This window comes from Bidens hawaiensis, unplaced genomic scaffold (assembly GCF_021521415.1).
Source record: "Bidens hawaiensis isolate Kalapana, Puna unplaced genomic scaffold, B.hawaiensis_p1.1 tig00030817_1, whole genome shotgun sequence".
Lineage (NCBI taxonomy): Eukaryota > Viridiplantae > Streptophyta > Magnoliopsida > Asterales > Asteraceae > Bidens > Bidens hawaiensis.
In genome coordinates this window covers 484-72572 of record NW_027495160.1, presented here as the reverse complement: position 1 = coordinate 72572, position 72089 = coordinate 484, and the positions used below count along the sequence as shown (strand labels likewise).

At 40.9% G+C, this 72089-nt stretch overlaps 1 pseudogene; it reads right to left on the bottom strand.

Annotated features, from left to right (window-relative positions):
* Positions 1-40083: 40083 nt before the first annotated feature.
* On the bottom strand, positions 40084-41401 carry LOC143581170 (myb-related protein 315-like; annotated as a pseudogene).
* Between the last annotated feature and the right edge of the window lie 30688 nt (positions 41402-72089).

Genomic DNA, 72089 nt, shown 5'->3' with positions numbered 1-72089 from the left:
GCATAACTTAGATGGTCTAGCTATTTACATGTTGAGTATCTTTAACGAGTATCTTTACTGTTTTGAATCATATAGCCCAGTTTTTTTATTGAGAAACTTCACACAAACAGAATTTGTAATGTTTTCTCTTATCGTTTCGAATGGCATCGTATTTTGTGTGTTTTATTGTAATGATATTATTTTTTATTATGTTTCTCGGCCGACCCCACCCAAACAATGACCGACCAAAAAAATTTGAACGGCGAAAATAATGGGACCCCATTGTCAAAAAATCCTGGGTCCGCCACTGGGTGTTAGAGAGACAACAATTACTAGTAACTATAACTTTATATAGCAAAAATATAAATTAGAACAATGAACAAAATGGGACACAAATTTTTCATAAAGATCAAGAAACTCAAAATCATATAGATGAAGATATATTAATTAATCATATTCATCTTCTCTAGTAAAAAGTATAAATAAAAAATATGTACAAACACAAAAAAAAACATATATACACTTGACCATTAATGGTTGCCCCGCCATCATCGCCACCACTCTCTTGAACAAAACCAACAATCAAATTACACGTCAAAAACGTAAAAGAAAAAAAAAAGTAGATAAAACATTAAACGCTTTACCTTTCTAGGTAACAAGAAGAATAGAAGCAACATGCACGTGATATTGGCACGGCTCAATCAGAAAGCAACATTCAACACACAATATGAACATTATGTTCTTATTGAACCGAACCAATATCTCGTTCGTCTGCTTCACACACACATATACATACATAGATAAATATTTTTATGTGTATAAAAAGCAAATAAATAGGAATGGGAAGTAGAAGAGGTGGTGGTGATGGTGGCATTGAAGGAGTGAAATAAATGAATCCAACCACCCAAACAATGGAATTAAGAAGAGTGGGGGAAGTTGGAATCTGAGTTAATGAAGGGGCGGGAATTGAGAAAAGATGTCACGGGGACAATTCCTTGACATTTATTAGGGGCTGGTATTGTCACAGCCAGAGGATGTTTTCCCTATGTTTTAACCATAGGTTAATTGCATCATAATAATAAATATATATGATAGAGTATTCTCAGCAAGTCATATATATTATTGTGAGTGAGTAGTTATAAGTGGTTGTAAGTAAAAGAGATAGATAAACTTTTATTGATGAATAAAAGTTAAATAAATACTGTTCACTATCTATAATTTTTTAACGCTTATTGAAAGTGGTTTTAGGTGAAGGAGAAAGAAATGATAATGATAAAAATATATAAAATATTGTTTCATTGAAAAGTAGAAAGAAAATATAGTGTTTTTTATTGTAATTATAGAGATTGAGATATAGATGATGTTAGTAATGCTCTTATAACGTGTGTATAGGTATGGACAAAAATCGATTTCCAATGATAGAATGAGGAATAGATTTGGGACGAAGATGCAACAAGTTATATTTGGTGTGGTTATATAAAGGACTAGTAAGAAGTTAAACATTACAAAAATAATAAAAATAGGGGAACGGTAGTTACGGTACCAACTATGAAAGTAGCTGCAATGCAGTGTTTTCGACACTCGTTGATGAGAAAGCCACAAAAATCTGCATTTTGTTGATCCCTCCATGATAATTGTGATGAAGAAGTTTGTGGCTACGGATTATAAGGAATAACAACAATCAAGGAACTCAATCATCTGTATAATTAGAATGTGTATTTTAATTCAATATATTCAATGTCTTACCTAACTTAGAGGCTTGTATTACTCCAGGAATTACTCCTTCCATATTGTAAATTAGCCTTTATAAAGGCATGTAACCCTTTGTAATTGATATCAAGAATAATTATATTACAATACCTTTTATATGGTAATCAGAGCACTATAGCTCCTTTGAGCATCCACGATCCAAACCACCTTCCCTTCATCTTTTTTTCTTTCCCTCACCTTTCTATCTCCCAATATGAATAACACCATAGTTGAAGTCACCACCCACACCCATTTTCCTACCAAGCTCACAACCAGTAACTTTCCATCTTGGAGGAAACAAGTCATGGCTACTCTAATTGGGCTTGATCTGGATCAATATGTCGATGGCATTACCGAACCACCACCCCACATTCTTGAAGGTAAGCCAAATCCAGCCTATCGCCCCTGGTACTGACAAGACCAAATTCTTCTCGGAGCTCTCCTCGGAAGCTGCTCCGACACTATTCAACCAATCGTTTCCTCGGCTGAAACATCCCATCAACTGTTTCAACGCTTGACCGAAAGCTATGCAAGTGTTTCCAGATCTAGAATTATCTCGCTGAAATCAAGACTTGCCAGAACCACCAAGGGTACAAAAACAATGACCGAATTCCTCCATGAGATAAAAGCAATTGCTGATGACTTAGCTTTGGCGCAAGAACCGATTAAAGAAGAGGACCTAATAGTCCACATTCTCACCCAATTAGGTGACGATTACAAATATGTCTCTGTTGCTCTGCAATTTCGTGACAACTAGCTTACTTTCTCTGATGTGTTCAACAAGCTGGTGGACTACGAGCGATCGATACAAGAAACACAAACTCCAGCCGTAATTGCTACTGTGAATAACACGCAGAGACAAGGGGGACGGTTTTCCTCACGGAATGGATATGATGGCCGAAATCATAACAAGCCTAATCATAACAGGCCTAAATTTTCGAATCACAACAGTGGGCCTCAAAACAATTCACATGTTAACCGTAACTCTCTTTTTTGCCAATTTTGTAATATTCCAGGTCATGACACCAAAGATTGCAGGAAGTTAGAACGCCTTTTACAGGAAAACAACATTGCTATATCCTCGACACCATCAAACAATCCGGTGGTGAACTCATCGATGGCAAGCTCATCAGTACCACCCCACCATGGATGTTTGATAGTGGGGCATCTCATCATGTGACATCCGACCGATCATCCTTGCACACCCTATCAGAATATGGCGGGCCCGATGAGATTGTGTTAGGAAATGGTAAAAGTCTTCCCATTTCTCATACTGGTCACACATCTCTTCCTATCTCTTCCCGTTCTTTAAACTTACAAAATGTTTTTCTCGTTCCTCACTTACGTAATATTCTTATTTCTGTTGCTAAACTTTGTAAATCTAACCATGTTTCGGTTGAATTTTTTCCTTATCATTTTATTGTTAAGGATCTTCGCACGGGGGCGCATCTAATGCGGGGAGTGAACGTTAACGATGTCTACTATGCAACAACCAACTCGCTTCGTCGTCTTTCCCAAATCAACTTTACCACCAGATCTAAAGATTCGCTTCTCGCATGGCATCACAAGCTTGGACACCCATCAATCAAAGTCTTGAAATTTTTACTTAAGGATTTAGGACGTGATTACAATAAAATGTCCAATACTTTATTTCATTGTGATGCGTGCTCAATAAATAAAAGTCATAAACAACCTCTCGGTGAAAACTCTTTTAAAGTTCTAAACCATTGGAACTCGTTTATTCGGATGTTTGGGGGCCCGTTCAAACCTCAAACGATGGATATACTTACTATGTCATTTTTGTTGACTTTTATTCAAAATACACATGGTTCTATCCAATGAAAAAAAAAGTCGGATGTCTCCATTCTATTTCCACAGTTTAAAAAGTTGGTTGAAAAATTCTTTTAACACTCCACTCGTCTCACTTTTTTCCGACAATGGGGGTGAATATGTCGGTCTTATTCCATACCTTCAACAAAATGAAATATCTCATTTTACCACTGCCCCTCACACCCCGGAGCAAAATGGTGTCGCCGAAAGACGCCATAGACATATTGTTGAAACTGGTTTCTCCCTCCTGCATCATGCTAACTTACCACTCACCTTTTGGACTCATGCTTTTCAAACTGCGGTCCATCTCATAAATCGTCTTCCAACACAAATTCTTGACTTCAAATCACCTTTTTACCGGTTATACAATACAACGCCAAGTTACACAAAACTAAAACCTTTTGGTTGCTTGTGTTTCCCATGGCTATGTCCGTATGCCTCATCAAAACTTCACCCTCGATCCGTCAAATGCATCTTCCTCGGCTACTCCTCCTCAAAAGCCGCATATAAATGTTACGATCCCGTGTCTCACCGACTCTATCACTCTAGACACGTTGAATTTGTGGAACACATTTTTCCCCTCAAAATGGATAATATGTCCATTTCTCCCCTACCCACTGCCCATGACTTTATCTTCACATCTACTATGCAACCTACCCACCTTCCATTACTCATACTCACAACCTTTCCACCCATGCATCCGTAAAACCCACGTCTCTCACAACTCTCATACAACCCCACCCAATACCTATTCCTCCACCCACATCCCCAATTAATACCAACAGACATCAACATCCAAACCTCACTTCTCTAATCACATCACAATCCATTTCTACAAACTCTTCTGTCCCGCCTTCACCGAACACTTCCACTACTTCTAATAACTCTTCACCACATTCCCCTACTTCCTCTCCAACCCAACATACTACCATAACAACACCCGAAATAACACCGCCTACAACACCCTCCACCGCTAACCCAACCGCTCGACCACAACGAACACGAAAACCAAATAAAAAATACTTTAACCAAAACCTCGTCAACACAACCACCCTCCACCCCCTACCTCCCACTCTTGAACCCGCAACTCATTATCAAGCTTCCAAAGATCCTAAATGGCGGCATGCTATGGATCTCGAGTTTAACGCCCTAATCAAAAATCAAACGTGGGACCTTGTGCCTCTCACACGCCAATTGGTTGCAAATGGGTCTTTCGGATCAAACGTAATCCTAATGGCTCCATTGACAAGTACAAGGCCCGTCTTGTGGCGAAAGGGTATCTCCAACAATATGGGAAAGATTACTTTGATACATTCAGCCCCGTCACAAAACACATCACCATCCGCACAATTCTTTCGGTAGCTCTTTCCAAAAATTGGCTGCTACGGCAACTCGATGTTAACAACGCATTCCTTCACGGCACCCTTCACGAGGATGTGTTTATGACTCAACCACCAGGTTATGTCAATTCTCAATTCCCTAATCATGTTTGCAAACTCAAAAAGTCATTATCCGGTCTCAAACAAGCTCCTAGAGCTTGGTACAATGAGCTCACCAACTTCCTCCTCAGTTTTGGATTCACCAAGTCCTTAGCTGATACTTCCCTATTCATTTACCAACAAAAAAACGTGACTTGTTACTTTATGGTCTATGTTGATGATATTGTTCTCACAGGCAACAATACCCAATTCCTTGAAAACTTCATCAAAGCCTTAAGCAACAAATTCTCTATCAAGGATCTTGGCATGCTTCATCACTTCCTAGGTGTTGAAGTAATATCAACCACAACTGGTCTCTTCTTATCTCAACACCGTCACATACAAGACATACTAAATCAATTTCACATGGACGGTGCAAAAGACGTGGTTACTCCACTTAGTGCCACTGATCTTCTATCTCCTACTGACCCGTCTCCATCGGTAGATGCCACTCCTTACCGCAAACTAGTCGGCTCACTACAATATCTGGCCTTCACTCGTCCAGATATTTCGTTCGCTATTAAAAAACTCTCCCAATTCATGCATGCTCCGAGACAAGCCCATTGGCAAGCTCTTAAACGGGTCCTTCGCTACCTCAAAGGAACCATTCATCATGGCCTTTTTCTAAACCGTAACTCTCCTCTCACCATGTCGGCCTTTTCTGACTCTGATCGGGGTGGCGTCAATGATGCCGGTCGGTCCACTACTGCTTACATACTTTATCTTGGCACCAACATTGTCTCATGGAAATCCGCACGCTAGAAGTCAGTCTCTCGGTCTTCTACAGAGGCCGAGTACAAGGCATTGGCAAATGCTTCGGCAGAAATCACGTGGCTCAAGAACTTACTCAAAGAACTAGGCATTCATATACAACAGGTGCCAACACTATTTTGTGACAATACGGGTGCCACGTATTTATGTGCTAATCCAGTGTACCATTCACGCATGAAGCATGTTGCTTTTGACTATCACTTCGTACGGGAACAACTATCTGCTGGTCATCTACGTGTTCTTCACATCAGTTCTCAAGATCAACTAGCCGACATGCTCACTAAACCGTTGTCAAGAGCACCGTTTCTCCGTAACCGCTCCAAGATTGGTGTATCCGATGAATCCTCCATCTTGCGGGGGCGTATAAGAAATAACAACAATCAAGGAACTCAATTATCTGTATAATTAGAATGTGTATTTTAATTCAATATATTCAATGTCTTACCTAACTTAGAGGCTTGTATTACTCCAGGAATTACTCCTTCCATATTGTAAATTAGCCTTTATAAAGGCATGTAATCCTTTGTAATTGATATCAAGAATAATCATATTACAATAACTTTTATACGGATGACCTCACACACGGGATCGTGGACACATTAGGTTTCTAAAATTTTTCTTTCTTTAATTAAATAAATAATGATAATAATATTGATGATGATGATGATAATGATTACTCAATACACTTTATAATAAATAAACGTGATAATGTGTGTGAAAAGAGTAACTAAGAATGATGGTGACATGACACGTATTTGGGCGAAAGGTGAGTCATGTATTGCTAATGGATTAAACCATATTTACTATACTTTATAGAGCTGGTGTTGTCTCTTCGAGTTTCATTTAATGAGAAAAAAAATATAATTTGAAGGATGTTAAGAAAAATCGTGTTGTGAAGTTTATTAAAGTAAAAAACAAATGAGTAATTTTCGGGGGGGGGGGGGGGGGGGGGGGGCTTGTATAAAAAGTTGGTTATACACTTTTAAAAATAACGCCAATTTCTATACGTCAAATGATGAAGTTTAAATCGATGTTTTGATGCCGGTGAGTGGTTTCAAATCTAAAATATAAAAGTTTTAAAAATATAGTAAATATGTAGGTTATTAATTTTATTTTTAAGTTTAAAACTAAACAAATCTTTTAATTTTGAGTAATATTATAAACTTATAAATATAATTATTTTTTATAAACAATATATATAAAAGATATAATGATTTTTCAACTAACCTGACCGGCCGCTAGCTTGGTCTAGTGACAAATGTGTATGTCTTACAAGTTACAACCAAATCGTTGTTGATTCTAGTCTCAATTGATACATTGGGTGAAATCGGTTGAAAAAAAATCATTAGTTGTTAAATAATAAAAAAAAGTTAACCCGACTACACTATGTATACATATAACCTTCGGGCCCTTGTTCAGCATCGTCAACTTGAAAAACGAGAGTAGTTTGGGTGTTTAAGATAATTTGTAAACCCCAAACAATTTATGACTCATTTACGTTTATATGTGTATGCATAATTAGAATTGCTAAAGGGAACCAACATTTAAACTAACCTTTATATTTTTCCCATTGTATAAATATGGACCGGGTTTAAATACATAGTTTTCTACAAGTAGGAAGTAGTAGGCTGGGTTCAAATACATAATTATTAATATCTTTAATTATTAATAGTATTGGGAGTAAGAAAAATGAAAGAAAATGTCACTGATATAAGACCTTTCATAGTGGGAACGTTCCCACCGGCGTTTTGGAGGATAACGCTGGGGTACACCGCCTCCACTGCGTTTTGACTTATTATTTTTTTTGAACGTTTTGTATACAACGCTTGGAAATGGCACAAAGATCAAAAACTAGCCGTTAGATTAAACAACATCCCATTTTCTTTTCTGCTGCTTCTTGTTCTTGTTCCTCTGTTCTTCATCCTTCTCAGATGGATCACCCACTTCAGGTAGCTTGTTTAATTTGTTTGTGGGTTTTGTTTATTTTGTGTTAATTTGACCTGGGTTTTGTTTAATTTCTGTTAATATGGTCTAGGGTTTTGAGTTTATGTTGTCGGTAATTTATTTGCTTTGCAAAGGGGAAGTATAAGCTGCGGGAAGGTTTTGGGGCTGTAAGTTTCCTCTAATTTTTTCTATTATTTATGTTTATTTTTGTAAATTCCAGATTTTGAATCTGATTATTATGCTTATTTCTTATTTAATTTTAACCTTTTGTAGTGATTATTCTTATTAAAAATTAAAAAAAAACAAAAAGTGTAAAAGTGACTGGACGCCACGTGGCGCATAATGCTTGGGGGTGGAGAGTTATGACTACAGCCTGTTTTTATAAAAAACCATAACTCTGACTGGGCGTCACGTGACGAATAATGCCTGGTAGTAAAGCTTTATGACTACACATGATCTAATAAGATAAGGAGTAATTAATGAGTTGGAGAGCGTGACAAATGATATGTACAATTCGTGAATAATAAAGATAACAAGGATCATCTAAACCCTAGAACTAGAAAAAACTTTACTTCTTGTCGTATATTAGTCATTGTTTAATCTACTTTTACTTATGTCTTACAAAGTTACAATAAACTCAAATGCTAGATGTACTTGATTGGCAAAATGTTTAAATAATATAGGTATTTAAAATTAAAAGCTAAATTAAAAATTACCATCTGTTCATCACCAAACGAATATCGTCCTCGAACATCATTGAGAACCGCATAAACATATTGTAGGGGTATGGTACTAAAACACGGTTCTACGACCCTAAATCTATTATGTTTGGCTTATTTTATTACATGGACTAATACAATGTTATTGAGCTGAGGGGGTTTTGTGGAGGTAACCCTAACTGGGCTGGGCCCATTAGGGTATCATGATGGTGGCCATGTGTCACACCCGGCCCTGAGCGGCGGAAACAGCCGGGCGCGCGCGAGTGGGGATTGATAATTAAGCACGGGCCATTGCAAACATTCAAAGTAAGATTTTTATTGCGCATGAAAAGTTTAATACAAATACATTACATTGTTTAAAAAATTACATAAAAACATCCAAGTATAAAAACTGTTGAAGATTTCCACGCCATATCCCCTTGCGCGTCGGGAACAACCACGCGCATCGAAGGGATAGAACTAAAATCTTCCAAAAAGCTAGTTTTAGATGTTCAGCGTGAGGTGCTCTAAGTGTGACTCCATGCGCTACCTAGTTATCTCCTGAAAGACACGTAAAAACATTTGGATCAGTATAAACTGAGTGAGTTCACAAGTTTTAGTAACTTGATAAATCGTATCGCGTCATAAACATAATTCTGATAGCATCATTGAAACACATGCTTAGTAAAACATAGTTCTGAACATAATCTGATAAAAATCGTTCCGCGGTTTACGCGCGAACATTTCTGGGAACTGTGCTCGTCTGTGTAAGTGGCGCTGCCACTACGAGCGAAATAAGTAATACCGTCCCGCGGGTTGCGCGTGGACATTTCTGAAAAGCCGTGCTCGTCTGTGTAAGTGGCGCTGCCACTACGAGCGAATAATACTGTAATACCGTCCCGCGGGTTACGCGCGGACGTTGTGCCGGAAAACAAGGCGCTCGTCTGCGTAAGAGGAGCGACCTCTACGAGCGGGCTCAAACCCATAGTACTGCCCCATGACCATACTAGGCACTCGTCTGTGTAAGAGGTGCGACCCCTACGAGTGGGCGGATCAAACCAGCAGTCCCTACCCTTAGAGTTCCAATGGTAAAGTGATCACTTACTCGAATCTGGTGCACTAACATCGAAAAACCATAGATAACCGTTCGCATTGCTCATCATGAAACATAACTTAAACACATAATCGCTTGCATAGCTTGTAAGTATACCATGATAAAACATTATTTAAGTACGTGTCCCTCGCCCCGAAAACAGTTTAAAAATAGTGAAAACAGTGAAAATAGGGGCTGTGAGACTCACCTGTGGTTCTTGTTAAGGGATTAATCGAGATTCGGGTTTTCTTGGTGTTGGCCTTTGAATTGAAGGTCTAGAATACGATTAAATAACAAGAAGTATATATATTAAGATCAAGAAATAGGAGAATATAAGGGTTGGAAAGTAGGTCTCAAGGTTATATTCTCGGCTTACCTAGTAACAGGATCGGATGCTTGGGAGATGTTTAGTGCAAGTTTGCAGTTCTTAAGAGAGAAGTTTGAAGTGTGTTTGGGTGATAATTTAGGTTACATATTTATAGGCAAACTCAAAGGAACACAATCCCTTGTTTTAGGGGATTGTAATCTTTTCATATCTAGGTGTAATGATGATAAAGTATGGAAATTATTATTATTTATTTAAAAGTGGAGTAGTGGATAAAAGATTTTGATTTTGATTTGGTCAGGACATGCAGGTCTGGGGTTGGTGAGAATAGGGTGGCTGACAGTTGACTTTTCGTGTTACAGTGTGCTTTTTCAGGTACTTTTGTCAGTGTACAGTAAAAAGTGGAAAATCTCTGAAACACGCTACTGTTTCCTTTTGGGCGGGAGTAATCTCCTTACGTCTGGAGAATAGACTAAGTGTTCTGTGCGTATCACTTTGTGCGCATAGCTTTCTGCGTGAAGGACATTTCTTTGCTGCGGGTAGGTGCGTAACCTTCTCGCAGTTAGGGACATTGAGTTTCATTTGTAGATTCTCCAGGTGGTCTTGGTATTTCAACATAGTGATCAGTCATGTTGAAGTCAATTCCATCTTGGAGCTTCAGACAAACTAGCTCTCAATGTTCCCGCCATGCGGGGAGGTTAGTTCCCTTCCGCACGCGCATAAACGATTTAGGATGCACTCGCCTTAGCATCATGCGGGATGGTCAACCCATTAGACAACATAACGTTAAGGTACATGAAAACATAAAGCCAAAACATTCGCGCATGGCGCATATAACATATGCCCACGCTGGTTCTTAACATGGTGCGCTCGCGCAGGGCGCACATAACAAATGCACGCGCTGACTCTAATATGGCGCGCTCGCGCAGGGCGCACATAACAAATGCACGCGCTGACTAACATGGCGCGCTCGCGCAGGGCGCACATAACAAATGCACGCGCTGGTTCTAACATGGCGCGCTCGCGCAAGGCGCATATAACATAATTACCTAATATTTAGGTTGATTACTTGGTTTAAGGGATTGGGAATTTACCGGGTGTCACACCATGAGACTCTATATAAGGAGGTCTCCACCTCCTTATTGAGGGTCATGCTCAGTAAGAGCCACCAGCATATTTTTGTGTCTGTGAACAAGAGATCTTCAAGATCATCTTAGCGGTCACCTCCACACCTCCAAAACGCCATCGCAGGTCTCAAGATCGGAGGTCTGAACATCGCAGGTCATCGGCGCAGCCGGAGAAGAAGATCAAGACGTGGTTCGTTCATCTCGAAAATCCGTGGAAACATCGTCATTGATCAGGTAAGATTCATTTCGTGTCTCGACATTGGCGCCATCCGTGGGACGGCAACGAACTGCCCTTCGATCTTCATCTCGGCTGTCGGATCTCTCCCAGGAAAAACCCAGATCTGGGAGTTTACAGAAAAAAGCTTCAAAGTTTGTTCTATTAAAGCTCAAAAAGTTCCATAGATCTAAAAAGAGGCTTCCAGATCTGGGCAAGAAGAAACGGCCTGATTCAAATGATCAGGTCTCCGGATCTGTGATGGTTTTAAATCTGCTCCGGGCTTCAGATCTGTCCAGACCCGATTTACAGATCTAGGTCTAGAATACAGACCTGGATTTTAGGTCTAAAGTTGCAGATCTGACTAAAATTGCAGATCCAGAAAGTACCAGACTTCCGCCGCCATGTACGCGCGTCAGCGGATTCTCACTCCACAGCCGTGCATGTGCCGCCGCGGAAACCACCATATGGGCTTTGCGCAAGAGACCTCCGCCATGCACGCGCACACACGAGTCACCACTCCATCGCCGTGCATGTGCGCATAAGGCCTCGCGCCAAACTTCAAGGTTGGGAATCCTCCTAATATCCCATATGGCTACGCGCCAAACTTCAAGGTTGGGAATCCTCCTAATATCCCATATGGCTACGCGCCAAACTTCAAGGTTGGGAATCCTCCTAATATCCCATATGGCTACGCGCCAAACTTCAAGGTTGGGAATCCTCCTAATATCCCATATGGCTACGCGCAAAACTTCAAGGTTGGGAATCCTCCTAATATCCCATATGGCTACGCGCCAAGGATGGGAATCCTCATAATATCCCATATGGCTACGCGCCAAACTTCAAGGTTGGGAATCCTCCTAATATCCCATATGGCTACGCGCCAAGGATGGGAATCCTCATAATATCCCATATGGCTACGCGCCAAACTTCAAGGTTGGGAATCCTCCTAATATCCCATATGGCTACGCGCCAAACTTCAAGGTTGGGAATCCTCCTAATATCCCATATGGCTACGCGCCAAGGATGGGAATCCTCATAATATCCCATATGGCTACGCGCCAAACTTCTAGGATGGGAATCCTCCTAATATCCCATATGGCTACGTGCCAAGGATGGGAATCCTCATAATATCCCATATGGTTACGCGCCAAACTTCAAGGTTGGGAATCCTCATAATATCCCATATGGCTACGCGCCAAACTTAAGGGTTGGGAATCCTCATACCATATGCTCACGCATCACATATGCTCACGCATATTACACATGCTTACGCATCACATGCTCACACATGTCACAGTCTACACGCACGCGCATGCAACATCTGCGTGTGGCGCATAACACAAAACCAAAGTCTACGCGCACGCGCATGCAAATCTGCACGTGGCGCGGGACATAAAGTAGCTCGTAAGTCGCCTCACGCGCAAGCTTTTATTATTCACACAGCTCATAAGACGCCTCGCGCGCAAGCTGTCATTTTTCTTATAGCTCGTAAGTCGCCTCACGCGCAGGCTTTATTATTCACACAACTCATAAGACGCCTCGCGCGCAAGCTGTTATTATTCTTATAGCTCGTAAGACGCCTCGCGCGCAAGCTTTTTATTATTCATGCAGCTCATAAGACGCCTCGCGCGCAAGCTGTTATTATTATTATAGCTCGTAAGTCGCCTCTCGCGCGCAGGCATTATTATTCTTAGCTCGTAAGACGCCCCTCGCGCGTAGGCTTTATTATTCTTAGCTCGTAAGTCGCCTCTCGCGCGCAGGCTTTATTATTCTTAGCTCGTAAGACGCCTCACGCGCAGGCTTTATTATGCTACAGCTCGTAAGACGCCCCTCGCGCGCAGGCTTTATTATTCTTAGCTCGTAAGTCGCCTCTCGCGCGCAGGCTTTATTATTCTTAGCTCGTGAGACGCCTCACGCGCAGGCTTTATTATGCTACAGCTCGTAAGACGCCCCTCGCGCGCAGGCTTTATTATTCTTAGCTCGTAAGTCGCCTCTCGCGCGCAGGCTTTATTATTCTTAGCTCGTAAGACGCATCACGCGCAGGCTTTATTATGCTACAGCTCGTAAGACGCCCCTCGCGCGCAGGCTTTATTATTCTTAGCTCGTAAGTCGCCTCTCGCGCGCAGGCTTTATTATTCTTAGCTCGTAAGACGCCTCACGCGCAGGCTTTATTATGCTACAGCTCGTAAGACGCCCCTCGCGCGCAGGCTTTATTATTCTTAGCTCGTAAGTCGCCTCTCGCGCGCAGGCTTTATTATTCTTAGCCCGTAAGACGCCTCACGCGCAGACTTTATTATGCTACAGCTCGTAAGACGCCCCTCGCGCGCAGGCTTTATTATTCTTAGCTCGTAAGTCGCCTCTCGCGCGCAGGCTTTATTATTCTTAGCTCGTAAGACGCATCACGCGCAGGCTTTATTATGCTACAGCTCGTAAGACGCCCCTCGCGCGCAGGCTTTATTATTCTTAGCTCGTAAGTCGCCTCTCGCGCGCAGGCTTTATTATTCTTAGCTCGTAAGACGCCTCACGCGCAGGCTTTATTATGCTACAGCTCGTAAGACGCCCCTCGCGCGCAGGCTTTATTATTCTTAGCTCGTAAGTCGCCTCTCGCGCGCAGGATTTATTATTCTTAGCCCGTAAGACGCCTCACGCGCAGACTTTATTATGCTACAGCTCGTAAGACGCCCCTCGCGCGCAGGCTTTATTATTCTTAGCTCGTAAGTCGCCTCTCGCGCGCAGGCTTTATTATTCTTAGCTCGTAAGACGCATCACGCGCAGGCTTTATTATGCTACAGCTCGTAAGACGCCCCTCGCGCGCAGGCTTTATTATTCTTAGCTCGTAAGTCGCCTTTCGCGCGCAGGCTTTATTATTCTTAGCTCGTAAGACGCCTCACGCGCAGGCTTTATTATGCTACAGCTCGTAAGACGCCCCTCGCGCGCAGGCTTTATTATTCTCAGCTTGTAAGTCGCCCCGCGCGCCAGCTTAATTATTATTCTCAAAGCTCATAAGACGCCTCTCGCGCGCAGGCTTTGCTATTCTCATAGCTCGTAAGTCGCCTCTCACGCGCAGGCTTTATTATTCTTAGCTCGTAAGTCGCCTCTCGCGCGCAGGCATTATTATTTTCATAGCTCGTAAGCCGCCTCACGCGCAAGCTTCGTTATTATTACAGCTCGTAAGCCGCAACTCGCGCAGGCTCTATTATTATAGCTCGTAAGCCGCCTCACGCGCAGGCTTCATTATTTTTACAGCTTGTCACCATCATGGGGAAAACCTCCCAAAACTCAGACAATAAAGACAAGGCCAAAGAAAAGGGAAAAAACCGCCTCACACCTTATAAAGTCCAGCGCTCCACCTAGACGCTTGCGCGCCCAGGAGCAACACTGGACTTGGGGGGCTTGTAGGGGTATGGTACTAAAACCCGGTTCTACGACCCTAAATCTATTATGTTTGGCTTATTTTATTACATGGACTAATACAATGTTATTGGGCTGAGGGGGTTTTGTGGAGGTAACCCTAACTGGGCTGGGCCCATTAGGGTATCATGATGGTGGCCATGAGACTCTATATAAGGAGGTCTCCACCTCCTTATTGAGGGTCATGCTCAGTAAGAGCCACCAGCATATTTTTGTGTCTGTGAACAAGAGATCTTCAAGATCATCTTAGCGGTCACCTCCACACCTCCAAAACGCCATCGCAGGTCTCAAGATCGGAGGTCTGAACATCGCAGGTCATCGGCGCAGCCGGAGAAGAAGATCAAGACGTGGTTCGTTCATCTCGAAAATCCGTGGAAACATCGTCATGGATCAGGTAAGATTCATTTCGTGTCTCGACACATATCATATTTAGAAGAAGAAGAAGACATCATTCAAACACTAACAACAAAAAGAAAGATGAACCGACGGAAAGTTACCTGGAAGTAAAAAGGAAGATCGGAGAAGAAGGTTGAACCAACTAAAAAGAAATGAGAAAATAAAAAAGAAAATAGAAATTCGAAAAATGGCTGAAAACTCTATTCTAGGGGTTGACATCGCAATCATTAAGACATGTCAAATCAAAATAGCTGTCAAAAGGAAGGCTAAGATCACTAAAAGACAAAAGTACAAGTAATAATATATATATATTTGTTTTTTGTGTGGGTAAAAAGGGCGAGGACTTGACAAATATTTAATAATAATAATAGAGAGAGTTTCAACCTGTTGAAGATTCCATAACAGCTCGTGAGTATGCTTTATGTTGTTTGCTAAAACGACGAGAGAGTCCGCGGAACTCTTGGAGAGTAAGATCTGCTGTGTTTTCGAGTTTGTACGTCCAAGTCGTGGCGAGGGTGTTATCGAGTTTGTATCTGATTCCACTAATAACAATTAACCGAAACCTTAATAAACTAGGATCCCACCCCACCAATTATAATTAGATCATATAAAATTAAAATATATAATATATAAAATTGAAATTGATAGCATACAAAACCTCACGAAATGTCCGAGGATGGTGGACCCACACGAGGGTATTATTGCTGGACGACGTGGTAATTTAAGGGGAGTCTGATTCTCAAATTACTAAATTAGGGTTTATTGTAACTTTATATTTTTGTAAGTGCATGATTGGAATTGAGTTTCGCTTATAATTATTGGTGTTTTTAAACCGTAAGTAAATTAAAATGTGTTTGTATGCATGAGTTTGTTGACCGAATTATTATTAGCTAGCTAGCTTTCATATGATGGTGGTAAGTTGTATAAAATTTCATTACCATTAGTTTGAGTCGTGAATACTCCCATCACAAGTCACGTTGGCCAAACGGAACTTAAGGGCATGTTTGGGATTGAGTTTGAAAACACCTTATTGGCTTATTGGCTTTTTCAAAAAGTCAATAAGTTAAATGGTGTTTGGCAATCACAAAAACCTTTTATTTTAGCTTTTTGAAAGTGTTAAAAAACAGTTTTCCAAAAGCCTCAAATCTTGGCTTTTCAAAATGGCTTTTTGAAAAGCCATAAGCACTTTTCAAACTCAATCCCAAAAGTATTCATGTTCTTTTATGTACGATATCTTGTTGGGAGGCTGCGGAATCGAGTGATCAACACTAGTTTGTTTCTTCTGGGTTGGCTCAAGATCTTTGGCAAATGATTTTGCTAGGTGCAAGATTTCGAGTATATACGCATTTTGTATACAGGATATGTTGGATTTACATAAATACAGATGTTTCTAAAAGAAGAAGAAAAAGTTGTTTTATGCTATTATTTTGGTCACTATTTGGTGCCTGTGGAAGGCGAGGCATGCATTGGTGTTTGACGGGAAACCTGGTGAAGAAGATAAAGGTACTTAAGGATGAAGCTACGTGAAGTCACCGGCGTGAGTTGGAGAAAAATCTTTGGATTAACGCGTGTTTTGGTTCCTTGTTTTTAGATCTTCGTAAAACGCAGACTTTGCATGTCATTGTCCTTCTACACTTATGTAGGTTGTTTCATGATGTTATATATTTGGGACTTTGCTTCTTTTTACTATGTTACTCTTTTCACCTATCTCTTTGTTACTAGTGTCTCCTTATTTCTATGTATGGTTGTTTTTATTGTTGTTGATTTTTAAAGAAACTTGTTAATCCTTGAAACTTATTTACATGCATACAAGTGAAGATAACATTTCAACTTTCTTCCTCCGGAACTGGTTCCACCTTTACCCGACCATACCCGAAACCCGAATAAAAAGGGTCAAAAACCCAACTATACCCGGAACCGTTCCTACCCGTTTTGTGCATCTCTATACATGTGGACAAAAAAGCCCATTGTTATTGAAAATTTTCAATGTGTCCATAAAATTAGGTCCTTAGGATCCGATGATTCTAGAACGTGAACGTCAGGTAGGCCCATTAACATTAATTGGGCTGGGCTACAGTTTAGTACACGTCGTCCAGAATAGACAATACGGAAACACAGTGCCCCAAGGCCCCCAACCACATATTTGTTTTACAGAGGAATCTTAAGCAAAAATCAGGGTACATCCGTAAATGAAAAAAACAAATACCGAAACCGACAGAAAATGTATAACATTCAAACGGGTAATTGAACAAGTATTCGGGTATGACACTGGTTATGAATAATTACACAAGTTTAAGATGAGTAAGATATAGGTACAAGAATCATCGCCCCAACGCCATATTTGTTTTACAAAGAATAATAAACAAAAATCATTGTACATCCAGAAATGAAATGAAAAGAAGAAAGAAAAAGAAAACCGTAACCGATGGAAAATGCAAAACATTCATATGGGTAATGGCTCAGGTATTGGGGTATGATTAGAGGTGCACAAATCGGGTTTTTTAAATACCCGGGTTCAGGTATGACCGGGTACTGGTATGACCGGGTATTGGTAATAATCGGGTCGGGTTCGGGTAGGGTATTGTCTCTAAAAACCATACCCTATGCATCGGGTTCGGGTCGGGTATAGAACCGGGTATTCTAAAACCGGGTATTTGAATACCCTATTATCGGGTATTGGAAAAACCCTATTTACGGGTTTTTTCGGGTTTTTTTCCGGTATTTTTTGGTATAGATTGGATTTTTTATAAGTTCACACTTTTTATGGGTATTATTTGGGTATTTTTAAGGTATTTTTCGGGTATACATCGGGTATTTGAAATACCCGGTTTCGGGTATTGGAAAACCCCGGTTCCGGGTTCGGGTATTACCGGGTACAAATCGGGTTTTCGGGTATTACCGGGTACAAATCGGGTCCGGTTCGGGTTCGGGTTCGGGTTTTAGTGCCAAAATGCATACCCTATCCATACCCTACGGGTAGGGTCGGGTACGGGTTCAGGTATTAGAAAAACCGGTTCCGGGTATTTATTTCGGGTCCGGTTCCGGGTTCGGGTTTTTTGTGCACCTCTAGGTATGATACTGGTTATGAATAATTACACGAGTTTAAGATAAGTAAGATATTAGGTACCACCCGTCCTCCCCCAATAATATAATTTTAGAAATTATATAACAATATTTTGAAACTAGTAGAAGCTTGAATATATACGTATATACAAAATTCTAAAAAGTTTAGTTGAGTAGTTAATAGTTCAAGTTGGTTTCTACGGTAAAGAGTTTAAGATCGGTTTTTGGGTAATATACATCTCAATAGGTAATCATTAAACACACAAGATTATAAACGGTATACCCAATACCTGTGGTTCATGAATAATAATATTTACCGGTTAAAATTATCTGGATGTTAACTTAAATATTTGTCTGATATAAAAAATCAGGGCACATCTGGAAATTAAAAAAAACAAAACCGACATAAAATGCAAAACATTCATATGGGTAATGGCACATGTATTCAGGTGGTTATGAACACGGTTTAAAACGAGTAAGATATTAGGTACCACCCTCAAATTATACAAAATTCTAAAAAGTTTAGTTGAGTAGTTAATAGTTCAAGTTGGTTTTTACGGTAAAGAGTTTAAGATCGGTTTTTGGGTAATACGCATCTCAATGGGTAACTAACTATTTATTAATCACATACTAACGATATACCCAATACCCGTGGATCATGAATAACAATATTGACCGATTAAAATTTTCGGGATTTAAGCTTTACATATTTGTAAAGTATCAACAACAAATATTTTTAAGAAAACACAAATTGAAATAAACCTCAAAATGAACCAAAATCAAATAATCAATATTGTACTTTGTACACCACAATAATATTGCAACTTGCATATCAAAAGCATTATGTCCCACCCCATTATATTCACCTGCAACTATCTCAATCCCTCTATATATAACTGTCAATTCCTAAACTTAAATTGCATCTCTCATCAAACATAATATTATTATAAATAATGAGAAAAGAAGAACTCGTTAAAACGAGCTTGAGGCTACGAAAGCAAAGAATGTCATCGATGAAAGAACATTATTCAAGATTCTACATTGTTACAAGATGTGTTGCCATCTTGCTTTGTTGGCATAAGCATGCAAACCCGCTCTAACGCCTTAACGGGCCGTTTGGATGTGCATACATATAAACAACCCTTGTTTCGGGTTTGTATGCTTACGCCTAAATATTGTTTACGATATGCACGAAATAAGGTTATGTGAAAGTGAAAACTAGACTAGTTAATCAATCAATCATCCATTTACGTTCTGCAATGTATATCAATCCTTGTAATTTGAAACCGAAATCATTTGATAATAAAACAAGACACGATGACGATGATGATGATGATGATTATTATTGCTATTATTATTTGTTTACTTAGAAGACGAGCATTTGTTCTTGATCCATTTGAAACCAGTGGTGGTACCTTTCTTCACTGCGTGAGTTCCAACAACGGCTGCAGACTTGGCCTTCACCAATCCCGTTGACACAACTGCCTTCACCTGATCCATCTTCTTATTATTATTCTTGCTCTTAATATCATAATGCTTATCGTAATCTCCTCCTTGATCAAAAGCACCAGTTCCCCATTGATCAGACCACGTGTTCGTCTTGCTTCCCATGCTTCCCCTGCAACGTGTTACAAAATCGTGAAATCATTGAAATTAGGGACCGTGAGCATGAAACTTCGGAATAATGTTAAATTTGTAGTATGATGCATATGAATTTGTAATCAAAGAAGTGAACAGCGTTATATGTAATAAAATCACAATTCAATTATCTGCAGTGCTGTAAAATTCACGATTATCAAAGGGCTGCAGAGTACTGATTCGATTTCACTGATCGGTAACGGTCAATATCAGTAAAACTCGGACAAACATTGATCAGAATCAGTCAAACTTTGGTCAAATTCGGTTAAACTTCGATCAAAACTGATCAAAACTTTTAGTTACTTAAAAAAAATATATGTAAAATTTTGTTTATATGTATACATAACTTTAAAAAATTACAATCCGATTAATCCCAAATCATTAGTCGGTACAGCTGTGACCAACTAGCGCCTAGCGAGTTCTACAACACAGATTCGTCGAAATAAGACAAAACTGGTCAACTTTCAGTCAAAATTATCTGTTTTTCGCTTCTAAGCTCTAATCGCATAGGAATTAAACCAGATTTCAAAATCGATACAAAATATACGATAACATTTGGGGCATAAACCTTAACCTAAACCACATCAATTTTGTAACCGCAGCAGATTCGACGTCAAAATCAACACACGAATACAGTTTTAACGCAAAAACCAGCACCTAAACCATCTAAAACCTCAGATTTTTCATCTAAACCCTAATTGCATTAAAATTCAAACATATTTTAAAATTGATACCAAATCTACGATAAAATTTGGGGAAATGCATAAACCGTAACCTAAAGCACATCAATTTCTCAACTGCAGCAAATTGAACGTCAAAATCGAATGTCTAAACAATCTAAAAAACCTCAGTAACCTTTATCTAGCTCCGAATTCCAAATTAATCAACAACTTCGTTTCAATTTTCAAAAAGCTAAAACACAGATTATATACACATGCAATCAATATTATCAACGAAGAATACTTAACGGATTATGAACAACGTATTAAAGAGAAAATAATTGATACCAAATCTACGCTAAATTTGGGGAAAATGCATAAACCATAACCTAAAAGGCTAAAACACATCAATTTCGCAACCGCAACAAGTTAACGTCAAATTCAAACACCTAAACCATCTAAAACATCAGTTTTCATCATCTAAACCCTAATTGCAAAGAAATTCTACCAGATTCCAAAACTAATCCAAAATCTATGATAAAATTTGGATAAAATGCACAAATCGTAACCTAAACCACATCAATTTCGCAACCGAAACAAGTTTAATGTCAAATTCAAACACCTAAACCTTCTAACACCTCAATTACATCATCAAAACCCTAATTTCAAAAGACTTCTTCAAATTAATCCAAAATCTACTACATACAAATTAATCCAAAATCTACTACAAAATTTGGGGAAAACGCACAAATCATAACCTATACCACATCAATTTCATAACCAGTAGCAAATTTGACGTCAAAATCAAATATCTAAACAATCTAAAACCTCAGTAACCTTCAATTAACTCCTAATTACATATTATTCAGCATCATCAGTTTATATTAACACGCACATTCGATTCAAAAGCTAAAACACCGATTATACACGCATGCAGTTAAAATTAACAACGAATATCACGTGACGAACTACGATAAAATTTGGGGAAAATGCACAAACCGTAACCTACAACACATCAATCTCGCAACCGCAACAAGTTTAACGTCAAACTCATACACCTAAACCTTCTAACACCTCAATTTATTCATCTAAACCTTAATTGCAAACAAACTCTACAAAATTTCATAACTAATCCAAAATCTGCGATAAATATTGGGGAAAACACATAAACCGTAACCTAAACCACACCAATTTCACAACCGCAACAAGTTTAACGTCAAATTCAAACACCTAAACCTTCTAAAACCTCAGTTCTCTTCATCTAAACCCTAATTTCAAAAGACTTCTACAAATTAATCGAAAATATACAATAAAATTTGGGGAAAATGCATAAATCATAGCCTAAACCACATCAATTTCAAAACCAGCAGCAAAATTAACGTCAAAATCAAAGATCTAAACGATCTAAAACCTCAGTAACCTTCAATTAACTCCTAATTACATATTATTCAGCATCATCAGTTCAAATTAACACACACATTCGATTCAAAAGCTAAAACACCGATTATACACGCATGCAGTTAAAATTATCAACGAATATCACGTAACGTGTTACTAATTTACGAATAACGAATTGAATAGAAAAATAATTGACCTAGGGTTATGAATCGGTTATGTGTGTACTGTGTAGTGATTATTAGAAGGTTTATATAGTGCAGATTAGTGACTTACAGAGATGAATTGATGGATAATAATAATAATATTATTATTAAGAGTATGAAAGCCTAGGGTTATGTAACGGTTACCTTAAGTGATGAAGAAGATAATGAAGATGATGATGACGGTGGTTTTAGAGAGAGAAAGAGAGAAGGTGATGATGATGAATAGTTGGAGACGTAACGAGTGAAGGGGTTTATGAAGGTGCGTGCCAACTAATATTATTAATTGGATCGGGATCGGTATCGGTACTGGTTAGGGCTGTTCAAAAAGCTCGCGGCTCGTGGCTCCCTTGAAAATAGCTCGGCTCGAAAAAGCTCGATTCTAAATGAGCTCGGCTCGACTCGGCTCGATTTCTGAACGAGCTCGAGCTCGAGCCAAGGTCAGCTCGGCTCGTGGCTCGGTCTGGCTCGACTCGTTAGCTCGGCTCGTTGGCTCGGTTATATTAAACCCTAAGTTTTTATATCTATATATAATAGTTGCATATCAAGAAATAAATAAATAAAAATTATACATATATTATGCCACTAAATACCTAAAACATTATAAAAGAATAACTAAAAAAACATATAAAGTTAAAAATTCTTTAGTTTATAAATTTTATATAATATGTATGTTAAAATTATAATTTTTTATTTTATAAATCAAAATTTGTAAAATAAAAAATAAAAAAAAATAAAAAAAAATTAAATGAGCCGGCTCGACGAGCTCGAGCTCGGCTCGAAATTTAAGCGAGCCGAGCTCAAGCTTGATTTTTCAGCTCGATAAAGAAAACGAGCCGAGCTCGAGCCAGCTCGATTAAGTTTGAGCTCGAGCTCGAGCACACTCTGGCTCGACTCGACTCGGCTCGTTTACAGCCCTAGTACTGGCATTTGTTTATTATTATCGGGACTGGTATTGGGCTGATGGGTATACGTCAGCGGGCAACCCCCACTTGTATTAGGTGGCAACCACATGACAATCACCCCTCACCGGCCTCTCTGAACCCCCCCCCCCCCAGACACACCATACACTGGTCACGACCCACTTGTATTAGGTGGCAAACACATGATAATCACCCCTCACCGGCCTCTCTGCCCCCCCCCCCCCCACACACCATACACTGGTCACGCGTGACCTGACCTTACTGAGCATCGTCACTCGCGTTAGTGAGGGATTAAGGTGGGGCCCAGTTGACAAGTGGAGGGTGATTTTGAATATTATATAAATTAAAATAATAAAAATGGAGAATGATGGAGAGTGGTGTATTTCCTTGATTGAAACATGTTAACGGGTGATGTTGAATGATGTGGGTGGGGGGGTGGGGGGGGGGAAGTTGACGTGGCGAATGTATGTTTTCGTTTCGATATTTTTAGCTATACCGGTATTGGTTGATGTTGAACTAGTGAATCGGGAGTGTGTCTGGTTTATGGTTCTGGTATATTTTGATAAGTTTGAACTAGGATTGTTTTGACTTACGAGAGATCGAGATGGGCTAGTTTTGAGCTCTTTCTCCGAAGTTCGAGAACGACTCATAGTTTTTTCAAGTTTAAGCTCCGGTTGTGTTGTTATATATTCATTAGTTTATATATGGTTTTAATTATTTTCATATACTACGAGAAAACATAAAACGAATCTAGCTGTCTAAGCTCGGGTTGAGATAGTGTAATACATTAAACGAGCTAATGCTCACCTCAAGCTCGACTGTGCGATGTGAAATTAATACATAGAAATCTAAAGAAGGTAAAATTAAGAGCACACAAAGCTCGAACTCGATAACTAAACGAGTTTTATTTGAGGCTTATGTTTGGCTCAAGCTAAAAAAACTCGGCTCATGTCGAACTGTTTATCGTGAAGAGTTTAAAAAGGCGTGTGTATCGGTACTTTGATACTGGCAATGGTATTTGTTTTTTATGTTTTCGGTTTCGGTAATTTTGATGGTTTTGGTATATTGTTGGTATCAAACATGTGAAATTGGTAGGGTGTTCGGTTTATGGTTAAATTTGTTTTCGGTTAGGTATTTATTGATTTTGTAGTGGTTGGGTATGAATCTCATTCCTATTGTGTAAGCTACTCAAGATGGCTTGTTAAAAAGTTAATCGAGCTAAGGTTACATTAGCCTTAGTTCAAACTAATTCCTAAATATAAGTGTGTTTAATAAACGAGCTTTAATCAAACTTTATTTATTATACTTGAATGAATTTAAATGGAGCGTATTATTTTTTATGTTTATTTATTATATTAAAAGTATATTTGTTTAATAATTAATGTTATATGCTGAATTAAAATTAAAATAACTAAACAGGATTTATTGGAGTATATAGAAAGTTATAAATGTAAATAGTATTAATATATGTAAATCAATTAATCAATGAAAAGTGAGGCGAACTAGAGCTTGAATCACACGTCTAGTTCAAGCTATAGAAATAAGGTTCAGAACTACTTTAGCTCAAGTTTAGATGAGCACGGATTTAGCTTTTAAACTCTAGAGACCAGAGTTTAAGGTATAACGGATAATATTAGAATGTTTTCTTTTTGAAAATAATAATAATAATAATAATAATAATGAATGACATGAACTTGATAATAACAACCTTTATTGTTAGCTTAATCGTGTTGATAAATAGTTAATGTTCAATGAATTTTTAGTTTTTTACTATTAATTAATGTTAAATACATTGGATCTATTATTAATGTTAAATGGCATTAAGTAGTGAAAATTTTTTATTATTAATATTATCTTAAACGATGATAAGTAGTTAATGTGCAAAATATAAAAAATTGGTTTCAAAATCACAAAAACAAATGAATTTCAAACCCAAAACCACACCTTAAATATGCAAAATTGCAACCTAAACAAACGCTAGTATGTCCAAATCCTTGATTCAACCCAATTTGTACCCATCGTGTGTGTTTATGTGTAAATTGTAAACCAAACAAACACAAATTTGTCTATAACCTAAATTCCATACCCAATAGAATGTATTTTCGTGTTAGTTATAACTCAAAACCCCAAGACGGAATCATTACCTAAATATGTACACATATAGCCTCACATCGAGATGGAAAAACAAACACACATATAAACCATTCATACGAACAAACACCAATCTAAAATCCCACAACTTAATCGAGATGAAGACACACTACTACAAGTGCGTACAAATACATGATAGTCAAGATGAATACATGCCACTTTGAACTCTGATGTGAGAGTAAGTTTGAAGTGAAAGATCTAGAACTCTTTATGAGAGGGTAAAATATAGGACGGTTAAAATGTGTCGAGTCAAAGAAAAAAATCATAATAAAATATGAATCATTAATACAACTTCAAAAACCATAAATCACACAAAAGTTTGGATTTACTGTTTTTAGGTAAGAATATACTTAGTCATCACCACAAATTATACGTTTTGTTTATTAAACATAGAAAATTAATAGAATACTAAAATCTATTCTAAACTAACCCTAAAATAGGGTTGTTAAAACAAATTTAAATTTATCATCATAATAATAGGAACTTAGAAAGTATATAATTTTGGACCCAGTTTGAAATACTTTCGCTTCTTTTGTATGGGTAAGTCCAGCCCACCCAAGCTGTGAGTATGGAGTCCAAAGCCCATGGTTATCTAAAATCAAAATATTACAAGTTAGTAACTATTTAATGTTGTTTAATGTTCACTTATTGTCGTTATGATAATTCTTTTTTGGAATGGTTTCTTGTAATGGTTGTAGAAATAGAGGTGTGCTAGGTCCGGACCGGAAAATCCGAGAAACCCGACCTTAAAAAACTCAAACCTGAACCTACACGACTTTTCCCTGTTATGTGTGTCAGAGAGAGAGAGTGGGGGAGAAAAAATATCAAATGGGACCCACCTCCCACCACTCATCCACACAAAGGTTCGCTGTTGAAAACTTCAAACTTAGACCCAATACTCACATCAAGGTCGTCCGGTTCTGTGCCACATGGACCCGGATCTCTAGTTCTGCAGCCCATTGCACATGCTTTTATATAACTTACCGATGAAAAAACACAAGTAGTAACATACATGTATAAAAATTTAACATAATCATTATAATTACTTATTAAACTTTTGACGAATCACCTTTTAATTAGAAACATTCAATACATGTATATTAACATTAAATTATTAATGTCGTAATCCGATTCAAGATAGGATTAACCAATCCACCCTGTCCGACTAGTGGACTAGCAAAACATCATTTCAATTAAGTTACGACTATGAAAACAGTCAAACACATTATACGACGTGATTTTAGGATACGCGCTTACAAATAACACATGAAGTAAGAGATCTATGATGACGATAAAATATACTAAAATGTTGCAAACCTAGAGAAGTGGGTAACGAGCAGTCGAATATTGCTATAAATAGAAATGGAGATATCAAGGTTTGTACCATCTTCTTGTGCATCATGTTGTCCCCTTACAATACTTGCTTAAATTAAAAGTTGAAAAAACATCACAATTATTCAAGAAAATTATTTATATTAAAAATAATATATATGTAACTTGAAACAAGTTCTACTCACCTAGTTTGCCCATCGTCATTATCCTATATATGACGTTTTCATACATTGATGTATTTTTCATTTCAAAATATACGAATTTAATAATTTAATATTGAAAGTGAATCTAAACGTAAATGACAACATTGCTCATAAATTCTGACAATATTATGGGTGTAAACAAGTTAATCTGAGTTAAGTCTGAGTTCGTCTAAGCTTAAGATTGGCTCGTTTCGAGCTCCGTATCAAAGAATCAAGTTTGATTCATTAATATATTTCAAGCTCAAGCTTAGCTTGGAGGTCGATTTGTTTCTTATTTTAAAGATTTTATTATTTTATTCACATGCATACTCACACACACCTATATATAATGAACCTTATCATCAGGATATCCATTGAGGACGTATAATGAAATATATGTACTTTAGTTATTTCTTTTCATAATTGGCATATTTTTTTTAAAAAAATTTATGTCCATATACTTTTAATAAAATTAATATATTTCTATAAATAATAGACTTGTTTATACTCATGGGTATAGCAAATTTGACAACAGAAATTTAGACTCATGTCCGTTTATTATATATATATATATATATAAGCTTCTATTTAGGCTCGAGTTCAAACTTGTTTGAGTTTTCCGTTTTAAAAAGTAACTTGCATTGTTTAGATACTTTCATACTAGATAATACTAAGGGGACAAGTTCCCAATTAAAGTGAAAGAAAATCATGGCATGAGGGTGAGGAAGAATAGAAAATGAATAGACTTGTAGGGGAAGATTAAATGGCATGAATTTGGGTTGCATGAACATGTAGTGAATCTATATATGGCCCCTAATTACATGCCCACCATGCTTCATTGCTCATGCAATTTTTGTGTTTCAAAGAATAATATTTCAAATGATCCTCTCTTTATTTATATATTTATTTGTTTCCACAATTTTCATCCATTCATATATATCATACATCAAAAAAATGCTTGAAGCCAACTCACCATAGAAAAAAAAAATGCTTTGACTTGCTTATTTTTGTTTATTACTTAAACTATTTATTTTATATAATTACAATAACTTGTTATTAGTAGATGAATAAATCCATAGAAATAAACATATTTTCTTAATTTATATTTTATACTCTAAGTTTTTGTTAACCTAATTTTAATATATCAGACTTGCCGACCCAAATAACCGGAATAAAGATTGAGCAAGAGGAGCTTCCAAAATAAATCAAAGTAATTTTTAAGAACACACAAAAGAAAACGCAGAAAAACCTAAAATCGAATTACAAAAACCAAGTTATAATCAGAGTAATTAAATTGAATTATACAAACCTCAATACTCATTTTTTTAATAATTACATTGGTTTAGACGAATTTAAATAGCATCGGATCAACCGATTAACGGTTTTTTTAAAACATTATTTTCTGAAGTTTATAAACAATTAACATGTTACCTATAATCATATATAATTACAAGAAAACATATAATTTTAAAATTGTTGTTGTAGGTTCCCAGCCGGATCTACACGAGATATCACGTACTACGCAGGTGCGGAATCCCTACGTAAGACGTTACGAGTATAGAAAACAATACGATTAACACACGATAATCAAACACGTTGTATACCAACCTTAAACACGTGATACGAAGATCACTTGATTACAGACTCTCTCTGACTCGAATACACGAAAACTGTAAAACTGAATTAAAATGATTAATAAGCCGTAACAGATGGCTTATATAATCACGACAACTTCGCCTGGCATGTTCAGGCGAAGTTGTCACTAACTTCGCTTGTCTAACAAGTTCGCCCATATCAGCGAACTTGTTAGCAACTTCGCTTATACAAAACATAAAATATTACAAACGCAATTACAGACACTAGACACTGAACTACTGACATTATGCACTAACAGACTCCCCCTTGGCAGTAGCTTCATCTCTTTAGCTTCAATCACGTGTCTTGTAATCTTCAACCTTTTATCTTCACGCATGCACTCCTTCTCGAACACAAACCGACACAACTCTTTGATATTTCCTCGCTTCGTCTTTCCAAGCAGGAATATAAAAGATTTTCTTCTCATTGAGCACCTGCAGATCAGCTTGCGATAAGTTTACCAAATGCATCGGATCGTAACCTCTTAGCACCTCTTGTTCATCCTCGTCTTCCATCACTGCCTCAGCTGTCTCACAATCTACAAACCACCACTTTAGGTCTTTAAGCACATCCTTGGGCATAAGCTTCATCGGTACTTCTTTCAAACACCGGATCGGTTTATACTTCATGACCATCCAAGGCTTTCCATCAGCTCTCAAACCTCTATCCTTGTCTTCAACAAGTTTTCCCTTCTGTGGTTTTAACAGCTCAAATTTCTTCTTTTTTATACTTTCTTTCCATACAATTTTCCCAATAACTCTAGCCATATTATCGTCACTTCGATTTATTAACCCCAATCTGGCTAAGTCTTTCACTTCACATTCCGGCAGTGTATTAAACGATCTTAACAGTCTTTTAAAATACTGAACACCGTCATACCTTTTAATCACGAAGAGCCTCAACTGCTCATCATAGATCCAGCAAATAATCCCTTTCTTCGCTTCAGCATAGCCTTTAATGTTGTAACATTTCTTAAACATTGTAGGGACCGCCGGTTTCTTCGTTTTGACGAACCACTGAGCATAGCCTTCCTTCCACCTAGGCTGCTCTTCCCATTCAGACTCATCGCTTCCAATCTGTTCACTCATATCGGCTTTCTCAACATCTGGAATGTCATACTCCACATTCTCTTCTACTATCTCTCCCTCTTCAATCTCTGTATCCATCACAATCTCTTCACCAATTTTCTCTATCACATCACTCGGTAGAATATCATCATCACCAACCAAGTCATCAACCATCTCCTCTACGTCCACCACCACCACATCATCACCAGCTGCAGATGTCGACTCCCCCTGAGTTGTGGAAGTTCCAAGAGCTTGAGTAGTTCTTGGTAGCTCACCACCTGCATCTTTCGACCCATTGGGATCATCATCTCTATCATTTCTTCTCTTCGTCCTCAACTCGTCGCCTTTACAGCTCGTCTCCCCCTGAGATGCCAAGAACTCCTTGAAAGCATCTATGATTTTTCCATGTTGTACCAGGAGGGACGACTGCATCTGATTCTCTGTAACTAGGCGCTGAATAGCCTGGATCTGGATAAGATTAATCTTTGACTGCTCTGCCACGACCTGTGATAATCATTAACGACAATGATTATACGAATATGGAACCCTACACACCTTTAATCGACAATGAAATCGAGAAAGAAACACAGAATGATTGATGATAATAGAATCGATAAGTTCGCCGAGGTTTCTGTGAGTATAAGTTTGCTGGGTTTTGAAATAAATGAACAGTTTGACCTTTAAAGTCCTTTATATAGGGTCACAGATGTATCGATGAAGTTGTGGATAACTTCGCCTATCAGGCGAAGTTATCCACAACTTCGCCGAAATTAAAAATTTTTCAAAACAAACCCCATAATTTGAACAATTTGCAACTAAGTTAGAAAACATCCTTTAAAGCGTTAAATGAAACGATCAAGACCAAGTAACCAGGTATAAAATCATACAACTCCAAAAATAAAAAAACTTTTAAAATAAAGGTACACGGGATCAAATTTCAGTCTCGACAGGGACTACCATGTTTTAGAAAAGATCCGAACAGGAATCATACTAATTTCGTGACTGTCACACAGATCCGTGTTCAGCTGTATTATGACATAAAGAAACAGGTTGTAAGCAGGTAATCTACTTAGAATGGTTTTCATCGTTTCTGTGATACGAGTTAGGTTCAATTAAGCTCAAAACTTAAGTGGGCAACAACTCAGAGATTATGATGCCTCCTATCTATTCTCAAAGCGTATTTGGCTTTCCCCAAGTCACCCCGAATTGACCTTGACCCGTAGTGTCTGATTAAGTAGTGATTACACTTCGATCTTAGACTCTGTTTCCCGTTCACCTTCTTGCGTCTTGATTGAGAATCATTAACCTTATGAACTCTAGAATACACACATTTTTTTTAATCTAACATATATATACACAACTTCAAGTAGAAAATAACTGCAAGTCCCGAATCTGGATCACTGCAGTGTCTTGACACGCTATCTTCACGGGACTCAGAACACTCACGGGCTCATGTATGACTGGGTAATCGCTTTTCTGTCTATCATTTGGAAAGATATGTATGAAGACATGCACAACTCTTAAGGAGTTTCCACATAAAATCGAGTAGATTTAGTTAGTATCACTTCTACTTTTACGCACCATAAAAGCTACCATGACATACAATGACTGTTCTAAAGACTTTTAAGCCTAATAACTTCACTAGTTAAGCACACAGAATCAGTATATCTATCACTTTCCAAGGTTGGACCAATTTTCTGTTAAACATAGTAAAGTAACTTCTTACAAAGTAGTAGACTTGAAAAATAATTTCATCTCCCGAAAAGAAAAATTTAACTTCTATCGCCCCAACCAAATCAAAGTCTTCAGGTTAACGGCTATCCCGAAGATCCAATGGATCAGCTGGACCGACCACATACTAGTATGTGTCCTTCTAACTAAGTATGATCGACTAATTTTCAGCGAAAGAATGAAAACTCATCATAAACCGCCCCGGTCACTTTCAGTCATCTGGTTAATGGCTATCCTCATATTCTACAAGTAGAAATGAGGACCAAACATATCCTAAGACATGTCCTTCAAACTGAGGCAACCGACATAATTCTAAGCGATAGTGACGTTTTTTTTTTTTTTAAACAAACATAAGAAAGCACGGTTACTTGGGATTGATCATCCCATTCAGCTCAACAAGGTTTTGAAATCTAGATTTGTCAAACGCTTTCGTGAATAAGTCAGCGAAATTATCTAACTTGTCAACCTTTTCGAGCTCAATCAGCTTCTTCTCAGCACAATCCCGTATAAAATGATGACGTATGTCAATATGTTTAGTTTTACTGTGCTTCACGGGATTGTTAGTTACTGAGATAGCAGTAGTGTTATCAATGCAAATAGGAGTAAGTGAGAAATTCAGACCATAGTCGCGCAACTGTTGTTGAATCCAAAGAACCTGGGAGCAGCAGTTGGATGCTGCCATGTATTCTGCTTCACAGGTTGAAATTGCGACTGAAGTCTGCTTCTTGCATTGCCACGACACCAATCTGCCACCAAGAAACTGACATCCACCAGTTGTAGATTTCCGACTCTGATTGCACCCTCCATAATCAGAATCTGTGTAAGCGACTAGCTCCAAGTCTCCTCCTCTCGGGTACCACAACCCCAGCTTCGGCTTGCCCTTGAGATACCGCAGTATCCTCTTCGCACCCTTCAAATGAGATTCTTTTGGTTTTGCCTGAAAGCGTGCACAAAGACAAACAACAAACATTATATCAGGCCTAGAAGCAGTTAAGTACATTAAAGAACCTATAATAGCCCGATATTGGGTTGGGTCCACGTCTGCATCGTTATCTGAATCAGCACCCAATTTGTGATTGACGCAGACTGGAGTTTCATATGAAGTGATATCCTCCATCTTGAAGCGTTTGAGAACATCATGGACATACTTCGTCTGATGAATGAACATCCCGTCTTTCTTCTGATCAACCTGCAATCCTAAAATGAAAGTTAGTTCACCCATAGCACTCATTTCAAATCTCTTCTTCATGACGGCCTCAAACTCCTGACACATGGTGACCTTTGATGCAGCAAAGATAATGTCATCCACGTAGACTTGCACCAGCAGAAAGTCGCTTCCCTTTCTCTTGAAGAACAACGTGCTATCAATCTTACCTCTTTCAAACTCATTCTCAAGCAAGTAATCAGATAACATTGAGTACCAGGCACGAGGTGCCTGATGTAGTCCATACAGCGCTTTACTTAGCTTGTACACGTGATCGGGAAAGTCAGGGTCAGGAAAACCCGGAGGTTGCTCAACATACACAACCTCATCGACTTTACCGTTTAGGAACGCACTCTTCACATCCAACTGAAAAACTTTCATCTCTTTATGAGCAGCAAATGCCAAAAACAGCCGAATGGCTTCCAATCTTGCCACAGGAGCAAATACTTCATTGTAATCAATCCCCTCTTGTTGATTAAAGCCTTTAACAACCAGCCTCACCTTATTCCTGATAACAACCCCTTTCTCATCTCTCTTACATTTGAAGACCCACTTCGTGCCTATCGCATGCACATTTCTTGGTTTTTCAACCAAATACCATACTTCCATTTTCTTAAACTGAGCTAACTCTTCTTGCATGGCTTTGACCCACGAGCTGTCCTTCAGAGCCATTTGATAGTTCTTTGGTTCAATCTGGCTGATGAAGCAGGTGTACAAGCATTCGTTGATAATGCCCGTGTCTTTAATGCTTGTGTAAACACAGGTGTGCTCATTCACGCTTTTTCTTGTTTGTACACCGGCGGACAGATCACCTATCACATTCTCCAACGAGTGATTTTTGTGAATTCTCGTAGTCGGAACCGAACTGACATTTAGATTATCTTCCAAGTTCGAAGATAGCTCATCCATGGTTGATTGATGTTGAGAGTGAAACGGATTGATGAATTCCTCTTCAGTAGAGGCAGCAGCGGTATTGACAGCATTTGACGAGGAAGGCTGACATTCATCATACTGTGGTCTTTGCACCAAAGTGTCTTCCTCATCGCATATCATCTTCGTAGCAATTCGTTCCTCATCTTCTGCAAAATCCAAATAAGGCATGTTAAAAGATTTAAAAAGTCTATCATAGTCAAAAAACCCCAGCGGGTCCCGTGCTTGGTTTTGGTGATTTGTAACTTGTGATATCAGTGTTACACACCACCTCACCCTTGCTGGTCGATGTATTAAAGACCCGTCTGTTGGGAGTCCCAACAACGTATCCGACTAAGATTCCTTTGTCGGCAACTTCACCAAATTTTGAATTGGTCTTTAATATCGAACACGGGGACCCGAATGGTTCAAGACCACTCAAGTTGGGCTTTCTCCCATGCATTAGTTCATAACAGGTTTTATTTAATCTTTTAACAGTTAACACTCTATTAAGGATATAACAGGCTGTTGCAACGGCTTCAGCCCAGAACACCACGGGAAGGTTTCGAATCAGCCAGCATGGTCCTGGCTCCTTCAATCAAAGTCCTGTTCTTCCTCTCAGCCACTCCATTTTGTTGCGGAGTGTACGGTGCGCTGTATTGGTGTTCAATCCCCTTTTGTAGGCAGAAGATCTCCATCTGATAGTTCTTGAACTCAGTCCCATTGTCACTCCTGATGTATTTAACTCTTTTTCCCATAATGTTCTCAACTTTGGTAATCAAATTTATTACCATCTGAACAGTTTCATCCTTCGACTTCAGGAAATATACCCACGAGTATCGAGAAAAATCATCAGTAATCACCAAGCAGTACGATGTTCCTCCTAGACTTTTTACATTCACGGGACCGAAGAGATCCATGTGAAGTAATTCTAGGGTACTGACAATTGAATTGACCTTCTTGGTGAGATGGGATTTCTTGTGTTGCTTTCTCTTCTTGCATGATAAGCATTTGTCTTCGAAGTTGAAATTCTTCAAGGGAACCCCCAACACAAGCCCATTTTTGACAAGGTAGTTCATCTTACGAAGATGAATGTGCCCCATTCTCCTATGCCATAATTCGGACTCTGATTCAGTCGCTTTCGACAAAAGACACGATTCTTCAGTGGCCATTTCAGTAGACATCATATCCATGATATACGTATTCTTTACTCTCGGAGCCTTCATAACAATCCAGTCCTCTGGTATCTTTAAACCAGGATACAACACTATCGCCTCATTCTTCGTGAAATGCACGGTATAATCCTTGTCAAAGATCTGCGAAACACTCAGCAGATTGTGCTTCAGTTCTTCAACAAAGTTAACTTTCTCTAGCGTCATCTTCCCGTTAGTCATAGTCCCAATTCCTGTGATCTTTCCACCGCTCTCTCCTGCGAAACTCACTCTACCACCTTGAACAGATTTCCAGTCTTGTAACAATTTCTTGTTACCCGTCATGTGCCGGGAACAGCCGCTATCCACAACCCATTGATTGTTGGCAGCCCTGTTCAACTGTTCCTGCACGATTAAAGCAGAGAGTTAAAATCTGGGGACCCAAGACCGATTGGTCTTGGGTCGATACATCCCGTACCTTGGCTGTCCAAAGTTAGTATCATAATCATTTCTGTGAGTCCTAACAGGATACCTTCTTGTGGATTGTCTATGAGGCCATCCATACCGTCTTGAATTAAATGAATTATTAGTTATGGTTTGGGTGTTACCAGTGAAAAACTGAGATCTATTTCTTTGAAAACCTGGATTAATCCATTTTCTGAAATTCGATGGGTTTTCAGTTTTATCATTAAATTGATTACTGTTAGCTCTTTTCTCAGATTTTAAAGGCCTCACACCTCTGAATTTTTGCTTCTGAGGGCAACCAGCAACAAGATGTCCTTGTTGATTACATCTAAAACAACACCTGTTTTCAACTTTCTTATCAAAAGTTGTCTTAGATGTTGAGGCTGTATTACTGCCCGTTTGTCTCACATATGGTGGGACATACGGGTTTAGTGGAGACTTCTTTTCAGATGTTTTCTTTTTCTCTCCACTTTTTGGTAATACTTCCTCTTGATTTGTCTCACTCGACTCAGAAGACTTGTCCGAGTTAGATGAGACAGGACTCGGAGCAGAAATTTTAACACTTGCAACAGGCTTACTAACTTCTGGTTCTTTAGTAGTAACTGGAACTGGAACTGTCTGACCATAGTCAACATCGACAGATTTCTGATTACTAGGGTTAAAAGTGTAATTATGTTTGAAAGGTGGTGGAACTTCATGATAACCAATTCCTCCCCTTTTTGGAGAACCTTGATCACTAACAAGGTGATCAAGTATAGCGGAGGAATTTCTGAATTGTTCCAGTTTCCTGTTAAGTTCCACCACTTTTACCTGGTGATCAGCTATCTGTTTTTCTCTTTCAGCTATTAGTTTGGTTTTTTCTTCTAGAACCTCATGGCTAAGATCAATCATATTAATTTTTTCAGCAAGCTTTGCTTTAAGACTTTTAATATCTGTTTCAATAGCTTTAATTTTTACTTTGTAACTATTTTCTCTAGCTTTAGTGAAGTGATGATCTTCTTTTAAAGTTTTATATTGCGCATCCAAACTAACAAACTGATCAGTTAGAGTTGTCAGTTGTTCAGACAGAAGTTCACACTTAGTACAAGGGAGTTCGGTACTTACCTCGGAGAGCTGGTCTGCTACATCTGCCATGTACGCTCCATCTTCGCCAGTTCCCTTCTCACTATCTGCATTTTCGATGTTTGCCAAGTTGGCCTGTTCAAATACTTCTTCAACATGCAGATTCCAGTTGTACTCTTCATTCTGTCTGGAAATCATGGCTCTATAGTCATTACCACTACCACTTTGCTGTGTAGATCTGTTCTGACTGTGTTCTACACGTTCATTCTTGCATTCTTTTGCAAAGTGGCCATTCTGCTGACAGTTGTAGCAGCGAACCTTCGACTTATCAAACCCTGGTCTCTCACCGACAAACTTCCTGCCAGTCTTCTTCATGAACCTCTTCACCCTTCTGACAATCATAGCCATCTGCCACTGCAGATCCATCTCCTCCAGATCATCAGCATCGATCTGGTCATAGTCTTCATCCAAAACTGCAGGATCAACGATCTTACCCTGAATGTAGTTCTCATACGAAGCAATAAAAGATGCATAGAGAGCAAACTGCTGTTCAGCAGATTTGACACTCATGGGCATCTTCGAGTAGTTGTTGTTTGAAACACTTGGGGAATAACTACTCTTGGTCGCTTGTGGTTGAGAAGCATTTGACCCTCCAGCTACATAGCACACATCACCGTTCATGTTGAGAGATACATGTCCCTCATGTGTTGAGCTCGCGCCTGACTCTCCCTTAGAGTAATAAGCAGATGATTCCGTTTTCGAACTTGATCCCGAGTTAACCTTTGCACCATACATACCCGAATCTTGAACCTAATCGGTAGGTGTCTCCTTTCGTACCATGTTCAGTTCAAACGTTCTTAGCTTGTTAACTGCTGTCTCCAGGTCATAGTCAGCAAAGTCTTTATCTTCTCTCATCAACACTGTATACATCTCCCATTTTGGTGGGAGAGCATCAAGAAGCTTCTCAACAATCTCATCTTCTTTGTATGCAATTGAATAGTTGCTGAGTTCAGTCATCAGATGATAATATCTGGTGATAATATCATCAAGTGATTCGTTTTTCAGATACTTGAAGACAGAGAATTGGGTTTTTAGAAGTTTAATCTTCGAAGCACGAATTCCCACATTGCCCTCAAAACGGTTTTCAAGAGCTTCCCAAAGTTCTCTAGCAGTCTTGTACTTTCTGAAAGTGTGCAAAATTTCTTGTGGAAGAGCCATTGTAATTGCTGCATGAGCTTTACTTTCTGCCTCATACATCTTCTTCTCTTCATCTTCCATCTCTTTGTACTTCTTGATCTGATCACGACCTTCATACTCAGTAGTAGGTGGAATGTAACCATCTTGTATACACACCCACATCTTGGCATCTTGATACTTGACATATTGTTCAAAACGATCTTTCCACGCTACATAATCAGTTTTCTTGAGCATCTTAGGTGCCTTTGTAGCCGAACATGCTTCTACTTCCATCTTTACTAGTTCAGTAATGTTTATCGAAGACATCTTTCTCTAAACTCAAAGAAATCCGAAAATAAAAAATTTTATTTTCAAACAGCACTGTTGGCGAAGTTGCGGATAACTTCGCTTAAAGCTTAACTTCGCGTGAATTTGTAACGTCGCTCACTTTCTTAAATTCACTGGATAGGCGAACTTGAGAATAACTTCGCTTAAGTTGAGCGAACTTGGGAGGTAGGCGAAGTTGTGGGTAACTTCGCTTGAGGTAAGCGAACTTGAAGAGGTAGGCGAAGTTGTGGATAACTTCGCTTAACCTTATATCTTCGCCGTAACCCTAGTAACAGTGACGGCAACTTCGCCTGATGAACACGAAGCTTCTACAGATTAGATTTCTGGGTTTTTCGAGGTTTGTGAAGGTGTTATGGGTTGTTTAAGCTTGTAGGAGGAGAGTATAACACTAAAACTCAGAAAACTCGTCCCGCGAATAGTCGAACGGAACGATTTCTATACCCGCGTGATAATCCCGAACCACACAATCGAGCAAGAGCTCTGATACCAATTGTAGGTTCCCAGCCAGATCTACACGAGATATCACGTACTACGCAGGTGCGGAATCCCTACGTAAGACGTTACGAGTATAGAAAACAATACGATTAACACACGATAATCAAACACGTTGTATACCAACCTTAAACACGTGATACGAAGATCACTTGATTACAGACTCTCTCTGACTCAAATACACGAAAACTGTAAAACTGAATTAAAGTGATTAATAAGCCGTAACAGATGGCTTATATAATCACGACAACTTCGCCTGGCATGTTCAGGCGAAGTTGTCACTAACTTCGTTTGTCTAACAAGTTCGCCCATATCAGCGAACTTGTTAGCAACTTCGCTTATACAAAACATAAAATATTACAAACGCAATTACAGACAATAGACACTGAACTACTGACATTATGCACCAACAGTTGTCAAAGTATGAGAATTATAGTTGCTTGTAATAGTGAGTGATTTTGAAGACTCGTAATAAAGCGATTTTTAAGACGGGTTGTATTTTTAATTCGATTTTTCATTTTTCTTTTTATGTATATAGATAGTTGGAAACTTGAAATAGGTTAATAAATTTATCATTAGTTGAGTGGTTAAAGAACCCTCGTCCCTTTGATGTAATGTTTTGATGATTGGTTAGCCTTTTAACTTACATCCGCTTATAAATTTTTTTTTTGGTTAAACATATACTTATTGTTAGGGGTGACCCTATTTAAGTTTGGTTCAATTGTATGTTAAAATTGAACCTATAATTCATGTTTCGGATTTTAGTTTACACAAATCATATTTAATAGCTTTTTCTTATACATAGTTTGGTTAATTAGATCATACGTAATGGGGCATTATAAAGGGAAAAAAAACAAAAAACAAAAGCATTTGTAAATATAATTATAAGCCAATCACTCACTTATATAGTCAAGTGCCGTCTAACTAATTTCTACACACAAATAAGCCAAAATTGCTTATATCTACCCAAAAAAAATGGGAATTAATAATCAAGGTTAAATTTTACACATTCGTTTTTCAAGATATAAAAAATTTGTAAGCTTTTATTTATTTATCAAATCTAGCATGTGATGTTTATGCTAATTTATGCGGTAAGTAACATACAAAGAGCTATCTACCGTCAGAATATTTGAAAAGTTCATAAGTGCAAAAAAACGACAAACATGCCATAAAAAAAGCAAAGTTGTGTACACGTTAATAGTTGCAACTTATATCTGTATGTCTTTTATCAACTTGCTTGCTTTATCGGTGTGTAGGAGGTGGAGATGAGCGCGAAAGGTATGGCATTATTATAACACTTGCAAGTAAGCATGCTAATAATAGGTACATACGTCTTGATACTTAGGATTCAAAGTTACTAGTGTTTTGTTTGCTTTATAAATTTTTATATCCATTAAATAAACAAATAAATACATAAATAAATACAAAGAAATAAATCCCTCCAAATTTAGAAAATTACGAGATTTCGGATAAATAAGAGGATAATAAATAAATAAACATTAAAGAAAACGTGCTTACCTTTCATAAAATACAATATTTTAAAGATTTTTTAATAGATAGAGAATGACAAAACACGGTAAATTTTAAGGTCAAAGTGTTGACCTATTAGTTTAGAAATTATTGATTTTGAAATATCAGAGTAAAACGATGCAGTATAATTACGACTATAATTTAAAAGCCAATTTTATTTCACTTCTATCACCAAAATCATTAAAACGACATTGTTTCATTTACCAATTATATTTTAAAATGTGCACTATTAGGTTTTTTAAAAACATTTCTAAGAGGTTTCAATGTAGGTTTTTAATAGCTTTTGATAATGAAACCAATTAATAAGATGTTTCATTGAAGATGTAAAATTGTAAGGATTAACCAGACACATGTCACATTTATTTTACTTTATTAGAATATGTAGATTTCATTACTTACCACTTTCCTCTTTACCCTATATCAACATATTAATTAGCTATTTAGTTCATAATCTACTTATAGGAAAAACAAGAAAGAAATCATAGTGTTTTGCCCTACGGGTACACGCGTTGCATAAGACTCTTTTAAATGGTGAAGTTCCAAATTCCGTGATTGTAAAAAAATGCGTAATTTAGAAGTAGACCTTGAATTTGAAAGTATTAGAGTTGTCGTTTTTTAGAAATAAAAAAAAACACATCTTAAGTAAAATTCAAAAATCAAATTAATCAGCAACATTGTTTCACATTCCTAGTATTGATAAAAAAAAATATTCTAAGACACAAACTCCAATCAAACAAAAGATTGGCTTCATGTGATATTCTGACCTATAACAACATAATTAAATTTGATTTCCACACACAAACTTTTTACTAATTGCAACTTTAACCTCATATCTTTAAAGATATTATATGAAGGTAAAAATTAACAAAAAGAAAAATGTTTATAATGTACAAAATCAATATTGATTGTGTACAAATCACTCCTTTTAACATGTTAGGAGATCTAACCATCAATGTCACCTAGTTACATCAACCTAACCATCTAGCTAAAACCGGGCATGTTGTTCCAGCAGCAGGACCCCATGGTCCAGTCATGGTCATGGTCTGTGTCCGTGGTTGTAACCGGAGAGCATGGGATTTCGACTTGGTGGTCTACTCCCACCATGTTTTTGTTCCGGTCATCAACGGGCTTCTCATTTGATGGGTCTTCATTTCCACCGTACCAACCCGTTGGGAAGTCGAGCCAGCTCGAGAAATCATCTTCCATCGCGTTCTTTTCATCGATTCCGTCATCTAGGGATTTTCCTCCGGCCTCTGGAAAAACCAATTTTAAACGACGAAAACGGCGTTGATTGGTTGTGTAACGATTGTTCGTGGTGGCGACGGTGGTGGTGGTGCTGGAAATCGACCGGGTAAATCGGTAAACCCGCTCGTAATCGACGTTTTAATCGTGTGTTCCAGTAATTCTTTATTTCGTTATCAGTTCTTCCTTGAAGCTGAACATGAAAAAAAATATATTATAAGAATATCGAAATTAATTTGAGGTGCGCATGAAACTGAAACAATAACGACGGTTTGGTTTTATGTTTAATAAAAACCGAAACGTACCAAATTTATAGATTTTCATTATTTTGGCTGTTTTTTTTTCCCAAAATTTCGGTTTTTGGTTTGGTTTGGTTTTAGCCCAAAACCGACTCAAACCGAGCCATGCGCACCAACGAAAAAATTTGCAACTAATCGATCGAACAACGTACATGAAGAGCCATACGAGCCCATTTATTGCCGAATTTCGAATGAAGCTCGATAATCTGCCGCTCTTCCTCAGGCGTAAATGCGCCTTTTTTCAAATTCGGCCTTAAATGATTCGCCCATCGTAACCTACAACTTTTTCCGCATCTCATCAAGCCCGAATTTCGTTGAACCGCGTTCCAATTCCCTTCGCCGCGTTTCTTAACATATTCCATTAATATTGCGTCCTCCGCGGCCGTCCACGGCCCTTTTTTCAAAACCTGGCTATTTGTCCGAGAACCACTGCCAGTGCTGACGCTGGCAGAGGTTCTCGGGGCGGAAGTGGCGCCATCTTCCGGTGCCATAATATTTTTTATTTAAATTTGTCTAGTGGTTTGCAATGAAATGAAGAATGAAGGAATGGAAATGAATTATGGGATTTAGAGGAATGGAATTGAGATGAAGAATGGAGGCTGAAAGTAGAAAGAGTGATTTTGTGTGGGAGGCTTTATAGGCTTCAGATTGTATTTCGAAACTAGCTTTTGTTTTTGTGTATTATATTCATGCATCCTATCCTTATTTTTAGTCTTTATTTTCTCTTTTTTCTATTAATTTTCTTTTCTTAAAATAATGTAATATTAAAATATATGTGTTAAGTAATCATTTTTCAATATATCCATACTTATTAGATACTGGTGGGAGGCTTGGGTTCCAGTAGAGACCCACGTTCGATTTCTATTTGGTGGATTATGACACTAAAGAATTTGAACTAGGCCTTGTGGGGTTGTTAGTTGAGATCCCGAGTCGAATCGGGTTTTTGTCCCACTGTATGTTACGCCAGAGAGTTCTGCTCTTGTGTATGTGGCACAACGACTGTCAAATGGCAGCCAACTGTATGATTTTCCGGGGGAATGGCCAAGCCAAATTCTGAAGTCAGCGTAAACTCGGTTAAGACAACGTAGTCTAGCCAAATTTGGGCAACAGGGATCTTCATATTGAAGAGTGTGGCTGCCTGGAAAAAAATGAATGTCATCGTTCTAAAAAAGAGTAACTGTTTTTCTTTTTGTTGTTTTTATCTTAAAATCTGTTATACATAAATAAGTAGAGTATGTGACTTGGTGAAATGATTGTGTTGAGTAATAGACAAAGTTTCTAAGTAAAATGAGTTTGGGAAAAACAGAAAAAATATTAAAAACTATAGATGGAGTTTGGGTTATGACTAAAATGGGATTTGTTGTATGGGTTTCTTTTGAAAGAAAAGTTACTGAAATAAGTTTATCCGGTGTATATTTTTACGATGACCAGTGACGAATATGATCTCGAGACAACGAGGATGGTGGTGACAATGAGGGGGTCGTTGGGTGCGAAAGGCAGGGGCAACAAGAAAGTTGTGTTGACAACGGTGGCGGTGGTGGTTCGATCATCACATACAAGTTTCACCCTATCGCGATGTATTATATTTTTATGATTCGAATTTTAATATATACATAAATAAATTAAGAAAATCACTCATGTATCCATAGGTGATAGGACCCTGATTTTGTTTTACATCCTAATGTTACGTATTATATATTTTATATGATCTTGAATTTTAAATATAAACATTAGTAAATTAAAAAATATATATCAGTCAAAGTATACATAGGACTTTTTATGATTCTCAAGCATTTCTCTGTTGAAATAGAAATCTTTGTATATACTAATAAATTGAAAAAGAGAATGGAGTTGTAAGGTTTCCTATAAAATAATATTGTGAGTACTATTTATGAAAAGAAATAAAAATTTATAACAAAGGTAAGTGGATATGGGCCCACAGAAATCTTCAACAATGGGAATATTGGGTTTGAAAATGGGGCCGAGTATATCACGGATACGGAGTGGACCCACCCAATCTGGGTATGGACTACCGACCAAGTCCATAGTATTATTATTATTGTGAATAACGATTATAATTTTTTATATTATTTTTAGTTTTATAGTTTATCATCTTTGATGACACGTTTTAAGTTTCAACTTATTTTATTTTAGTGTTTGGGCTTGGGCTTGTAAACATATGAGCCCATTTTAATACTTTCATCATCCCAATTGGTTTAGATGGACTAAATATTTATCTTTGAATATTGGGCCAATTGGGTTTTAGATAAAACTGACCATTTGGTAACTTTAGGACGATTTCAAGCCTAGAGGTGCACACAGAAACCGGTACCAGTTTTTAACCGGTTTGTACTTGATTTCGTAACCGGTCTAATCCTAACCGGTTACTTACTGATCCTAACCGCCAGTTAGTAACCGGTTTATATTATTGATTTCAAGACCGGTTATTAACCGGTTAACCGATTTTTTTTATGATTATCTTATTAAAAATCGGGTTTTTTCCGGTTATTAACCGGTCCAGTCTAACTGGTCAAATCGTTTCTCTAACCAGTCAAAACCGGTTACTACCCTACCCGAAAAATCGGTCTAACCGGTTAATTCCTGCAAAAAAAAAAAAAAAAAACGGTTAGCATATTAACCAGTTAACCGATTTGCGCACCTTTATTCAAGCCTACTTGTTCTGCCATATGAAGTGACGAATCTAGAAGAAATATTCAAGGTTATCCTAAAAAAATTCCATAATTATATATATATGATTTTGTAATATATATTTTATGTTAAATAAAAATTATCCAATACTCTCTTTAGGATTGCTAACTTAGTCAAGCTCGGGCTCAAGCTTTGGCTTGTATATTAAACAAGCTTCGAAACTCATCAAGCTCTGGTTTACTTAAGATATGCTCGAATTGAGTTTTTAGCGAGCTGGATACAAGTAGCTCATGATTGGCTAGACGTGTTTACACCCATACGATCGACTTAAACTGCACCCAAGTAGACATGAAGATGATTAAATGAGTAAATATAATCCCATCGAGTGTTTGGTGGATAAAGATGCATGGTAGCATGTCAAAGTTTAGTGGAAACATCATAAATATATTCACCAACTTACGCAACCTTTTAACTATAGCGCACTTGATGTTACTACACGATGCTTAAGACGAGTTTATAGAATGTTCGGTTGATAATGGGTTAGTTTTATAAAACCCTTGTTATTTAACAACCAATTTATTTAAAAAAGTGTCTCATTTGAAGGAAGTGAGTACTTACACAACCATTCCGTACACCTAACACACTCAAGAGTCAAGACATGAGTCCATGACAATGTGGTAATGTGGTTTACAAAACTAATTAATTAGTCAAAAGAAGGACATAGTTTATTTAAAATGTTGGTGAAGAGGTAGGTCCCAGCAGAGACCAGTTGGTCCCGCAAGACTCACCTTGAATAGGGACGTCTGCGCAAAGGCCATCTGCTCCCGCATGACCCACCATGCTCATAGAATCTTACGCGCAGTACGCAAGCTGTACACGCAGGGAAAGCCTCCCAATGGTGAAGTACCCCGCCTGTTCCCGCAGTTGCGGATACAAGCCATCAGGGAAGGCTACCCGCAGACAGCAGGGCTACACGCACAAGGCAATAGCTACTTCAGTAGTCACATGAATGAATGAGCAAGGCGGGAACAATCCCGCCAAAATGAGCCAGTCCGTATGATTCTGAAAGATCTTTTGTACTATACCTACCAAGGTATGGATAGGAGAGACGATCTGACCAGAACAACCCATAAGCCAATCACAGGGTGACAGCTCACCGACAACAGTACGAGGAGGAGCACCCTCTAGTACTGTTTGTCACTATTAGCCGCTGCCTACTCACCAACTCTTACTGAGGGGCGTGCGTAGCCTACAGTTGGTAGAATAGTGTTACTGTTGGCCGTAACCTATTCACTAACCAGCATGGCCTGCGTATAATCCACAGTAGGTGGGACGTGCATAATCTACAGTTGGTGGAATAGTGCAGCCGACTTTGTTACTGTTGGTCGTAACCTATCCACCAACCAGTATGGCCTGTGCATAATCCACTGTTGGTAGAACAGGAATACTATTCAGCCGGCTGTACCTTCTAGGAAACCTACCTTCGGCTATAAATACTCCAACATCTTGGAATGGTAAGATCATCTGCTATCCAGTTATCTAGCAATCTCTTAATATACACTTATATTCAGAGCAATCTAGTCTGATTCTCACGCCGGAGGGTGGTCACAAGGAGGAACCCCCCCCCCCCTTCTCAGTGACGAGCTTACGGTGTTTGTTTTGCAGGTCCCTTGAAGAACAACCATCTCTGTTGGACCTCATTCTCGTGGGAAACATTACTTAACCCCCAGATTATCTATAATCTGTCCAGGGTTCACTTAGTGTTTCTTCATTGGCGCCATCCGTGCATAAAAGCTAGAACTATTTTAGTTTTTTCACAATTTCTGAAGAAATGGTTAACGTTACTCCGGTCCAAAGGCCAGTACCCGACCAAGAAACCCCGGTAACAACCCCAGCAACTGGGGGGAACACCGGCGGTTATACAATCCTTACGAACACTACCCCGACTACCCAAGCCGGGGCAAGTGCAGTAAATATTCCACTGGGGTTCACCGATACCCAGCTGGAAAAACGAACGAAGGTCCCTCGCCAAACACTAGATCAAGTGAAGGCGTGGGCCGAAGCACGGCAAAGAGAATTCCAAGCCGAATTGGATGAACGCCTGCGTTCAGTTAAACAGGCTGACGAATTCGCCAGTACTCGCCAACACCTCAATATGAGCAGTGACTGCGAGTACTCAGACGATGAGTTGGAGTCCGATACCGACGCAAACCCTCGCCATAAGGCGAAAGGGAAGCGTAAGGAAACGGACGTCCAACCAAAAAGGAATTTTGGGGAAGCTTTTAAACCAATCGCGGAGAGAAACCCGCGTGACTTCTCCAAAACCTTTAGACCAACTGCTACAAATGCAGGAAAGTCAAAATTCGCAAGGGACATTGCGGAAGCAATCGCCCGAGAAGTGCCAAACAAATGTCCAACATTGGCACTTATGATGGTCTATCCGACCCAGACGACCATTTGAACAGGTTCATTGCGGGGGCTACCGTCAGCAACTGGACGGAACCCACGTGGTGCTACATGTTCCAGATGACTCTGGTCGGAGCGGCCAGGGCATGGTTCGATCGTTTACCGATCCACCACATATATGACTGGGCGGACTTTCAGAACAAGTTCAGCCAGCACTTCAGCCAACAGAGGAAGTACACTGAAGAGCAGTGGACGATCCTCAACTGCGTGAGAGAGGAGGATGAATCTTTACTAGACTTCATCACTCGCTTCAACTCCAAAAAGCTAAGTCTCGGCAACATAAGTGAGGATCTGGTTCGCGCCGCCTTCATCCAAGGCGCCGAATACCCAGAACTTATCCGCACATTGACGGGTAAGGATGGCATGCCATCAACATGGGATGCCATCATGACGGCGGCAAAGCGCTTTGCCGAGACGGAAAAGCAACTGGGAAGGGATCTTCCCCAGAGTACACACCTCTACACGCAGAGGACAAGAGAAAACAATGTCCGGATCGCCCGGCAGAACAAAAAGAGGAGGCTAGGTATTTGGCAGTCAAGGGTAAACTTTGACACCTCGTCCAGCTCTCGCCCTCTTGTTGGCGGAAGGGACAACACACACCCTTCAAACCGAAAACACCGGTGGACGCCACTCACGAAGAGCGTCACGGAGATATTTGCCACGGAAAAATTGCCATGGCCAAAAGCCCCATTGATCCGGCAGAAACCTAATGCGGATCAAAGCAAATCCTGTGATTTCCACGGGACAAAGGGTCATGGTACTGAAGAGTGCACATCCTTGAAGGATATTATTGAGACATTTGTCAAGGATGGAAGACTTGCACATCTCGTGGCATCAATCAGGAAGGGAGGAAGGAATGACAACCGGTACAGAGGTAACGGACGAAAGCCCGTCGACATCAGCATCAACATGGTTCATGGCAAGGTCAGAGGAAGAAAAAGACGAGTGACAGAACCATGCGCGTGGAAGGAAGCTGAGGTGCGCTTCCCGCGAGTGCCAGGAGGCCCCAGCAAAGAAGGCCCCATCGTCATCAGAAGCCAGCTGGGGCATTACATCACTTCCCGCACTCTTGTTGACAACGGCGCTTCGTCGACAGTGATGTACAGGCAGTTCTTTGATAAGCTGGATGATGAAGACAAAGAACGCTTGGAAACGGTCTACGCTTCAATGGAAGGGTTTAACGGCAGTACAGAAACCCCCCTGGGTATCCTATCTTTCCCCGTTACTCTTACTGATGGGAATCATTCACGCACAGAAGACGTGGATTTTGTCGTGATGAAAAAGCCACACCACACGTACGACATCCTATTCGGAAGAGACGGGATGGCAAGATTCAACGCCATGGTATCTTCAGTCCACGGCATGATGGGATGGCCAACAGCTGAGGGTGTAGCGATGATCACTGGCATTCCCCAGGTATGCATCGCATCTGTCTCATCTAAACCCAAACCGAAAAAGGCTAAACCAACCATCACCGAACCGGAAAAATGGGCCTTCAATGGCAAATACCCCGACCAGGCCGTTACCATTGGACCAACAATCGTTGATCCCACCCGCACCCTACTCAAACGCTTACTGCAGAAAAACGCTGACATCTTTGCGTGGGCACCAGCTGACATGACTGGTGTACCCCGAAGTAAGGCGGAGCATAAGCTCAAGTGCGATCCGGCTGTTACGCCAGTCGTACAAAAGCGCAGAGTAATGGGGCCTGAACAAACTAACGCGTGTAGAACCCAAGTCAAGGAACTCCTTGACGCAGGCATCGTACGCGTTAGCAGATATCAAACATGGGTTGCAAATCCCGTAATGGTACCGAAGAATGACAAACAATGGCGCATGTGCATAGATTTCAAAGATTTGAACAAAGCATGCCCCAAAGATTGTTATCCGTTACCAGAAATTGATCTTAAGGTGGATTCGTTGGTACCATTTCGCCTTAAATGCTTCTTGGATGCGTATAAGGGGTACCATCAAATCCACATGGCCGTAGATGATCAGGACAAAACCGCATTTCGGACGCCCGATGGTACATTTTGTTATAAAATGATGCCATTCGGACTTAAGAATGCAGGGTCCACGTACCAACGACTGATGGACAAAGAGTTTCATGCCCAAATCGGGAGAAACTTGGAAGTCTATATGGATGATTTGGTCATCAAAAGCCCCGAGCCAGAAGCGATGTTGAAAGACATTGAAGAAACTTTCAACACGCTCAGAAAGATAAACATGAAGCTCAACCCGAGCAAGTGTTCATTTGGGATGGAAGAAGGGAAGTTCTTGGGAGTCATTGTTACTAAAGATGGCTTCAGAGCGAACCCTGAAAAGGTCGAAGCCATTATTAAAATGGAATCACCTACCACCATCAAACAGGCTCAGACACTGAATGGACGACTAGTCGCACTTAATCGCTTTTTGGCAAACCATGCGGATAAGTCGTTTCCTTTCGTGTCAACATTGAGAAACTGCTTAAAGAAAACGCACTTCCGCTGGACACCAGAAGCGGAAGCAGCTTTTCAGGAGATTCGGTCACGCCTGATCGAACTCCCAACACTTACAGCACCACAAGCGTGAGAAGAGTTAATCCTATACCTTTCCGCAACAGATAGAGCAACCGGGGCAGTCCTGCTAATAGAACGAAAAGGCATCCAGATGCCAATCTATTATGTTAGCCGTGTACTAACAGACGTAGAAACCCGGTACTCTACCCTCGAAAAATTGGTCTTAGCACTCATACACGCTTCACGCAGGTTAAGACGATATTTCCAGGGCCACCCAATCACCATTCTCACCAACTTCAAACTCTCAAACGTTCTAGGCAAACCCGAATTATCGGGACGTCTAGCCAAATGGGCAATTGAATTGGGAGAATATGCAATTAAGTACAAGCCAAGACCAGCCATAAAGGGCCAGGTCCTGGCCGATTTTATTGCAGAAGTCCCCGCTTCGCGGGAGAAAGAGTGCCAGGAGGAGGCTCAACCCTCCCCAGCACAGGACATCAATGATGTCTGGCGACTCTACACTGATGGAGCAGCCAGTAACGAGGGTTCAGGCGCAGGGTTAAAATTAACCAACCCAGCAGGCCAAGAATATACTTACGCTATTCGGTTGGATTTTCCAAGTACGAATTACGAAGCCGAATATGAAGCATTCTTGGCCGGTTTGAGAATTGCGCGTAAGATGGGAGTGAAAAACTTGGAAGCCCACGTGGATTCCATGCTGGTGGCCAACCAAATAAATGGGACGTACACGGCTGTGAATGACACAATGGCCCTGTACCTCGCCCAGGCAAAAATCCTTATGCGTGATTTTAGTGATTGTAAAGTCATACACGTCAAGCGCAGCGAAAACAAATCTGCGGATGCGTTAAGCAAGCTTGCATCACTAGCCTTCACCCACTTGGGAAAGGACATCCGCATTGAACTCCTCGAAGCACCATCAGTCCCGCACAAGGAAATTTGTGTCATCCAAACCGGTACAGAAACGTGGATGACACCAATAATAAATTACCTTGCAGCAGGAACACTACCAGAGTCAAAAACACAGGCAAGAAAACTACGCTGTAAAGCACTGAATTATCAGCTCGTCAACGACATCCTTTACAGACGTAACTTTCTTGGCCCACTCTTGAGATGCGTGGACAACCAAGATGCTGACTACCTCCTAAGGGAAGTACACGAAGGCATCTGTGGAGTACACGCAGGTCCTCGCGCTGTTGTAGCCAAGCTAAACAACGCGGGATACTTTTGGCCGGGGATGCATACGGATGCACTGGCATACATCAGAAAATGCAGGTCTTGCCAGCTTTACGCACCCAACACGCACCGCCCGAAGAATGAACTTGTTCCAGTCACTTCTTCATGGCCATTTCAGAAGTGGGCCATCGATGTGACAGGCCCATTTCCTACAGCAGCAGGAAATGTTCAGTTCCTAGTGGTAGCCATCGACTACTTCACCAAGTGGATAGAAGCAAAACCTTTAGCCCAAACAACCGCGAAACATATCAAAAAATTTATTTGGGAATTTATTATTTGTCGTTTTGGACTTCCACAGAATTTGGTGAGCGATAACGGCACCAACTTTGCTGACAAGAAGCTACAACAGTGGCTAAAAGAACTTCAAATCACCCACACCTTTACCTCAGTGGCACACCCGCAAGGTAATGGTGATGTGGAAAGAGCAAATAAGAGCATCGTCGAAGGCATCAAGAAGAGGCTATCGGAACACAGATCCGGCTGGGTGGACGAGCTTCCGCACGTCCTTTGGGCAAACAGAACGCTAAAGAAGGCTAGTACGGGAGAAACCCCGTTCAGCCTCACTTATGGCACTGAAGCCATGGTCTCGGTCGAAATTGGTCTACCCTCGCCAAGGGTCTTGATCCAGCCAGAAGACAATGATGCGGAAAGACGGTTGGATCTTATGCTAACCGAGGAACGCAGAGACTTAGCCGCAGTGCGTGAAGAGAACTACAAACGACAAATGCAAAAGTACTACAACACGCGGGTAAAACTCTGCAACTTCAAGATAGGAGACTACATACTGCGTAACAACGAGGCTTCAAACCAAGAGCGCCCGGGAAAGCTGGCCCCGGTTTGGGAAGGGCCATACATTATCAAAGAAGTCCTGGGAAAGGGCGCATACCGGCTCGAAAGGCTCGATGGCACTCCCATCCCAAGAACATGGAATGGAGCTCAATTACGCAAATGTTATATGTAGATCAATTCCAAAACTTGTAAAGAAAAGGCCTAGAGCCACTTCTAATGGAAATGATTCTCCTTTCATAATGTGTTTACCTTTATACTTATGAACTTCCCACTGATACCGGTATTCACCGCATAAACGGGAAGAAGTCGTTACGTGTGGAAGGCGGAAAAAACCCGCGTAAACACAACGTTAATAAGGGAAACCTACACGCAGGTATGATGTAAGTAAAGTTTAGCCATCCTTGTAAGTGCAAGTGACGGTCTTACCCGCACAATCACGAACAAGCAAGCAAAACTTCAACCTATCATCTACCACGTTCAAAGGTTATCCTAAAAAAAAAAAAAAAAAAAAAAAAAAAGAAAAGATGAGGAAAACCTACACGCAGGTCAGATATGGGTAAAGTTTAGCCATCCTACTAAGTGCAAGTGACGGTCATACCCGCACAATCACGAAAGAGGAAGCAAAACTTCACACCTATTATCTACCACGTTCAAAGGTTAACTTATCCTCAAATAAGGTAAACCTACACGCAGGTCAGATGGTAAAGTTTAGCCATCCTACTACGTGCAAGTGACGGTCCTACCCGCACAATCACGGAAGAGGAAGCAAAACTTCACACCTATCTACCACGTTCAAAGGTTAACTTATTCTAAACACTTGGAAAATTGCTAATTTAAACTTAAGTATGTAAGTCATATAACGTTTATAAAGCAAGGAATCCAATGAATCAAGCGGTCTTAGCCGCGCAAAGATTTACATTTCATAAATATTCGTTACAAGAATGGCCGGGTAACTACCCGCCTACAAGAAAGTAAATCTATACAAACTAAATCTATCCTAGTAGCGGGAAGGGATCTTCAGGATCAGGCTTCAGGGCCACTTCCACTTGGACCAGCGCCGTCAGTAGAGCGTGGCTGTTCAAGGTAAGCCTTAAGGATAGGTAGCCCGTCATCAGCAGCAGCAATTTCATTCACCTTCTCCACCACCGGATGCGGAAAGGCGGCGTATTGATTTACTGCTTGGTCATATATGGCTTCGGTATCTACATTGTACAAAGGGAGGTTGGATGGCGGGACGCCTTTCTCAACAAACCCTAGACCAAGCAGGAAGCCGACCCGTTCCCCATCCTCGTGAGAAGCGTTGAGGGCTGCGCTCATTGCATCGTCGTAGGATGTCTCTGAGAAGACCCGATGCACAACCTACATAAGAAAATATACAAGTGTCAGCACCCTATCTACAAAGAAAAGCGTGAAGACATGAAGATAGACATACCTGAGACAACGCTTCTCGAAGAAGCCATTCCTTGGCAACCAGAGCTTCTTTAAGGGCGGCTTGAGCTTGGGTGCAGGCGCGTTCGGCTTCGCTTTTGTTAAGGTTGGCAAGTAGAACTTCCTTTGCGGCAGCCTCTTCGACGCCCTTAAGCTTCCGCTCGGTATGGTCAAGCACGCCCCTCTGGTCCAAGATCTCCTGGAGCTTCTTGGCATCTTCCATCGCCAAGGCATCATGAGCACGTTGGAGAGCCTCTAATTTGGCCTTGAGCTCCTCATTCTCCACGCGTAAAGGCTCAGCAACGGCTTCAGCCTTGGTGGCCCTCTCGGTTGCGTTCCTCGCAGTCTCCTTAGCTAGCCGAAGCTGTTCGTTAACAGCTTGGGCAGCCTTGGAGCGGGCCTCGAGTCGCGCTTGAACCTCAACCTCGAGGGCCTTGAAGGCCTTCTCCTTCTCCGTAGCAGCTGCGGATAGCTTTTGGTTCTCCTCCCGAAGAGCCCGCGCTTGAGATATTTCTTTGGCGCGAGCTGCTTTCAACTTGTCGTTTTCACGACAAAGCAGCTCGACGCGCGGCTGCATCCGGGCTTGGAGAACCCGAAGCTCGTTGGTTAGCCTACCCTCCTGGTAGCTAGCCATGGCTTCCCCCAACGCACCATGGGGAGCAGCGTGGCGAGCCCATTCCACACACTCCACAGGGGTACGAAGGGTTGTTCCTCGGCATATGTTCCATCTTGGAACATACACTTCATTGGAATCCGACACTGCAAAAGAAACAAAGCAGTTAGGAAAAGATGATAAAAAATACAAAAAGGCCAAAAGAACCCTACGCACCTGTAGGGTCGATCACTGGCCGATAACCACCGAACCCATCACCTGAACCTAAGGGAAATCCATCCAAAAGGTCAGGCAGATGGGAAGGTAACAAAGATTGGCAAGAAGCCCCGCGCGTACCTGAAGGTTCGGCCGTCGAAGCCGATGGCGGGGGCGGCATGGTTTCCGCCGCAGTCGATGGCGGAGGCATGGTGTCCGCCGCGGTCGCCGCCGGGGAAGAAGCAGCAAAAGTAACCGCCGGCTCTGTGAAGGATGCTGTAAAAATCGCACTCACAGCCGGCGGTGACGTCATCTCGGCTGGAACAGTCGGCTCAGAATGAGCAACTGAACCAGCGGTAGCAGGCGCAGGCACCTGGGTCGACGCCTCAGGTAGGCTGACCAAGCCTACCGTCATTGGCGGAGAGGTAGTACTCGGCCCCTCACCCTGGAATGCGCCAACATCCACGCCTGCGTAAAGAAGAAAAGTGTTAAAAGACTTGAGGATTAAACTACGAAGATAAAAGCCAAGAGTTGTACTTACGGGTTTTCTTGAGCTTGAACGTACGGACGGGCGGGGACGAACCCGATGGAGCCGGTCTCTTGATGCCGGTCACCGTCGTCGTCATTGGTTCTCCGGAGGTAACAGTCGTAGCCTCCGAAACAGTGGTCTTCTCACCACCGGGGTTCCCCGCCACCTCTTCACTATCTGACTCAGTGTCAGATAGGAGCACTGGATCGGCTGTGGAGGCCGCCTTCTCCTTCCCTTTCCCGCCGGCAGCCCTCTTCTTCCGCACTAACGGAGGACCATCTGCGGATTCCTCAGAAGAAGACAGGATGTCAGGAATTCCAGCAGCGGGTACAGCACTGAGGGGTGGAGGAGAGAATAACGCCTTACCTGGCCGCCGGTGGCTCAGGATCTCGTGGCCCAGCGGATAGACCTCCACAAACCGATCCGCTGTTTGCTCCAGGATGGGCAACTCGTTCTCGTCAAGAGCACGAGTACCCACCCGCACGGGATCCTCAGCTTCCCGCGGGTACAGGAGCGACTCTAAATTGTTCCCCTCTGAAAGAAAAACAGTTAGAAGACAAACTCATATCAGCAAGAAAGACAAGACATACCATAAGGAGTAGAGTTCAAACCGTATTCGAGAAGGATGGGAACCTGAGACGCCTCCTTCCATACCCGGCTCATCTCCAGCATCACCGTCCCGGACTCCGCAAACCGGTAAACCGGAGATTGGACCCGGGATATCTTCGCAAACCATTCCGCCTCCTGGTAGTTGGTGGCGTGGTGGCTTGGAATTGCTTGGCCATTTTTAAACTTCATGGCAATGGGGATGGCGCGGGCATAAATGTAGAAGAACTCCCGCTTCCACGATCGGAGACTGCGCTCGGTCGCGCAAATCTTTAAACCCTTGATCCGGGTTGTCAGGGTGTACCACCCCTGGATGCACCTCCAAGTATAGAAGGTCATCAGGCGGTCCACATAGGGCTCAATGCCCAGAATCCGGCACACCCACTCGAAATGGCGAATCTTGGCGATCGCCATGGTGTGCAACTCGGTCAGATGAACACCGTGCCTCTCAAGGACACGGTAAACAAACTTTGTCAATGGGAACCTAAGATTCCCATAGACAAAGAATGCTGCATAAACCCCGATCTTGCCTCTGGGGGCATCGTACACGGTCTGATGGGGTTCAGGAAACTCAGGCTCGAAAGGATCGAGCATGAACTTCCTAACAACATACCGGTACTGATCGCCGGGCAGAGCACACTGGCACTCACCAGCAGTACTCCTGTCATCGGTGGTAGACTCGAGATCATGTGAAGACATCTTGCAGAAAGAAAGCGACTTCGGGAAAATGCTTGCCTGAAAAGGGGAGTATTTGCCGGAAATCGCTAAGAAGAAGAAGAGAAGGGTGAAGGTGTGAATTAAAAAGGACCCTCTCCCCCTTTATATACTAATCGCAATTAATGCGGTGAATTTAATGCGGAGGAGAGAGAAATCGAGGGTGCAATGAAACTATGACGCGTGGCAAAAAGCAAGCTGGCAACAGCTGTAAAAAGGACGCGTGCCAGAAATTTCGCGGCCACGCGCCCGAAAAATCGCGCCCACGCGCCTGAAAAAGCGTCTGGAATGACCATGTACTGTCACGTCACCATAACTTCCTGCACGTCCTGACACAGTCAGAAGAAACCGTCGCACGACGTTTCAGATGTTTGGACTGTTCTTATCCTCACCAACCTTTCGAATTTCAAAATTCAAAATTCAAAAAGATTCAAAAATAAGCGGGAAAATACCCCTTACCTTGGCAACCAAGTAACCATAAGACGGATGCGGGTACAGTGTTAAGGCAAAACCCTTCACATACCTAGCACCCGCAGGAAATTGAAGCCAAGAATACCCCGGCAACAAAGTAACTATAAGACGGGTGCGGGTACAGTGTTAAGGCAAAACCCTTCACATACCTAGCACCCGCAGGGAATTGACGCCAGGGGTACCTTGAAAGTAAAGTAACCGTAAGACGAGCGCGGGTACAGTGTTAAGGCAAAACCCTTCACATACCTAGCGCTCCGCAGGGAATTGAAACCAAGAAGGATCTTCTGGGCAATGCTTGCGGAAACGGAAATAACATCCCCGCATAGCGAGAACGTCGAGAACTACATTGTTTGAGGCTCCAGGATGGAATTGGTAGTTTAAACATAATTGATCACTATGTTCAAAACCACTAAAACCTCAAGGAGAATCCACACAAGTGAGACTCAACGCTCCTGACTTGCGAGAAGGTTACATACCTACCCGCATCATACCCAAGGATCAAGCAAAAAAATCGGGAATTTTTGCAAGTGACATTAGGAAACCCGCGGGAAGAATCCCCACGGAGAACCTTAAAACTAAAAACCCTTTTCAAAACCCCTTGCTTAAAGTCCAAAAGTTCACCTCACTTTATTAAACATTCATGAGAAGAACATTGGACTGGGGGGACTTGAAGAGGTAGGTCCCAGCAGAGACCAGTTGGTCCCGCAAGACTCACCTTGAATAGGGACGTCTGCGCAAAGGCCATCTGCTCCCGCAGGACCCACCATGCTCATAGAATCTTACGCGCAGTACGCAAGCTGTACACGCAGGGAAAGCCTCCCAATGGTGAAGTACCCCGCCTGTTCCCGCAGTTGCGGATACAAGCCATCAGGGAAGGCTACCCGCAGACAGCAGGGCTACACGCACAAGGCAATAGCTACTTCAGTAGTCACATGAAGGAATGAGCAAGGCGGGAACAATCCCGCCAAAATGAGCCAGTCCGTATGATTCTGAAAGATCTTTTGTACTATACCTACCAAGGTATGGATAGGACAGACGATCTGACCAGAACAACCCATGAGCCAATCACAGGGTGACAGCTCACCGACAACAGTACGAGGAGGAGCACCCTCTAGTACTGTTTGTCACTATTAGCCGCTGCCTACTCACCAACTCTTACTGAGGGGCGTGCGTAGCCTACAGTTGGTAGAATAGTGTTACTGTTGGCCGTAACCTATTCACTAACCAGCATGGCCTGCGTATAATCCACAGTAGGTGGGACGTGCATAATCTACAGTTGGTGGAATAGTGCAGCCGACTTTGTTACTGTTGGCCGTAACCTATCCACCAACCAGTATGGCCTGTGCATAATCCACTGTTGGTAGAACAGGAATACTATTCAGCCGGCTGTACCTTCTAGGAAACCTACCTTCGGCTATAAATACTCCAACATCTTGGAATGGTAAGATCATCTGCTATCCAGTTATCTAGCAATCTCTTAATATACACTTATATTCAGAGCAATCTAGTCTGATTCTCACGCCGGAGGGTGGTCACAAGGAGGAACCCCCCCTTCTCAGTGACGAGCTTACGGTGTTTGTTTTGCAGGTCCCTTGAAGAACAACCATCTCTGTTGGACCTCATTCTCGTGGGAAACATTACTTAACCCCCAGATTATCTATAATCTGTCCAGGGTTCACTTAGTGTTTCTTCAGATGGTTAGGTCAAAATCGATTGATTAGGTAGTCTTAGTGAACATGTCCTTGTCCAGGTTCATTGCATCATGTAGCCATGATGCATGTAGCCATCATGTACAAAAGTTCAAATATATATATTTTTTAATGACGGTGACTTTCTTGTGTTTTTTAGCTACCACACTCGTTAATTTGGAGAGTTTTATTGTCTCACTCATGCTAGACTATGTTTTCTTAACCAGGCCAACGTTGGCTTCAAAGTTTGGCTTGGACGTTCTCAAGGGAAACATATTGCCCACTGTCACTTGTGCATTGTGCTGCTACAATAGCAAAACTTTTTAACGTGGTGTAGCTCGGGATTTAAAACCTGAGTAAACTCGGGATTTAGCAAAACTCATCACGAATCCACCACATGATGAGACTAAAACCTGAGTAAACTCGGGATTTAAAGTGGCATCTCACAAGGTGTAGCTCAAATCCCTCAATGCATAAGTGGTGGATTACACAATTTTTAATATTTATTGGCATATTTAAGAAAGGCATGAAAGTAGTCATTTTTTTCATGACATCAGAGATTAATACAATTATAGTCGTGTTTACATAACACAAGTATTCACTTTATTTTGTGCTTCACTGTTTATGTCATCGTAGGTTGGTTGAAGTGGATTCATGACCATTTTGTCGTGTTACACTTTATTATAGAAGTAATTTATGCGAATGCTTTTAGCTTAAAGATAGTGAAATCACTTCATTAAACAGATTAGGGTTTTAATGGTTTAGTTTTGACTAAAGGTAACCTTCTCAGTGACGAGCTCGCGGTGTCTGTTTTGCAGGTTATCAGAAGAACCATCTTCCAAGGGTCTAACCCCTCGTGGGATACATCTCTCCAACCCCCAGGTTACCAGTAATCTGCCCGGGGTCAGGTTAGTGTTTCTTCATTGGCGCCATCCGTGCATAAAAGCTAGAACTTCATTTCTTTTCAGTTTTTTCAAACTTCTGGAAAGATGGTTAGAGAAATTCCGGTAACCACAACCCCAGCTACTGGGGTGAATACCGGTAACACAGTTTTTACAAACACTACCCCGGTTACCCAAGCCGGGGCAAGTGAAGTAAATATTATGAACACTACCCCAGTTACTCAGGCTGGGGCAAGTGCAGTAAATGATCGCCTACTGGGATCCACTGATACCCAGGATGAGAAACGAAGACTCCCCCGCCAAACTCTCGATGAAGTCAAGGCATGGGCGGAGGCACGACAAAAGGAATTCCAGGCTGAGTTGGACGAACGCCTCCGTTCCGTCCAACAGGCTGACGAATTCGAAGATTACTTGGATGACTCGGAGGAATCCGACTCCGACGCGAACCCTCGCCATAGGGCAAAAGGGAAGCGTAAGGAAATGGAATCCCAACCGAAAAGGCATTTTGGACAAGCCTTCAAACCAAAAAGCACAGGTGGAAGTCCACGAGACTTCTCCAAAACGTTCAGACCAAACATTGCAAATGCAGGAACGTCCAAGTTTGCAAGGGACATTGCGGAAGCAATCGCCCCAAAGAGTGCCAAACAAATGCCTAACATAGGCACATATGACGGTATATCTGATCCAGACGATCATTTGAACAGGTTCATAGCGGGGGCAACCGTCAGCAATTGGACGGAACCCACCTGGTGCTACATGTTCCAAATGACGCTTGTTGGGGCTGCTAGAGCTTGGTTTGATCGTCTACCGGTCAACCACATCTACGACTGGGCAGACTTCCAGCAGAAGTTTAGCCAACACTTCAGCCAGCAACGGAAGTATACTGAGGAGCAATGGACAATCCTCAAATGCATACGAGAAGAAGATGAATCCCTGCCAAACTTTATCACTCGCTTCAACTCAAAGAAGCTAAGTTTGGGCAATATCAGCGAAGATCTTGTTCGCGCTGCCTTCATCCAGGGCGCGCACGACCCAGAGCTCATCCGCACCCTAACGGGTAAAGATGGCATGCCATCCACATGGGATGCCATCATGACAGCAGCAAAACGCTATGCGGAAACGGAGAAGCAACTGGGTAGAGATCTCCCCCAGAGCACAAACCTCTACACTCAGAAAACGAGAGAAGACAACGTCCTCACCGCCCGATTAAATAAAAAGCGGAAGCTAGGCATTTGGCAGTCAAGGGTAAACTTTGACACCTCATCCGGCTTGCAACATCGATTGGGCGGAAGGGATAATGTACATCCGCACCGAAACTCCAGATGGACGCCACTCACCAAGAGCGTCACTGAGATATTCGCTACTGAAGAGCTCCCATGGCCAAAGCCTCCAATAATCCGACATCGTCATGATGCTGATCGGAGCAAATACTGTGACTTTCACAAGATAAAAGGCCACAACACTGAAGAATGCATAGACGTAAAAGACATGGTCGAAGCATTTGTCAGAGATGGGACGCTCGCGCACCTCGTGGCGCAATAAAGGCGGAGCAGGCGGGTGCGTGTAGAACCTCAGCTGGGGAAAACACGAATAAAAGTTCCAGCTTCAATGTCGAGACTACATGCTGCGTAAAGAACGAGATCCCGAACCAGGTGCGTATCGGCTCGATGGCACTCCCATCCCAACAACATGGAAGGGAGCTCATTTACACAGTTTGCATGTAAATCAATTCCAATTTGTAAAGAAAAGGCCAAGAGCCACTTCTAATGGAAATGATTCTCTTTAAGAACATCAAAGCTGATGATTTTACATTTATACTTTTCTGAACACTAATATGCCGGTTTTCACCGCATAATTACGTGAAGTCATTGCATGGGAAGGCGGTCCTACCCGCACGAACCCAATAACGTGACAAACCTTCACGCAGGTCAGTTGAAGGGGAAAAAGTTCAGCACCCATTAAATGAAAGTGCCGGTCTATCCGCATGAACCATTAAAGGAAACTGAACAAAAACCTATTGACAACCGCGCGTCGAACGGTTCAAAACAATTCTTAAAAAGAATGAGGAAAACCTACACGCAGGTCAGATAAGGGTAAAGTTTTGCCATCCTACTAAGTGCAAGTGACGGTTCTACCCGCACAATCACGAAAGAGGAAGCAAAACTTCACACCCATTATCAACCACGTTCAAAGGTTAACTTATCCTCAAAAGATGAGGAAAACCTACACGCAGGTCAGATGAAGGTTAAAGTTTAGCCATCCTACTAAGTGCAACGGTTCTACCCGCACAATCACGAAAGAGGAAGCAAAACTTTAACCCATTAACCACGTTCAACAGGTTAACTTATTCTAAACACTTGGAAAATTGCTAATTTAAACTAAGTATGCAAGTCATAAGTTTATAAAGCAAGGAAGCCAAAGAAGGAAATAAAAATCTTATACGCAAAAAGATTTATATTTCACAAATGAATTATTACAAGAATGGCCGGGTAACTACCCGCCTACGAAAAGAAAAATAAATACATCCGTACAAGACTATCCTAGCAATGGGAAGGGATCTTCGGGATCAAGCCTCAGGGCCGCCTCCACTTGGACCCGCTCCATCAGAACGGGCCGGTTCGAGGGAAGCTTTAAGGATAGCTAACCCATCATCAGCAGCAGCTACTTGGTTCACCTTCTCCACCACTGGATGCGGGAAGGCTGCATATTGGTTTACTGCTTGGTCATATATGGCTTAAGTGTCAACATTGTACAAAGGGAAGTTGGAAGGCGGGAAGCCTTTCTCAACGAACCCTAGACCAAGCAGGAAGCCAGCCCGTTCCCCATCCTCGTGAGAAGCATTAAGAGCTGCACTCATAGCATCGTCATAGGATGTCTCTGAGAAGACCCGATGCACAACCTACAAAGAATACAAGTGTCAAAACTTCTTTTCTATGTACAAAGGAAAGCGTGAAGATGTAAAGCTAAAATACCTGAGGCAACGCTTCTCGAAGAAGCCATTCCTTGGCAACCAGGGCTTGGGTGCAGGCGCGTTCGGCTTCGCTTTTATTGAGGTTGGCAAGTTGCACTTCCTTTGCAGCAGCCTCTTCAACGCCCTTAAGCTTCCGCTCTGTGTGGTCAAGCACGCCCCTCTGGTCCAGGATCTCTTGGAGCTTCTTGGCATCTTCCATGGCCAAGGCATCATGAGCACGTTGGAGAGCCTCTAATTGGGCCTTGAGCTCCTCGTTCTCCATGCGTAAAGGCTCAGCAACGGCTTCAGCCTTGGTAGCCCTCTCAGTCGCGTTCCTCGCAGTCTCCTTAGCCAGCCGAAGCTGTTCGTTAACAACTTGGGCAGCCTTGGAGCTGGCCTCGAGTCGCGCTTGAACTTCAACCTCGAGGGCCTTGAAAGCCTTCTCCTTCTCCGCAGCAGCTGCGGTCAATCGTTGGTTCTCCTCCCGAAGAGCACGCGCCTGAGATACATCCTTGGCGCGAGCTGCTTTCAACTTGTCGTTTTCACGACAAAGCAGCTCGACGCGCGGCTGCATCCGGGCTTGGAGAACCCGAAGCTCATTGGTTAGCCTACCCTCCTGGTAGCTAGCCATGGCTTCCCCCAACGCACCATGGGGAGCAGCGTGGCGAGCCCATTCCACGCACTCCACAGGGGTGCGAAGGGTTGTTCCTCGGCGTATGTTCCATCGCGGAACATACACTTCATTGGAATCCGACACTGCAAAAAACAAAAAAGCAGTTAGGAAAAGATGATAAAAATAAGTTAAAAAGGGCCAAAGGAACCCTACGCACCTGTAGGGTCTATAACAGGCCGATAACCGCCGAACCCATCACTTGAAACCAAAGGAAACCCATCCAAAATGTCAGGCAAATGGGAAGGTGGCAAGGACTGGCGAGTACTCCCATGCGTACCTGATGGGCCGGCCATCGGTGCCGGTGGCGGGGGCATGGTGGCAGCCGCCGCAGTCGCTGCCAGCAGAATCCGCAGCAATCGTAACCGCCGGCTCGGTGAAGGACGCCGTAAAAATCGCACTCACGGCCGGCGGTGGCGTAAACTCGGCTGGAACAGTCGGCTCAGAATGAGCAACTGAACCAGCGGGACCAGGCGCAGGCGCCTGGGTCGACGCCTCAGGTAGGCTGACCAAGCCTACCGTCATCGGCGGAGAGGTACTACTCGGTACTTCACCCTGGAATGCGTCAACATCCACGCCTGCACAAGAAGATAAGTGTTAATAAATTTATGAAGTGAAATCTACAAAAGAATGTTTGTACTTACGGGTTTTCTTAAGCCTGAACGTACGGAGGGGCGGGGACAAGCCCGATGGGGCCGGTCTCTTGACGCCGGTCACCGTCGTCGTCATTGGTTCTCCGGAGGTAACAGTCGTAGCCTCCGGAGCAGTGGTCTTCTCACCACCGGGGTTCCCCGCCACCTCTTCACTATCTGACTCGGTGTCAGATAGAAGCACCGGATCAGCCGTGGAGGCCACCTTCTCCTTTCCCTTCCCTCCGGCAGCCTTCTTCTTCCGCACAAGGGGAGGACCATCTGCGGATTCCTCAGAAGAAGACAGGATGTAAGGATTTCCAGCAGCGGGTACAGCATTGAGGGGTTGAGGATAGAATATCGCCTTACCTGGCCGCCGGTGGCTCAGGATCTCTTGGCCCGGCGGATAGACCTCCACAAACCGATCCGCCGTTTGCTCCAGGATGGGCAACTCATTGTCGTCCAGAGCACGAGTGCCCACCCGCACGGGACTGTCAGCTTCCCGCGGGAACAGGAGCGACTCCAAATTATTCCCCTCTGAAAGAAAAGAAACAGTTAGAAAATAAACTAATATCAGCAAGAAAAAAAGACATACCATAAGGAATAGAGTTCAAACCGTATTCGAGAAGGATAGGAAACCGAGACGCCTCCTTCCATACCCGGCTCATCCCCAGCAGTACCATCCCGGACTCCGCAAACCGGTAAACCGGAGATTGGACCCGGGATATCTTCGCGAACCATTCCGCCTCCTGGTAGCTGGAAGCGTGAAGGCTCGGAAGCGCTTGACCCTTCTTGAACTTCATGGCAATGGGGATGGCGCGGGCAGAGATGTAGAAGAACTCCCGCTTCCACGATCGGAGACTGCGCTCGGTCACGCAGATCTTCAAACCCTTAATACGGGTTGTCAGGGTGTACCACCCCTGGACGCACCTCCAAGTATAGAAGGTCATCAGGCGGTCCACGTAGGGCTCAATACCCAGAATCCGGCACACCCACTCGAAGTGCCGGATCTTGGCAATCGCCATCGGATGCACCTCGGTCAGGTGCACACCGTGCCTCTCCAGGACACGGTACATAAACTTTGTCAACGGAAACCTAAGGTTCCCATAGACAAAGAATGCAGCATATACCCCGATCTTGCCACTGGGGGCATCGTACACAGTCTGGTGGGATTCAGGAAACTCAGGCTCAAGAGACTCAAGCATGAACTTCCTGACGATATACTGGTACTGATCGACAGGTAGAGCACACTGGCACTCGCCAGCAGTACTCCTATCATCGGCTACAGCTTCAGCATCATGGGAAGACATTTTGCAGAAAGAAGAAAGTGATTTCGGGAAAATGCTTGCCTGAAAAGGGGAGTATTTGCCGGAAATCACTAAGAAGAAGAAAGGTGAAAATGTGGATTACAAAGAGGCCTCTCCCCCTTTATATACTAATCGCAATTAATGCGGTGAATTTAATGCGGAGGAGAGAGAAATCGAAGGTGCAATGAAACTATGACACGTGGCAAAAAACAGGCTGGCAACAGCTGTTGACAGGACGTGTGCCAGTAATTTCGCGGCCACGCGCCCGAAAAATCGCGCCCACGCGCCGTAAAAAGCGTCTGGAATGACCATATAATGTCACGTCACCATAACTTCCTGCACGTCCTGACACAGTCAGAAGAAACTGTCGCACGACGTTTCAGAGGTTTGGACTGTTCCTATCTTTCCACCAACCTTTCGAATTTCAAAATTCAAAATTTAAAAATATTAAAAAGTAAGCGGGAAAATACCCCCTACCTTGGCAAACAAGTAACCGTAAGACGGATGCGGGTACAGTGTAAAGGCAAAACCCTTCACACACCTAGCACCCGCAGGGAATTGAAGCCAAGAAAACCTTGGCGAACAAGTAACCGTAAGACGGATGCGGGTACAGTGTTAAGGCAAAACCCTTCACATACCTAGCACCCGCAGGGAATTGAAGCCAAGAAAACCTTGGCGAACAAGTAACCGTAAGACGGATGCGGGTACAGTGTAAAGGCAAAACCCTTCACATACCTAGCACCCGCAGGGAATTGAAGCCAAGTACCTCGGCAACCAAGTAACTATAAGACGGGTGCGGGTACAGTGTAAAGGCAAAACCCTTCACATACCTAGCACCCGCAGGGAATTGACGCCAGGAATACCTTGGAAGTAAAATAACCGTAAGACGAGCGCAGGCACAGTGTTAAGGCAAAACCCTTCACATACCTAGCGCTCCGCTGGGAATTGAAACCAAGAAGGATCTTCTGGGCAATGCTTGCGGAAACAGAAATAACATCCCCGCATAGCGGGAACGTCGAGAACTACGTTGTTTGAAGCTCCAGGATGGAATTGGTGGTTTTAACATAATTGATCACTATGTTCAAAACTACCAAAACCTCATGGAGAATCCACACAAGTGGGACTCAACGCTCCTGACTTGCGAGGAGGTTACAGCCTACCCGCATCATACCCAAAGACCAAGCAGGAAACTCGGGAATTTCTGCAAGTGACAAGGACTTCCGCGGGAAGAATCCCCATGGAAAACCTTAAAAACCCTTTTCAAAACCCTCTGCTTAAAGTCCAAAAGTTCACCTCACTTTATTAAACACTCATGAGAAGAACATTGGACTGGGGGGACTTGAAGAGGTAGGTCCCAGCAGAGCCTAGTTGGACCCGCAAGACTCACCTTGAAGAGGGACGTCTGCGCAGAAACCAACTGGATCCGCAGGACCAACCATGCTCAGAGACGTGACGTCCTTACGCGCAGTACGCAAGCTGGTCCCGCAGGAAATGCCTCCCGATGGTGAAGGACTCCGCCTGTCCCCGCAGCCTCGGATACAAGCCATCAGGGAAGGCCACCCGCGCAGCAGGGCTACACGCACAAGGCACTTAGCTCTCAATCACTCAGTGTCACCTGAAGGAATGAGCGAAGCCGGGAACTATCCCGCACAAGGGCGGGAGGGGGAATACTCCCGCCCAAATAAGCCAGTCCGTACGATACAGGAAGATCTTCTGTTTTGTACCTGACGAGGTATGGGAAAAAGATCTGACTAAAGATACGACAGCTTATTGACAACAGTATGGCGAGCAGCATGCTCTTGTACTGTATGTCACTATTAGCCGCTGCCTACTCACCAACTCCTGTCATACCACGTGCATAGCCGGCAATTGGTGGAAAAGGAATAGTACACAGCAGGCCTGGTCACTGTCAGCTGCTGCCTACCCACCGACTACCAGCAGGGCACGTGCGTAGGCTACTGTTGGTGGAACAGGAACACTGTTGCAGCCGGCCATACCTCCTTGGAAACCTACCTTCGGCTATAAATACCACAAATGGTATGACCATCGGATCTCATCATATCTTACTACATTATCATCATAATATACCTGATATCTGCTCTAGCAATCTCTTAATATACTTTTATATTTAAAGAGCAATCTAGTCTGATTCTCACGCCGGAGGGTGGTCACAAGGAGGAACCCCCCCCCCCTTCTCAGTGACGAGCTCGCGGTGTCTGTTTTGCAGGTTATCAGAAGAACCATCTTCCAAGGGTCTAACCCCTCGTGGGATACATCTCTCCAACCCCCAGGTTACCAGTAATCTGCCCGGGGTCAGGTTAGTGTTTCTTCAGTAACACAATTTTGAATAGGGTTGTCAAATGCCTCAACAATCTTAGTCTGTCATGGTCTTGATCCTTTATCCCCGGTGAAGAAAAAAGTCGGTAAAGGTGATGGTATTCAATTTTGGTTGGGGCTAGACTCCGTATCTTTGGAATTCTCTAAATTATATTGGTTGGAGCGGAAAAAAGTTTGTCTCATATCTAAAAGGAAGATAGATGAGTTGTCACGTTCGGGGGAGACCTTTTAGAGGTGGCACAATTAGAGGATTGTTTTTCTTTTTTGGTAACCTTTTAGAGGTGGCACAACCGATGCTAAGCCAGTAGACTTGATCGATTGGATGGATTCGTGATGATCAAGGTAAAGTAAAATTTGAAAGTAGTTTTAGGAACCTTTTTACCTCAATTTTGTAACTAATACTAAAAATAAAAATAAACAAGACAAAGAAAAAACATCTTGTTTGTTTTAAGCATAAACAAGTTTAAATTCATTAAAATTAAATTTTTATAGAGTTTGTATTCTTTATAACCATTCAAAAATGAAACATTATATTATTGAGAAAAGACACATTTAGTTGGTGGAAAGACAAAAGGGAATATTTATATATTTATATTTTAGGAGTGATTACCTTTGGAAGGGCACAATGGCAGTAGGTTTTGACCCATGCCTTAATTGTGACTAGGTTCAATGAACCTCTCAATCTAAAACACACCCTCCTATTTAATCAATTCAACCATCCTTATTATTTCTTCCTAAATTTCTTGATATGTAATTTAATAATTAACTAATTTTCTAATATGCAAGGAGTCTGGTGTTTTACATCTTCTTTCCTGCTTCTCTCAGGTATCTTCTGATCTATTTTCTTTTTATTTTATTTTGTAAATTGTTATTTTATTGGTTATTTATATGAATCTGACAATGATATATAAGGTAACCAAACATTTGTCGTTTGTTTATTTATGGTAATTTTATGATGATCACCTTGATAGTTATTTATGGTAATTTTATGATGATGACCACCTTAATTGATAGTTGATAATTTGTTAAGTTGTAGATAAACTATACGAGTATTCACTTTTTGATCTTTCATTTGTTATATAATATAACTTATAAGAGTTAATATAGTGTTTTTAGGTATGATAGAACTTTTAAAGTTTATATCATATCTATACCTCTATATCAATAAAATACTTCTAAACTTCTTTAAAATGTACATAAAATGTGGTTTTAATGTCGTAAAGACACCCGCGTTGTGATCTTAAAAATGTAGATCGTCGAATGCTCTCAAGTTCTTGAAAAGTTGAGCGGTAAAAAGTTATAAAATGTACTGAAGTCTTAACTAGATGTGATCAAGGTGAAGGTGAATATTTGTACTAGAAATCAACTTATCATAGAAATAAAATAAACACCAAGTTTTTTCATCATTTTATGTGTTTAAACACAATCAAATAGAACAAGAAATGTTGACATTGGGTGAAAGAATCTCAATCACGTATTAAAAAGAGTAAAGTAGCTATTTCAAGACCTTTTATTTTGGGCTATACTTTAAATGCTAGATTTATTTTTAAAATGTTATCGAACTTTAAATTATTAGGAGATAAAAATATTTTTAAAAAAATACATAAACGATCATTAAACTAGTTTGTTTGTAAATTTTCTTTTTTTCATTTTATACGTTTATTTAAACACGTGCATGTTATGTATGGGAAATATACCTAAACGTATGTGTATATACGACGACAAAACATACACAGCTAGTAAAATCTCACTAATAGCCAAAGATATTAATAGGGTTTGGAAAGGATGAGATGATTGAGATGTAGATAAACCGTACGTCTATCTCAAAAGATAAAGAAGTATGTATATGTATAATGCGTAAACAATTCAAAGCCTAGAACTACAATAATTGCATACACAATTGTAACAAAACCAATTTCAGTTAATTAAGAAACACTTTCCTTTTACAATTACAACCTTTTCTTTTTGGAGATCATCATTTTAACATATATTAATGCATAAATCTAAACATTGAGTCCGACCAAGTATATGTAATCAAACTACATAATAAAATAAATTTTAAATCATTTGATTACATACATACGAGTGACACGACACAAAATATATACCACTGTCAGTGACACAACATAACAAATATAATACAACTAATGAATACGACGATTAACATGATAAAACAAAATTATTACATCCAAAATACAAGATCACTAAAGAATAATCCATAATATTCTTAAATGAAATCATATTATATGCATATATTCAAAAACAAATAATATAAATTGAACACGGAGAAGAGAAAATATATAAGAAAAAGGGTCTACACTATTAGAGCACCCATAACGTTGCTGCAAATACCGAGGTCCGGGTCTAGGTGGAAAAGGGCGGACTTGCAACGATATAATGAAAGTTGTCAATCAAGTTTGGATTGAAGTTTGCAGCAACAAACCTCCCTGCAGACTGCCCCCTACACTCACAATCATAGACATATATATATATATATGTGTGTGCACGCGCGCGCGTGTTAAATAATTTAATACTTTTTGTGAATTTATGGAGGTTTGGTGTTGCGGAAGAAACTAGGGGCTTCTTTTAAAAAATTTTGAAATCTGATGTGCCATTAATGTAGCAGTTTGTGAAAGTTTTGCGTTGTGGGTGCTTTTAGGGTTGTGAGATATTGTCTGAATGATTAGTGTGCCATGTATTAAACGCGTTTTAGCACATTGCTTAAAAAGGTCATCAGTGTTATACATACGTAACATGTTTAGAAGTGTTTTTCATTGTGGTGTGCGTAAACATATCGACCCGTTCAAAACTCGAGCATATTCACCACAAAATCAAACCTACTTAACTTTGTGTTAAGTACTTAAGTCATATTATCTCATATTTAGAAAGGTGAAATATTCAATAAAACTAATTTTGATTTAAAACAAAACGCTCCCTTGTTAGAATTTAAGACACCATTATTTTACTAAGAAACCGCCTGACCCGTTTCTTGTCTTAATGGGCTATCATGTAACATGTTTTTTTTAAATAAAATACTACAACAATATAATACTCAAATTAAAGAGAATAAAATGATTGTTTTTTATGTATTTTTTTTAAATATATTAACGTGCGAAAAAGTTATGGTCGTTTCGTGAGATAGTTGATTTAAAATAAGGGGGTGATATGTAATTATTCTATAAATTAATAAAAATTCATCGAAGTTCAAGAACTTAACTTTTAACTATTAAGAGTTAAGGTTAACGTAAAAATTCAAAATTGTTTGCATTGTTGATTGTAATTTATACATTAGGACTCTTACTTCTTAAATTTAAGAGGTCGTTCCCAGTTGTTTTATATATACTATAAATATAGATATAGATTTTAATTATCTGAATTTCAAAACTGTCAGTGTAACCAACTGATATATGTACATGTACATGTTATACGCAGATGAACATACAACGAACTACAATCACAGCATGCCTAGCCTAGACATGGTTAGGTCCGAAAATTGATGAAGGCGCGGTTGTGATTGTTACCTTGAACTATGTTACGAGTTCCCCTTTGAAACTTCAAATTTCTCTCTTACTTCTTTCGATGGTTCGGAGAAATCATTTCGTTATAATATAAATTATTGAAGAATGGATTTTTCACACTTTATTCTTCTATTATTATCAACATGCCATTTACAATTTTAATAATTTATCAATCTTATGTAATTGCTTCCGAGGAAATGCTTGTATTGTGTTTTAATGTTATTTTATACTCTTCTTTTATTATTTGGGCTTTGAGCCCAATACACTTGCATAAGCCTGATTAGAATTAGGTCGTGACAGTGGGACTGGGCTGGTCGGTATTGGGGCGGGTGGCCCGACCCATTATAGATGATAAGATGGACAGGTTAGTGGTTAGAGATGAGCAAATGGTATTGGGTACCCGTACTAAATCGGGTACCGTTGGTACCAATTTGGTACCAACTTATTGAGGTTTCGGGATCGGTACGATTGATATTTACTGCTACCATACTGTGTATTTTCTGTACCGGTACCCATTTTTGGAGATTTTGGGTAAATGTATTTTAGGTACCGTTACCGGTCACGAGCTCATCCCTAGTAACGACATGCTAGAAATGTACAAAACGGGTGGTCAAAAGCGGATTGAAAGAAACCGAACCGGGTTAAAACTGGTTTGGAGATAGAAATGTTCAGCCCTATCAAACCGGTTTGGATCGGGTTGAAACCAGTCTGGGACAAAACAATCACTTTTTTCATGTTTTTCAAATTGGGTCGAACTTGTTTGAGGGAATGAGACATTAAATCAGTAGGCGGGCTGGGTTGGGTCTTAACCGGTTTTGAGCCAAACAAGTTTTTTGTGTACACCTCTAAGTTAGTTAGTCATGACCTCGCCTCATAAAAGTCCGGAGCATGCTTGGTTTGTTGAGGAAGTATAGTGATTCCTCTAAGTTAGTTAGTCATGACCTCGCCTCATAAAAGTGGACAACAAGAAAAATAACCTAGTGTTGCTAAATAGTTTCCAAAGTGAATAAACTAAGAAAAGAATCACATCTCCTTTCTGTAAAGTTGCTTTGAGGGGATGAACTAAAGACATTCATTAAATTTGGTAGTTATAAATTTCACAAAAGTCTTCCACCATATGCAAATTCAAAAGAATCACACATCCACTTGATGAGAGCTACTTGTACAATATTTTTAAAATAGCAAGGAGCTTGGCACATTTACAACTTACAACAAAATAATATAAATAAAAAGGATATTCAACTTCGGACCGATATAAAAAACTTAAACGAATAACTCTTGTTTATATTAATCAGACAATATAACTAAAAAAATTGATTACTATCTCTCAAAACCTAACTCGATTTGACTCTTAATGAACCATAACTCGATTACATCTCATCTTTCATAATGTCTAACCTTTAACTAGGTTTATATAGCCAACTATGACCTACTGGTCAATATTGATCCCTCGAATTCTCCCACTTGTGACTTAGAGTCCGAAATTTTGTCAAACAGATATATTGTCCATTGCTCTGAAGCAGGTTCGAAATATAGATTCCGTTAGGGGTGTACACGGACCGGACCGGACCGGACCGGACGAGAGCATGTCTGTGTCCGTCCGTTAAGCTTTTAACGGACAAACGGACGGTTCACGAACACTCTACCGAACGAAAATTCATGTCCATGTCCGTCCATTAAGAAATTGAGTTTGTTTGTGTCCGTCCATTAAGAAATTGAGTTTGTCTGTGTTCGTCCATGTCCGTCCGTTAATATTTTATACGGACGTTAACAGACAATAATGGACAAACGGACACTAAAAGACATTAATGGACAAACGAACATGTGAACATTAATTTGTATGTGAAGTTTCACATACAAATTTGGAATTACACCATATAACATCCAAATATACTTAATACTTTATATATTAAAATAAAGTGGATCACTATAATATAAGAGACATTAAACATGTGTACGTAGTAATATAAAAGTGTTATTAATAACACTAGAAATTCCACAATTAAATTATAATACTGGATAGCTCTAAACACTAATGATACCGGACGGACATTACCGGACGTAATCGGACGAACGTTACCGGACGTTCACGAACACTATCGAACGGACTTGGCCCTTGTCCGTGTCCGTCCGTTAAGCTTGCCGAACGAAATTTTTGTGTCCATGTCCGGTTCGTTTTATAAACGAACGATAAACGAACTTCTTGCCGAACGGACTCCCGGACGTCCGACCGGACGTTCGGATTCGCTTACAGCCCTAGATTCCGTTGATTTGTATTGCTCGTTACAACGGCTTATATTCAAACTTAACTTTGTTAAGTTTAGTGTAATACGGATATATCAGTGATTTATTATTTAAAGAGACTTGCTTTTTAATTATTATGATATATTTAAAATGTTGTCTGAGTTACTCAGTATTAGATATCAGTATCGACCCTGAAATTTTCCGGTCTCAAATTTCCAAAAACTTGGTAACGGCACTAGCACCGAAAATGCTCAATTTGGTACTTGTACTGTAGTCAAAAATCCGATAAAAAACAATACCGATCTCAAATTTTCGGATCCTGATTTTATTTAAAAACTTGGTACCGATACGATACCGAAGTGCTCGTTTCGGTTCCGGTACCATTTGCTCATCCTGCTTAATATCCTTTACTTTTGACAGGAAATATAGGGCTGGCAATTTATACACGAATACACGACACGTACTTACACAACTTTAACATGTAACAGTTAAGACTTTAACATATTTCGTGTACTAAACAGGTAGACACTAATTTACCTGTTAATTTTCGTGTCTAAACAGGTAAAATACATGTTTACCTGTTAAGTACATGTTAAGTATCTGGTGTGTGTGTGTGTGTATATAATTATAAGTTATCCTAAACCCTAGTTTTCTTAAACATTCTCACTATCTGTTTCTTAGCTGTCACCACTCACGAACATTCCCTCTCCGGCTTTTGTTTCACTAACCAGGTTGTCAAATATATGTTTCTAAACAG